The 72,089-nt window shown below is 50.4% G+C and overlaps 1 protein-coding gene across 1 annotated transcript; it reads left to right on the top strand.

The window, feature by feature from the left end:
- The first annotated feature begins 36,867 nt into the window (after positions 1-36,867).
- On the top strand, positions 36,868-69,184 carry IGSF10 (immunoglobulin superfamily member 10). Its single transcript, XM_036243882.1, has 6 exons — positions 36,868-37,061; positions 38,127-38,256; positions 46,904-47,294; positions 54,621-58,868; positions 60,330-61,230; positions 67,276-69,184. Exons 1-6 carry the CDS (start codon positions 36,868-36,870, stop codon positions 69,182-69,184), a joined length of 7,773 nt encoding a protein of 2,590 aa, XP_036099775.1.
- The last annotated feature ends 2,905 nt before the right edge of the window (positions 69,185-72,089 follow it).

Here is a 72,089-nt window from a genome sequence, read left to right as displayed (position 1 = left end):
AACAAACAGGCTCAAAAATACCAAGTGCTTGGCTCGGGCCATCCATTTGTTAACTGCTGGAGATAAAATCCGAACCCCGGTGACTAAACCAGCCCCCTCCCCCATCCTCCTCACTTTCTCGTAGGTCGGGAGTCGTGTTCTTCTGGGTCAGCTCACACTGGCACTGACACAGACCCGATGAATAGCGAACATTTTTATTGAGCACAGACCGTGTGAGGTAAGTCGAAAGCTACCTTAAGTTCAAAAGTATGTACAGGGACATTGAAGTCGCTTTCATTTTGCTGTTTCACAGAGAAGCCGTTATCCACGTGGAGATGCTGGGATTTTGTCTGCAGGGGGACGGAGACCCTCATCCCGTGTGGATGACGGTCCGGGTCTGGGAGCCGGAGGGAGGCGGCAGCCCCGGGTCCAGGCAGAATCGCCTGTGCCCAGCCCAGCTGGACTGCGCTTCCTGGCGCCCACGAGACGCCCCCAGAGGGGACATGACTAATCTGGGTCAGTAGTTTTTGCAGCCAACTGGAGAGAGTGGTGCTAGCTATTTTTTTTCTTCAATCTTTTCTACAAATCCTACCAACACTGAGACAGGCCAAGTCCGTAGAGGATTTGGTTCGGGTCTTTCTCTGCAGCTTACCCTGGTCACTGTGCTGTCGGGCGCTCTGCCCTTCACCCCTTCACATGGGGTCAGGGTGGTGCCGGCCGCGCACACCGCGGGGAAGCCTGAGGCAGGAGCGGGGGAGGGCTGCGGGGTGGTGAGGGCGACACGCAGGTGACCACAGTGGACACCGGGGTGCTGGGAGGGAGGGAGGGAGGAACCAGCAAGAAATCTGGAAGCAAATGTTTCTGAAAAAGGGGGGAAATGAGATCGGTGAGATAAAAGATCAGGGGAAGAAATGCCAAGACTCTTTTTTTAATATTAGAGGAACGAGGAGACTCTACAGAACTTATGGCGAAGGTAACAGGGAAACCACGGATCGGAAAATGACGGGGAGAGATTGACTGCCACTGACCACTTCGCAGTGACCGTGTCTGTGGGGTAGACGCTCCGGACTCGTCTTGAAGAGATTTCACAGTTGCATTTTATTTATTTATTATTTTAACCCTCACCCAAGGATATTTTTTTTTATTTATCTTCAGATAGAGTGGGAGGGAGAGAGAGGGAGAAACATCGATGTGAGAGGGACACATCGCCTGGTTTCCTCCCACACGACCCCCACCAGGGCCAGGGATGAACTGAAACTGAGGCACAGGCCCTTGACCGGAATCGGACCTGAGACCCATTGGTCCGCAGGCCCACGCTCTAACCACTGAGCAAACCGGCCAGGGCAGATGTCACAGTTTTAAAAGGCACTAAAGATATAACAACACATTATATCGAGACTGAAGTGTTTATTTGGAGTGAGTGTATTTCAGGATTGGCAATTTCAAAATAATCACCAATAAATGGACAGACATCTGCAATATTTTAAAATAGAAAAACGCAAGGCACAGTGAGCAGTACAAGGAGGGAGGGCGGACCCTGCAGGGGGCAGTGTTGCAACCAGTCTGCGGATCGCTGGCCGGAGAAACGCCAGACTGGGAGGCATTTCTCCCAGCTGTCCAGTCTCTTCAACGTTTGACGCAAGTTTTCCTTTGAGTTCTGTCCAACGACATGTGCAGAGCACTGTGGTCAGGCTAGATGCTTCGTTCCTGACAACAACCTACGTGACCAGGGGCCTCGGAGCAGCAAAGGGTTAAAATGGACATGTCGAGCCCGGCCGGTGTGGCTCAGTGGTTGAGCCCCGACCCTGCACCAAGAGGTCACCAGTTCAATTCCCGGTCAGGGCACACGCCTTGGCTGCCGGCTTGGTCCCCAGCGAGGGGCGTGGAGGAGGCAGACAATCTGCTCTGACATCAGTGTTTCTCTTTCGACCTCCATCTCCCTTCCTCTCTCACTAGGAATCAATAAAAAATATATTTTTACTCAAAATATACTGCCCGGTTGGTGTCGCTCAGTGGTTGAGCGTCGACCCTGCACCAAGAGGTCGCCAGTTCGATTCCCGGTCAGGGCACATGCCCAGGTTGTGGGCTGATCCCCAGTGGGGGACACGCAGGAGGCGGCCAGTCGATGTTCTCTCTCATTGATGTTTCTATCTCTCTCTCTCTCTCTCTAAAACAAAGCAAAAGAAAAAAAAATCTACCAAACTGAACCAGAAGAAGTAATTTGCCTCCACTGTGTGTCCCAAGCCGGCCCCTGGGGACTCCCTTGAATGTGCAAACGGTCTAGTGTTTATCTAACAGGATATTTCTGCTGAGGTAGCTCCCACAGGGGGAGGGGGAGGGGAATTCCTTATCTGTTTGTGCGCCTGCTTTCTATGTTTGGGAAGCAGATTCCTTCTCACTCTCCTGAGCTGCAGCAGGGTGACTTCTCCAATCTGGGCGCGTGCTTTCCTGTCCAGGACATGCTCGGCAAACCGGACCGATTCAACACGCGTCGGCAAATCGTGCGGACGACTATGCCCCCGCCATGTTTTATAAAACGTGTAACGAAGTCACTGTTCTAAGACATGAAAATCTGCATGGGATTAGCTGCAGCCACAAAATTAACCAATGAAAGAAAATCCTGAGTATCTGACCAAGGTCCAGCCCACTGGACAAGCTGCCGTGTGCAAGGCCAGGAGCAACATGCGAGGACATGCATGAGGCATCGTGGGAGGACACAGCCCAAAAAGATGCAGGAAGGGGGTCTGGTGCACTGAGGTTCAGATAAAAGAACGAGTTCTATACCCTTTAACACTGTTAGGATTTTTCCAACACCGGGTATTATTTCCACATGATGCAGAACCCTTACTGCGCCCTCCAACAGTCATCACATCGACCTGTCCTTCGCCTTCCACCGCCAGAGGGCGTCACAGACAACACACGCAGCAGCCAGCAGGCCTCTGCTGCCCAGCCTTGAGGTGACCCGGTCAGTGGTCAGCAGCCCTTTGCCACTCACAAAACCGTAGCATGTCTGTGGACTTGGTCACCTTGTCCCCCTCTGAGTGAGAATCGATTGCTTTATGTTACCTTCCCAGCATGGCTTTCATCTTCTCACACCCAAGGAAAAGGTGTGTGTCCCTTGGTCATCAATCAGCATGCAGCCCACTCTCTGGTCAAAGTCCAGCCCCGGAAGAAACACATTCTTCCACTGAGGTGGCCAGTGTTCCTTAAACCAGAGTAACCCCTGTACACCTAAGTGAAAAGCATCTCCCGCCTCCTTCTCCTCCGGCAGGTGGCTCACTAGAACTACAAGGAGAGGACAGACCTCCAACCACTGCAGCCGAAGGGTCTTTTGAAAACTTTGCAAAATACGCAACTCACACAAGGGGGCCCCAAAAGCTTGACCTGCATGAGCTTTGCAGGAAACTTTGCCTCCGGGGGCTGACTGTGCGCCAGATCTGAAGCTGGCAGGAACGTGGTCCGGTTGCCCCCTCTCCATGGATACGAGCCCGGACGATGCACGACTTCCTCTGCTGAGATTCTGCGGTTGGTGGTCACACAACATTGCAGCAGACCTGGCTGGTGCATATCAGCAACGAGACTTCCTCTGGGGTGCCCAGGTCATGGCTTTCACTCTTTAAAATGTTGCCGATGTGAAGCATAAGGTCCCGGCCTGGGCCGGGTAACTCAGCTGGTTGGAGCATCATCCCCACACACCAAGGTTGCAGGTTCAGTTCCAGGTCAGGGTACATACAAGAATCAAGTCATGATTGCATGAATGAGTGGAGTAACAAATCTAAGCGTCTCTCTTTCTCTCTCTAAGATCAATATTTTTTTTAAAAAGCATAAGCTGCAGTCCTGGGAAGGTTCCACAATGAATGAAAATGAATGAAAGCAGAGTGAATAGAAGCTACACAGACCACCGCTCAGGACTGAACCGAAATCACAATGAACATAAACACGAATCGTCAGGGAAAAGCCACGGAAAAGCAGCAGGAGGAGCCCCACGTCACCGGGAACAGAAAAAGAAGCAAAGTCAAGCCGGGGAGGACTGTGGAGGTGAGCCAGGGCAGACGGAGAGCCCACAGACAGCACTCGGAACCGACACCACAGAGATACAAAGGATCCTTAACAAATGGTACGAACAGTTATAAGCCAACAAATTGGGCACTCTAAGTAAAATGGACAAATTTCTAGAAACACATAGTCTCCCAAAACTAAACCGGGAAGAGACAGAAACCTTGAACAGACCAATAACAACTAAGGGAATTGGAGAGGGAATCAAGACTCTCCCAGCAAACAAAAGCCCAGGCCTGGACAGCTTCACGGGGGAGTTTTACCAAACATTCATAGAACTAACACCCGTTCTCCTCAAACTATTCCAAAAGATTCAAGAAGAAAACCTTCCAAACTCGTTTTATGAGGCCAGCATAATTCTAATTCCAAAACCAGATAAAGACACTGCAAAAAAAGAAAACTACAGGCCAATATCCCTGATGAACATAGATGCCAAAATCCTTAACAAAATATTAGCAAATCGGATTTAGCAACACATTAAAAAAATTATTCACCATGACCAAGAGTGATTCATCCCAGGGATGCAAGGCTAGTAAAATATTCACAAATCAGTGAATATGATACACCACATAGATAAAATGAAAGATAAAAATCCTATGGTTATATCAATAGACTCTGAAAAAGCATTTGACAAAATCCGGTACCCATTTCTGATAAAATTGCTAAGCAATGTGGGAATAGAGAAGTCATTATACACACACACACACACACACACGTATGTATGTGTGTGTATATATATATATAATCTATATTATATATAATAAATTATATATATTAACATAATAAGGGATATAATAAATTATATATTAACATAATAAAGGCCATATATGAAAAACCTACAGCCAACATCATACTCAATGGGCAAAAACTACAAGCATTTCCCTTAAGAACAGGAACAAGACAGGGATGCCCACTTCCTCCGCAGCAATTAGACGTGAAGAAACAATAAAAGGGATCCAAATTGAAAAGGAGGAATTGAAACTGTCATTATTTGCAGATGACATGATATTATACATGGAAAACCCCAAAGACTCCATCAAATATCTACTAGATTCAATACACAAATTTGGCAAAATAGCAGGATACGAAATTAACATCAGGAAATCAGTGGCATTCTTATACACCAATGATGAACTCACAGAAAGAGAAACTAAAAAACAACCCTATTTACCACTGCAGCAAAAAACTTAAGCTACCTAAGGATAAACTTAACCAAAGAAGTAAAGGACCTATTTGCAGAAAACTATAGGACATTTGAAAAAGAAATAGAGGAAGATATAAAAAAGTGGAAGCATATACCCTGTTCATGGAGTGGAAGAATTAACATCATTAAAATGTCCATACTACCTAAAGCAATCTACACATTCAATGAAATCCCCATTAAAATACCGATGACATATTTCACAGAACTAGAACAAATACTTCAGAAGTTTATATGGAACCAAAAAACACCTCGAATAGCCACAGCAATCTTGAAAAAGAAGAACAAAGTAGGAGGAGTCACAATACCGAATATCAGGTTATACTACAAAGCCACTGTAATCAAAACAGCCTGGTACTGGCACAAGAACAGGCATATAGATCAATGGAACAGAACAAAGAACCCAGAAATTGACCCAAGATATTTTGTTCAACTAATATTTGGCAAAGGTGGAAAGAACACACAATGGAGTAAAGACAGCCTCTTCAATAAATGGTGTTTGGAAAATTGCACAACATGTGGGCAACAAAATTTTAGACATCATATGCACCAAAATTTTCACTGATATAACACCTAAGGCAAGAGAAACAAAAGAAAAAATGAACACATGGGACTACATCAAACTCAAAAGCTTCTGCACAGCAAAAGAAACAACCATCAAAATGGAAAGTGAACCCACTATATGGGAGAGTATAATTGCCAATGATACATCAGATAAGTGTTTAATTTCCAAAATATATAGAGTACTCATACAACTCAACAAAAGGAAGACAAAGAACCCAATTAAAATATGGGCAGAGGACCTAAACAGACACCTCTCCAAACAGGACACACAAATGGCCAAGAGACATATGAAAAAATGCTCAACATTACTAATCATCAGAGAGATGCAAATTAAAACAACAATGAGGTGTCACCTCACACCTGTCAGAATGGCCGCCATCAACAAATCATCAAACAACAAGTGCTGGCGAGGGTGTGGAGAAAAGGGGACTCTAGTGCACTGCTGGTGGGAATGCAGACTGGTGCAGCCACTATGGAAAACAATATGGTGCTACCTCAAAACGTTAAAAATTGAACTGCCATTTGACCCAGTGATTTCACTTCTAAGAATATACCCTAAGAACCCTGAAATACCAATCAGAAAGAATATATGTACTCCCATGTTCATAGCATCACTTTTTACAATAGCTAAGATCTGGAAACGGCCCAAGTGTCCATCAGTAGATGAATGGATAAAAAGGCTGTGGTACATGTATACAATGGGATACTATGCAGCTGTAAGAAAGAAAGATTCCTTATCCTTTGAGACAACATGGAGGGACCTGGAGAGTATTATGCTAAGTGAAATAAGCCAATCAGAGAAAGACAAACACCACACGATCTCACTTATTTGTGGACTATAATGAACAAAATAAGCTGATGAACAAAACAGACCCAGAGACATAGAAAGGAGTACGGTTCAGACTGACAGACCTCAGAGGAGGGGGCCGGGGGGAGGGAACAGAGGAACTAAAGAACTCATATGCATGTACGCATGACCAATGGACACAGACAACAATGCTGGGCGGGGGTGGGGGCGGGGGGAAGGGAGGAGGGTGTCTACAGGGGGGAAAAGGAGAAATGTCTGTAACAAAAATAAATTAATAAAAATTGCGAGAAAAAATAAATAAATAAGCGTAAGCTCCAGACAGCACCCGGTGCACCTGTAGTTATGAAGCGGTCACCCATTCAGAACGAGGTAGGGGAACCAGGTAAGGGTATTGCATGCTGAACCTGTCCAGCTCAGGCCTCAGCGTGTTAGCATACCCGTCGGGACATCTCCTCACTCCACATTGTCCCAATAGAATGCCTCTTGGTTATTCATACCCAAATGTAATAGAATATCCTTCTCTCTCAATACAGGTTTTTTTGGCTAATACTTTCTGTACCTAATCTCAATGCAACATTAAAAACAAATGTGCAGATAAAGTCTTGGGTTATATCGCAGATGCAACTGGCAGTAACTCAGAGTCACATCAATATTTCGGAGACAGTGGGGGTGGTAATGTGTTGCTGTTGTTGGGAGACCACCACACTGATTGCTTAGTGATCAGAAAATGACGTATTGTTTTATTTCTTAAATATTTCTTCAGGCAAGAGTTTTTAAATTTTTTTAGAGAGGGAGAGAGAGAAAAATGTTGACTTGTTTTTCCAGTTATTTATGCATTCATTCGTTGATTCTTATATGTGCCCTGACTGGGGATCGAACCCGAAACCTTGGTGTATTGGGTGGACACTCTAAACCACTGAACTACCCAGCCAGGGCTTTAGGCAGTGAGGTTTGAAACACTTTCTTTCTAACCTCGTAGCTGTTCATTATATACAGATGATGTTAGGTAATGTTATCAGGTTTTGAGAAATTGACTGAAGATTTGGGATCGATACGTATCATCATTTGTACTTAAAATAACGGGAGGTAGGTTTTCAGTCAGTGTTTTCAAACACGACACCGGATTTTCACGAAGAGATTATTAACATGAAGCAGAATGTGTCTAGGTTTTTGTGTTTGTTTTAGTAAAGTCTGGAGAATGTGCAGCTATGAGCTCTTCAGATATCACCTCCACTCATTGTCTTCCTGGAACTTCTCAAATCTGGTTCAACATGTTCGACCTTCTCATTCTCAACCCCGCGTCGTGGGGTCTGTCTGCTCTCTCTTCCCACCTGTTGGTCCCCTATGCCATCCATGCCCATGTTTATCTCAGTTTCTAATTCTGTGTATTCAATTTGTTAAAATCTGCTCCATGAAATCTTAACTTTTATTACTTTCTTATTTCCAGAACTTCAATCGGGACCATTATCAATCTATGTCATGTTTTATTGTTTCTTTCCTTCTGGAAAAATCTTTAAGTGTGTAGATGATTGCTTCAAAGAGTAATCAATCATAAACATAGCTTTTTTTATCGTCTGTGACATATTTTTATTTCACAATATATGTTTATCATTTTATGAAAGGGAAGCATTGAATTGCATATTTTAAAAGAAGACATAGAATCTTTTACTTTATAGCTTTTTTTGGTCTTCATTTATTTTTTACTGGGATATAATGAACATATAGCATTATTTAGTTTCAGGTGTACCACATAATAATTTGATATAAGCATATGTCAAAGTGATCACCACAATAAGTCTGACATCCATCACCAACATAGATTTTTTTCCTTGTGATGGGAACTTTGAAGGTCTACTCTCTTAGCAACATTCAAATATACAATATGGTATTAGTTACTACCGTTACCACATCACATCCCAGGACTTATTTATTTTATAACTGGAAGTCTTTACTTTTTGACATCTTTCATCCATTTGATCCACCCTCAATACCCCGCCTCCTGCAACCACCAATCTTTTTTATGTATTTATGAGGGTTTTTCTTTTCCATTTTATATTTCACATATGTGAGCTCGTATGGGATTTATCATTCACTGTCCGACTTACTTCACTTAGCAGAATAGCCTCAAGATGTATCCATGTTGTCACAAAAGGCAGAATTTCCTTTTTATGGCCGAATAATGTTTAATTGTGTGTATATACCACATTTTCTTGATTCATTCATTCATTGATGGACACTTAGGTTGCTTCCATATTTTGGCTATTTTAAATAATTATGTGATAGCCTGGTCAGTGTGGCTCAGTGGCTGAGCATCGACCCTGCACCGAGAGGTCGCCGGTTTGATTCCTGGTCAGGGCACATGCCCAGGTTGTGGGCCTGATCCTCAGTGGGGGCATGCAGGAGGCGGCCAATCGATGTTCTCTCTCATCCATGTTTCTGTCTCTCCTTCTCCCTTCCTCTCTCTCTAAAATCAATAAAGAAAAAAAAAGTAACGTTTCTCAGTTTGCTATGTAGCCTTGTGGGTCCTGTGGACACAGGCTACACAAGCCTCATTGACTTTCAAAGCTAGATATTTGGGGGGCTTGCCTTCCAAGTGCAGGTCTTAACAGTGAGACCAGCTGTGGGGTTCAAATGCTTTGTCCCAGGAAGAGTGGTGAGTTCCCTCCCATCATGGATTGTCTTGTGAAGGGTGGGATTCTGAGCAAGACTGTCTCAGACTCTCCTACCTACGGCGCTGTGGGTTGTTTTTATTTTTTTAATTCCTCACCTGAGGATACTTTTCTATTTATCATCAGATAGAGTGGGAGGGAGGGAGAGAGGGAGAGAGAGAGATGGAGAGAAACATCGATGTGATAGCGCCACATCGACTGGCTGCCTCCTGCACGACCTGACCAGGGCTGGGGACAAACCGCAACCGAGGTCCATGCCCTTAAGTGGAATTGAACCCCAGACTCATTGGTCTGTAGGCTGACACTCTATTTTTTTTTTTTATCCTCACCCGAGGACGTTTTTTTTTCATTTTTTATTCAGATAGAGTGGGAGGGAGAGAGAGGAAGGGAGAGAGAGAGAGAAACATCAATGTGAAAGGGACACATCGAGTGGCTGCCACCCGCACAACCAACCAGGGCCGGGGAAAAACTACAACCGAGGTACATGCCCTTAGCGGGAACCGAACCCGGGTCTCTCCGGACCGCAGGCCGACGCTCTGACCGCTGAGCCACACCGGCCAGGGCTGGGTTTTTGTTTTGTTTTTTAATTGCCCAATGTGTAGGAGTCACTTAGCTAGTTTTGGGATTTCTTTCCTAGAAAATCGTTTCGCCTGTAGCTGTGACTTGGTGTGTTCGTGGGAGGAGTTCGCTGAGAGTCTCCCTTCATGTCCATCCTGATCTACGACCCCCGGGACTGGTCCTCTGGACGTCGGAAGCCCTGTAGGTTGGCTGTGGCTGGGTCTCCGTGCTCTGCTCCTGGTGTCCTGTTCCCCAGGGGGCCCGACTAGCTTCTTTACGGCTCATCGAACTTGCAGACTCATTTAAGGAGTATTTGGGACTTAAGATAAAGGTGTCTTCCTCCCGAGAGGTGTCTTTGTTTCTGTCCAACAGCCAGAGGCCCCTGACTTCATGTTCCAAGCTCGGAACACTCTCCCCGGCGATACGCTCTCGGGCTCGGGGTCGTAGGGCTATTCCCGTTCCGATTTCCTCCGGCTGCGGTCAGACAGGAGCCCTGGGTTCTAGCCCTTCCCCTAGGAGGCCTTCGGACGGGAATGCCAGTGTGCTCAAGCCACGCAGCCCTCAGGACCGAAGCTCACGGGTCCCGTTGCTCTCGCTTCCTGTGGTCCTGCAGCTCCTGGCCAGCGTGTCTTCGTAGCTCTTCAAAAAGATTGTGGGCCTCATTCACTTCAGCTTTTTATTCATTTCTTTCAGTAAGAGGCTTGGTCCAAATAACCAAACCTGCCAATACTGGGAAACAGACATCTTCCTACGCAAAGCTTCACAATGTTTAAAGTGATCGGAAAAGTCATGTCAATATATAGTCGTTTCATGATGTTGCTATTAAAATGGAGAATTGAGGCAGGACATAAAATAGATCGAAATCAATGCCCGAGGCCGGCCAGTGTGGCTCAGTGGATGGAGGGTCATCCCATGGACTGAGAGGTCCTGGTTCGATTCCCAGTCAGGGCACATGCCCGGGTTGTGGGCTTGATCCCCAGTAGGGGGCGTGCAGGAGGCAGCCGATCGATGTTTCTCTCTCCAATCAATGTTTTTATCTCTCTCTCCCTAAAAAAAAAATCAATAAACACGTATTTAAAAAAAAAAAATCCGTCCCCTACACTCTAATTTTTCTTCGTTGAGGTTTAGTTAAAAACAGGAGGCAGGCACGGCGGATTCGGTGGTGACAGTGTTCGTTTATTTGTGTGTGCGTGTTCTTTTGGTGGAGTTGAGAAGCTGAGAACACTCCGCCAAAATATTAGGCCAAGAGTAACGGAAACGCAAGTGTTACTCTGCAGACTTTTATCTCCACCCACTTTCCCTTACGCTGGAACCGTGACTTTCTCTAAGCTCAGCACCGATATTTTTCGATAAAGAAGAATTGACTTAGAAAATGTCAGGTTTTTTTTTCCCTGAATTTGTTCTTGTTGCTATGTAAGACCTCCTGATCAAGTCACGGAGTCTACGTACCCACACGATGAAAGGAAAACTGATTGGATGTGTGGTTTGACACTCTGCAGGTAAGACAGAAATGACTGTTTGGGGTTCCATGGAGACACGGTGGGGAGTCACAGCTTCAGGCAAAGAGTTGTACTCCTGGTCGTGTGGCTGGGCATACGGCTCAGAAGGAAATCTGTCAAGTAATTCCCCACAATCCCAGCTGTTTTTAGTCCTGGAAGAGTGATGAATCTAATCTGAGACTCTTTTTTTTCCCCTTTATTGAGTATAGAGAGAGAGGACGGAAGAAGGAGAGAGAGACAGAAACACCGATGAGAGAAAACATTGATGGGCCGCCTCCTGCATGCCCCCCACTGGGGATCAGCCCACAACCTGGGCATGTGCCCTGACCGGGAACCGAACCAGGACCTCTCGGTGCAGGGTCGACGCTCAGCCACTGAGCCACGCCGGCCGGGCCATCTGCGACTCTTTGATTTAACTAGAGGAGGTAACTCTGCTGGCAGGAGCCGAAGGGAGCTGTTTGGCTTTTCCCCCCAGAAAACAATGTTTAAATCGTATAAACAAGGCATGTGAAAAGGTCAAGGGAATGCGTTTGTAAACACCTACATTTCCGTTTTTCGGCTGAAAACCGTCCAGCTGCAGTCCTCCTCCGCACACGGGCCGGGGACCCAGGGTCCTTTCAGCAGCCCGGCCCGAACCAGCGCTCCCTCCGCCGCGACCATCTGAGCTGGCGGCTGCGGAATCATCAGCAGCCTGTCTGCGTGGACACAGGAAGGGTTGTGAGGACAAGGGCTCTGTCCAGAGCGGGCTGTCAGGACCTGAGTCGGGGTGCAACTTGGCTGTCTCTAAGTGGGGGGAAGGGCTGGATTCTGGATGCTGTTCATTGTTTTTCCTTTTAGGCTCCTGTTTTATACATTTTCAATAAATGAGTGTGTGTGGATTTGGAGATCAGAATAGATACGATTGTAAATGATAAACCAAAGAATCAGGTATCTGTGGGGGGAAGTCCCACCTCGTTTTCCCCAGCCGCGACCCCTCATTTCACTCCTGAAGGGCCGTCTGCGGTCAGCTCACCTCCCACCCAAACTGAAAGGTGCCCGAAGTTTCAGTTCGGCTGCTTAGTGGCATAGCTTCGTCTGTCAGATGTGTCCGAAATGTCACGTGATCCGTGGTACTGGCTTCAGAGCTGCGGACAGCTTCTGACCCGCGGGGAGCCCCTGCCTCACGAAAGCGCGAGCACAGGAGGGAGGGAGCCGTCGTGGCTCAGGGCCAGGACAGCTCCTGGGAGGGCCGAGTTCCAACCGCTTCAGAGGTCTCCCCGTTATGGTGTCACATCGGCTCAGACGTGTGCAGCTGGCTGAAGCTTAACCACAGGCCACGGCATTCTAGGCGTGCGCAGTGTTGGCCCACGGCATTCTAGGTGTGCTCAGTGTTGGCCCACGGCATTCTAGGTGTGCGCAGTGTTGGCCCACGGCATTCTAGGTGTGCGCAGTGTTGGCCCACGGCATTCTAGGTGTGCTCAGTGTTGGTCTATGGCATTCTAGGCGTGCGCAGTGTTGGCCCACGGCATTCTAGGTGTGCTCAGTGTTGGTCTATGGCATACTAGGTGTGCGCAGTGTTGGCCCACGGCATTCTAGGTGTGCGCAGTGTTGCCAACGGCATTCTAGCCGTGCTCGGTGTTGGACCACGGCATTCTAGGCGTGCTCAGTTTGGCCACGGATTCTAGGCGTGCTCAGGAGGCCCACGGCATTCTAGGGGGCGCAGTGTTGGTCCCACGGCATTCTAGGTGGTGCGTGGTGTTGGTCCACGGCATTCTAGGCGTGTGCAGTGTTGGCCCACGGCATTCTAGGCGTGCTTGGTGTTGGCCCACGGCATTCTAGGTGTGTGCAGTGTTGGCCCACGGCATTCTAGTTGTGCTCAGTGTTGGCCCACGGCATTCTAGGCGTGCGCAGTGCTGGCCCACGGATTCTAGGTGTGCTCAGTGTTGGCCCACGGCATTCTAGGCGTGCTTGGTGTTGGCCCACGGCATTCTAGGTGTGTGCAGTGTTGGCCCACGGCATTCTAGGCGTGCTCGGTGTTGGCCCACGGCATTCTAGGCGTGCTCAGTGTTGGCCCACGGCATTCTAGGCGTGCGCAGTGTTGGCCCACGGCATTCTAGGTGTGCGCAGTGTTGGTCTATGGCATTCCAGGTGTGTGCAGTGCTGGTCTATGGCATTCTAGGTGTGTTCAGTGTTGGTCTATGGCATTCTAGGCGTGCGCAGTGTTGGCCCACGGCATTCTAGGTGTGCTCAGTGTTGGCCCACGGCATTCTAGGTGTGCGCAGTGTTGGCCCACGGCATTCTAGGTGTGTGCAGTGTTGGCCCACAGCATTCTAGGTGTGCGCAGTGTTGGTCTATGGCATTCTAGGTGTGTGCAGTGTTGGTCTATGGCATTCTAGGTGTGTGCAGTGTTGGCCCACAGCATTCTAGGTGTGCGCAGTGTTGGTCTATGGCATTCTAGGTGTGCGCAGTGTTGGTCTATGGCATTCTAGGTGTGTGCAGTGTTGGCCCACAGCATTCTAGGTGTGCGCAGTGTTGGTCTATGGCATTCTAGGTGTGTGCAGTGTTGGTCTATGGCATTCTAGGTGTGCACAGTGTTGGCCCACGGCATTCTAGGTGTGCGCAGTGTTGGCCCACGGAATTCTAGGTGTGTTCAGTGTTGGTCTATGGCATTCTAGGCGTGCGCAGTGTTGGCCCACGGCATTCTAGGTGTGTGCAGTGCTGGCCCACGGCATTCTAGGTGTGTGCAGTGCTGGTCTATGGCATTCTAGGTGTGCGCAGTGTTGGCCCACGGCATTCTAGGTGTGCACAGTGTTGGTCTATGGCATTCTAGGTGTGCGCAGTGTGGTGAGAATCCACCACATGGCAACACAGAACACTCTCAGATCAGTAGAAGACAAAACTTTTGTGGTCCTACTCAGCCCAGTGTTGATTTAGAAGGAAGTAGGGGAAAATACACACACACACACACACGTATGCACACACATGTACACACACAGACACACACACTGAGACACAGACATACATACAGAGACACACGTGCATACACAGAGACACACATACATAACATGCACAAATACATACACAGACATACATACATGCACACACACATATACACACACACACACATACACACATACACATACACACACAGATACAAACGCACACATATGTACAGACACATACACACACAGATGCACACACACACACTATTTTTTCTAATATACTTGATAATTTTCAGGGGAAATACACTGTTTGATGGCCAAGGGCCCGGTTTGTGAGCAATCCACAGCGCTTGCTGGGTTCCCCTGGTCCCCTTCTGACTCGATGCCTGTTGGCCACCGAGACCTTGGGAACGTTCTGACTGTGGGCAGACAGGGCAGCGCGACGGCAAAGGTCACTCGGTCATTCGGCGGCTGGCTGTGAGCCCAGGGCAGGCTGATGGGAACACACTGGAACTCGATCTGTGGGTTGTCAGCTTCAGTAAGTCCTTCTCTGGCCGGCGTTGCCAAGGACCATGTCGCATTGGGTCACTGCTTACAAGCCACCATGTCTAAGCTTGTTTTTATTGGCGATGTCACGAACAGTCATTGATGAGACAGCAGAGCAAATTCACAGTCATCGTGAGTTGGGCTCCAAAGGTCCCTGTTTGGTTTCACATCGTCCTTTTTGCTGTTTCCCTTCGCAGCGGACCTGTGTCCACAGGGGTATATATTCAGGATCCGCTACTGCAAACACAGAAAGTTCTCCCTTTCCACCCAAACTTCCAAACGGCAGAGGCGGCGGTTGGCAGCGACCCGGACTCACCCTGCTACGCTCCGAGAACAACTCTGCTTGGACAGGGGACGGCGAGCACGTTCGGCAGGTTCTGAGCTGCGACGGAAGCCCTGAGTGTCCTTTCTCGTACCCCAGCCACCGTCAACACCTGCTCGTTCTCTTGCACGGGATGGCGACGTCTGCTCACTGCGCACACCCTGGGCCGTCGTTCTGTGCGCTTCTCACAGCCCGGTACTAGATTTCTGAGGGGCTCCGCCCTTCCCACCGGGACGCTGGCGAACGTGGAATATCTTACCCGCCATGTGGTCACGGTTCAGTGGCACTGCCTGAAAGAAAACACCGTTGTGAGGCCAACCCTGCTCATTGTCTCCTCTGCCAGCACACCCTGGCCCTACTCTGCGGGGCCTCGTGAGCGTCACTACCACCCAGGCGCGGGACCGTTGTCGTCAACCGGCTGTCCTTTGGGTCGAATCCGTGGGCCAGAGGTAAGCTTTTCAGTATTGTGGATGTTTGGGGATAATTCTCTCTCGAGTATAGTCGAATGGAGTCAGCCCAGACCTGACTATTAACTACTGAACGCGAATAAAGAGAAGGAACCCTGAATCACATTTACAAAATCATCCCCGATTTTCCATACATCGATTGAGAAGCCGCCCCTAAGCACCGCAGAGAGGAAAAGGGGGTCCACGGTTTGGGTTCCTTGAATTAGGGAGCCTCTGGGATGACGTTTTAATGCAGTTCATGCCTGAGGGAACCGAAGCCATTCTCATTCCGGACACGCCTGGGCCCCTTGCCACCCGCCCCCGCCCTGATCCCTGACTCGATAGGAAAGCCTACGTTGAGAAAACTCTAGCTGAGTTATTTTCTCTCTTTTTTTTTTTCTTTCTTTAATAGAATACAGCATTTTAGCATGAACGTCAAACCGGTATTTATATCAACCAAAAGAATCTTTTTGAAAACCTGGGATTCGGGACCTCTTTCCAAGAAATGAAACGCCGTGACGCGTTTTGGAGAAGCTGAGTTGTAGACGTGGTCACTGACTGAATTCCCAGTGTTTCTTATTGTCTCTTCCCTGAGGAGTTCCCTAGACATCAGTAATCACTTCGGCACAAAACTGCAGTGTACGTTTTGGGTTGTCTTTCTTTTCCGTCTGATGCTGCCTCAGTCCCCTTCTGCTGTGCAATAAATGACCTCCCCCAACAGAACGACATCAAACAACCAACACTGATGATCTCGCGATCGCTGGGAGCCCCGTAGCTGGGGCGCCGATGCAGGTGTCTCGGTGGCTGCCACCAAGATGTGAGATGGAGCTGCCTGGTCTTCAGGCGTGACCGAGGCCGGGTGTGTGTGTGTGTGTGTGTGTATGTTTCCAAATCCGCCCTTGTGGCTGTTATGCGTGATCTCAATTATAGTTGCCAGCGTGCTCGGCTCCTCACCACGTGGTTCTTTCCCAAAGGTCCCGGGATGTCCTGATGGCACGGCAGAGGATTCCCGGAGAAAATCAAGGACATTCCCATCCTTCCCTGGCCTCTCCCCACCCAGGCTGCGCTCTCCCCGCAGCACAGTGGTGGCACCGGCACCCAGCGCCGTGAGGAACGAGCTGCCGGCCAGAGGACCCTGAGAAGGACCCCATGGCCTGATGGTTGTGGGGGGCAGGGGAGGGGAGGAGTTCTTTTTCTTCCAACTCACTGCTTTGCTCCAAGGACAGCCCCAATCTGTGAGGGAGAGAAGCCAAACCTCTGAGCTCCGAGAAAAGCATTTTTCTTTCCGGAGAAAGGGAGCTGGAAAGTGAGGGGAAGCCCAGGACGAGAGCGAGCCAGTGAAGATCTGATTCTGTGAGCAAACGGACCCCGGCCCCGGCTTCACCCTGAGCGGGTTGGCGGAGTGGAACCGACGCCAGAGAAGCATCACGAAGGGTTTGAAAACTGTTATCACATGAACTCCGCTGGGTTCCAGACCAACCCCTGAATGAAAGACCCAAAGGTGATCAGAAACGGTGTGAAAACCTGCCGGCACCTGCAGGACGCAGCACAGAGCCTGCCGTCTGAGCCACGCGCGTGGATTTGCCGTGAAAACAATCAACGTGCTCCGAGGATTTTCACGGGGCCCAGACTCGCCCGTCACACTGAACGTGCCCATGACAGCATTCGAAGGTTTCCCATGTTAGACGCAGGTGGAGTTTGTAGCATAAATCCAGCTCAGCCCTGATGTATCCCCATTTATTTACACCCTACCTATTCGGGGGTTGCTTTCATCATGCATCGTTGTTCTTGAGAAACGATGGCCCACGATGTTCCTTCCTTGTACTGTCCTCGCTGAGTTCCAATGTCAAAGTTGTGCTCACGTTATAAAATGGGGTGGTTCTCTCTCTTTCCTTTGTCTATAATGGTGTATGTACAATAGGAGCGATCTCTTCTGTGGTTTGATGTTTTCTTTGTGAGAAGATTTTTACCATCGATTGTATTTTTTATTTTTTTATCTGTATTGTTGAAAGTATTACAGATGTTCCCCCTTTTCCCCAATGACCCCCTCCTCCAGGTTCCACCCCACCCCTGCCTTCTACACACTGCTGTCTGTGTCCATTGGTTACACATCTCTGCATAGATTTGGTTCATCTCTTCCCACCCCCACCCCCCTTCCCTCTGAAGTTTGTCAATTGTTTTATTTAAATAATTATTTATGCTGTTTATTTCTATTTGACTCCATTATGGTAAGATATGTATTTTCCATATATGTAACTGTATATGTATAGCAGATTTCTATCCATCTACACTAGTGATACATAAAATTATTAGTGTCAGCAAACACTATCACTTTTTGTTTTAAAATATTATTTTAAATGTACATAAAGTAAAACTAACTTATGTAGTCTTGAGTTTCGACAAATGAATAGAGTTGTGTAACCACCACCCCATTGTAGATGCAGAACAGCCCCCCCATTCCTAGGTGCTGACCCACTCAGTCAACTCCCCCCCCCCCCAGCTCTTATCTCTGGCAGCCAATGATCTGTTCTTCATTCCTACATTTTTGCCTTTTCCAGAATATCACAAAAATAAAATCATAGATAATTTTGAGTCTGCTTCTTTTACTCAGCATAATGCAAGTGAGATGCAGCCATGCGGCTGTAGGTACCGACAGTCCACGCCTTGGCGCTGCTGAGGGGAAGCCGACGGGCCAGTCACAGCTGAAGGGCCTCGGGACTATTTGTAGTTTGGGGTTTTTTTGTTTTTGTTTTTTACAGTTCAGATTTTTTTTTTTTTATCCTCACCTGAGGACATTTTTCCATTTTTTGTTCAGGTAGAGTGGGAGGGAGAGAGAGGAACAGAGAGAGAGAGAAACATCGACGTGAAAGGGACACATCGAGTGGCTGCCACCCGCACGACCCACCAGGGCCGGGGACAAACTGCAACCGAAGTACGTGCCCTTAGCGGGAACCGAACCAGGGTCTCTCCGGACCGCAGGCCGACGCTCCAACCGCTGAGCCAAACCGGCCAGGGCATACAGTTCAGATTTTTATTTTCCACTTTTTATCGTTAAATAATTTCCATTTGCAGAAGAGTTGCAAAGATGCTACAGAGATTTCCCATGTACCCTTTACCCAGCTTCCCCTGCAGAACTGCGGTACACTCTCGTATCAAAACGAGGAAACGGACATTGGTACACAATGCTACGCACGGAACTACGGATATGATTCCCATGTTACCAGACTTTCCATTCATATTGCTTTTCTGCTCCACGACCCAGTCCAGGAAGCCAGGTTTCATCTAGTCCTTGAGCCTCCTAACCTGCGGTAGCTTTGAGTCTTCCAGGCCTTTCCTGACCTGACGCGTGTGAAGAGCGCTCATCAGGCGTTGGCAGAACGTCTCAGTTTGGATTCCTCGGCTGTCTTCTCACGGTTTGCTGAAGTTATGCGTCTTTGAGAAGAGTATCAGCGAAACAAAGCACCTTTGTCCCTGATGGCGTGAAGGAGTCCACGCTGTCAGCACGACTTAAACTGGTAACCTTGTTGCTATGACGAAGGCGGGGCCGGCCAGCTTCCTCCGCTATAAAGATACAATGTTTCCCTTTCCATTCTCTAGTCATTAGAAGTGAGTCCCTAAGTTCAGACCACACTTAAGGGGAGGAGAATTAAATTTCACCTCCTGGAGAGAAAAAAAAAAATCAAAGAATTGTTGGACATGTGATAAAACCACCAGAGTATTAATATATTTTCTGGACGATGACAGGAAGCTGTGCAAATACCGTTTCTCTCTCAAGTTTCATCCTGCAGAGTCAGCACTCACCAGTGGAATCTGCTTGCATCAGTGGATTTTCTCTTTCTCTCACTATTTCTATGTTTATTAGCTGGATTCTTTCCTAAGGAAGCGTTGCACCTTCTTCAACACGTGTCGACTTATGTAATCAGCTCTTCATATCAGCATGAACTCATGGGCATTTATTTGGTTCCTTGGCTTTTAATATGGTGCCACAATGTATTCTGTGCTCAGGTTGTTCCGACTTTGACCACTGACTGTGAGGTCAGGTTGACTCCTAAGTTGTCTCGACCCGCCTGCACTGATTACAGGATTCTCTCAGTTTCTGGAACAGGATGGGTCAGTCACGTGGTATTCTTGCTACTCAAGACCTACACGCAGCCGATTCCCAAAGAGCCCTGGCTTCCGTCCTGGGAGGACTGTATTCGGAAGCGATGGGTCCGAGCTCTCGGCATGCTTCGTACTGCCGGAGCGTCCTCCTTCTAGACTCGAAACAAACAGACGACAAGAACACATGTATGTGATGTCATTCATATAAAGTCCAGAAACAGGCCAAACCATGCGGAGAAGAAGGGATGGCCCGTCTCTCGGGAGCGGGAACAGTGCTGTCACCAAGAACACAGGGGTCTGCCGTGCCAACAGGTCCTTCTTCGGATGGTGCTCTCCTGGCTGCATCCACTTGGGAGTTTTCGACTTTTTGTCTGTATTTGGTATCTTCATATAAAAGTTTATATTTAAAAAGATACACAAGATGCATTTACCTCCCCAACAGGAAATCAACAAAAGTGTTTGAAACCCGAAAGTAAACGGCAAGCAACACCGTGTCCGTGGAGGAGAGCGAGGAGAGGGTTGTGTGGCATACTCTGCCAGCGGTGGAGACAGGCACAGCCGCCACCCCAGCACTCACGCCCGAGAACGGGGAACAAAGTGGAACACAAAGAAGGTGTGTGCTTAGGAACAACGCATAAGAATGTGCGTGGCAGCGTTGCCAATAATGTCCGAAAACTGCAAACAACCCTACTGCCCCTCCGTGGTACAATGAATAAATACACTGTGGTGTAGCTACGCCACGGAATAACACTCTGTAATGAAAATGAACACACTAAGCGAATCACAGCAACCTGGGCAGAACTCGCAAGGGAATACTGAAGGGGAGAGCCATACAAAAGATTACAAAGTTATTATGTAATCAAAGTTTGAGACAGGCGCAAATGATGGTTATAGAGCTTACGATCATGGTTCCCTTTAGGGACAGTGTAGTCAGGAGAAGAGTGACAGATGTATAGGGTGTTGGCAAGCTTTCTGATGAGATGGTGGTTATAAGTGTAGCCACTTTACATATTGGGTTTGCATGTATTAGTTGCCCAGGGCTCCTACAGAAATGCATTCTCTTACAGTTCTAGAGGTTAGATATCTGAAATCTAGGCGTTGGCAGGTCTGGCCTTCCCCCAGAGCCTCTGGGGACAATGCGGCCCTGGCCCCCTGCAGGTCCTGTGCTGCCGGCCCTGCCTGGCTGGGGGCCGCAGCACCCCGGTCTCTGCTCCACCTCAGGGTCACCTGCTGCCCTGTGCGTGTCTAACCCCCTCCGTCCCCCGCTCATGAAGACCCTGGTGATGCCCTTAGGGTCCACCTGGATAATCCAGGGTAATCTCATCTCAAAACCCTTGACCTAATCATATCTGCAACATTCACAGACGCTGGGTGTCTGGGTGGGGACGTAGCCCCAGGGGCATCCCAGACCACCATGGTGCGCTTTTCTGTCTGTTCTACTTCAACATCTAAAGTTTTAAAAAATAAAGTAATGAAAGATACTTAGCCACCTGGAGATAGGCGGGAGCTTCTTAACCTAAAAAAAGAATGATCTTCCAAACAGCGATTGCGCTTATATTTAAGAGTGAAGCTTCAGACACACCCATAGTCAGGAACGCCCTTTAAACACCTCCGGGCATCCTCAACGAGACAAAAAAAATTAGAAGGAAGTGATTCATAGAACAACACGAAAAAAGGAGGCAAAGTGATTATCTTTGTTTATGTCTTAGACAATTTAAGTATCTACATAGCAAATAAAACAGTCTCCAAAATGGTCCTGTATGTGGTCACATCTAGTATCCAAAAGATCGTGGAATGAATATGAGAGCCATGTAGCAGAATACAAGATCTGAATGCAAAGTCAGGAAGGCAGTGTAACTGGTCAACCTCACAACAGTGTGGGAGTTACACGGGCCTGGTCCCACAGCCTGGTCTCTGACAATTGGCACCTTCGAACTCCATGAGTGTCCCTCCCTCAGGGTCACGCTCATGCATTTATCTGCTCATTTGATATGCTGCTCCCCGTCTACAGTCATTACATGTCCAAACTGAAGTCCTTATTTCGTCACCCTGTTTTCCCAAATCCTGCTCCTCCTGTTCACTAAACAGCACCCCACTATTAATCTAGTTTCTTTTTTTTTTTTTTATATCTTCAGCCGAGGACATTTTTTTCCATCCTTTATACAGACAGAGTGGGAGGGAGAGAGAGGAAGAGAGAGAGAGGGAAACATCAACGTGAAAGGGACACATCGAGTGGCTACCACCCGCACGACCAACCAGGGCCGGGGACAAACTGCAACCGAGGTACATGCCCTTAGCGGGAACCGAACCCGGGTCTCTCCGGACCGCAGGCGGACGCTCTAACCACTGAGCCAAACCGGCCAGGGCTTAATCGAGTTTCTTTAAGGAGAAACTTGGGAGTTCGCTAAGTTTACCACCCCCTTTACGCCCACACCTTGACGCTGGAAAACCTAAGCTACCTACAACATCCACCTCGAATTCTTCACGTTTTTCTGCTCGATGCTCACCACCAGCCTTTCTTACCTGAAGTGGTGTAACGCCTCCTGGACAGTCTTCCATACCTACTTCCCTAGGATCCCAGCTACTGAACAGCTGCATGAGCCTCTGAAAACAAATACCAGCCCGGCCGGCGTGGCTCAGTGGTTGAGCGTCGACCCTGCACCATGAGGTCGCCAGTGTGATTCCTGGTCAGGGCACATGCCCAGGTTGTGGGCCTGATCCCCAGTGGGGGGCGTGCAGGAGGCGGCCAGTCGATGTTCTCTCTCATCGATGTTTCTCTCTCTCTCCCTCTCCCTTCCTCTCTCTGTAAATTCAATAAAGAAAAAATAAATCTATAAAAATAAAACACGTACCAGTTAAGTCTTTCCCGTTTAAATCTCCCAGTAATTTCCCATTCCTCCTGGGCTGTAAGCCAGCTCCTAACCATGCCTTCAGGACGGAGGGGCACCTGGCTCTGCCGCCTCTCCAGGGTGCTTGTGCCTCTCTAGCTCCCCCCCAGCCCCCCGCAGCCCCCCACAGCCCCCCACAGCCCCCCACAACCCCCTGCAGCCCCCGCAGCCCCCCGCAGCCCCCTCAGGACCCCTGCAGCGACTACAGCCCCCACAGCCCCCCAACAGGCCCCCTGCAGCCCCCACGACCCCCCACAGCCCCCCCACAGGCCCCCTGCAGACCCCGCAGCCCCCCCACAGACCCCCCTGCAGCCGCTGCAGCCCCCCACAGACCCCCCACAGACCCCCTGCAGCCTCCCTTCAGCCCCTCGCAGCCCCCCACAGGCCCCCCCACAGGCCCCCCGCAGGCCCCCGCAGCCCCCCACAGCCCCCCCCGCAGCCCCCCACAGTCCCCCGCAGCCCCCCACAGCTCCCATGCAGGCCCCCACAGCCACTCCACAGCCCCCCACAGCCCCCCACAGCCCCCCGCAGCCCCCCTGCAGCCCCCCGCAGCCCCCCGCAGCCCCCCACAGCTCCCATGCAGCCCCCCGCAGTCCCCCGCAGCCCCCCCGCTGCCCCCCCGCAGCCCCCCACAGCCCCCCACAGCCCCCCTACAGCCCCCCGCAGCCCCCCCGCAGCCCCCCACAGCCCCCGCAGCCCCCCTGCAGCCCCCCACAGCCCCCCGCAGCCCCCCACAGCTCCATGCAGCTCCCCGCAGCCCCCCGCAGCCCCCCGCAGCCCCCACAGCTCCCATGCAGCCCCCCACAGCCCCCCACAGCTCCCATGCAGGCCCCCACAGCCCCCCACAGCTCCCATGCAGGCCCCCACAGCCACCCCGCAGCCTCCCCTCGCAGGCCCCTGCAGCCCCCCGCAGCCCCCCCGAAGCACCCCACAGCTCCCATGCAGCCCCCCGCAGCCCCCCACAGCCCTCCACAGCTCCCATGCAGGCCCCCACAGCCACCCCGCAGCCCCCCACAGCCCCCCGCAGCCCCCCTGCAGCCCCCCACAGCCCCCCACAGCTCCCATGCAGCCCCCCGCAGCCCCCCGCAGCCCCCCACAGCTCCCATGCAGCCCCCCACAGCCCCCCACAGCTCCCATGCAGCCCCCCACAGCTCCCATGCAGGCCCCCACAGCCACCCCGCAGCCTCCCCTCGCAGGCCCCTGCAGCCCCAACCAAAGCCCTTCATGTCAGTTCTTGGTCAGTTCTTGGGACCCTCCAGGCTCTTTCCTATGAACCGCCGGAGTTGGCTTCTGGAATCACTCTTTTCTTGGATTTTGTGTCCCTAGACCTTTCTCATTTCATTTGTGTAAGTTTAAGGGCCAACTCCTCAGAGACCCTTCCCAGCCAGTCATCAAAAGCAGGTCTCCTAGCTACCCCCATATGGCCATATCTGATTCAAAAATGTTTTTTCTTCATTGATTTTAGAGAGAGAGGAGGGGAGAGGGAGAGACAGAGAGAAACATCGATGAGAGAGAACATCGACTGGCCGCCTCCTACACGCCCCCCACTGGGAATGGGGCCCACACCTGGGCATGTGCCCTGGCCGGGAATCGAACTGGCGACCTCTTGGTGCAGGGTCGACACTCAACCACTGAGCCCCAGCGGCGGGTGGTCAATCTGGTTTTTAATCACATTTATTACACTTCCCAATTTTCCTTCATCTGTTGTCCACTTCCTACCCCCACACCCCGCCCACTTGACTATGAGCTCCTCGGGGGAAGAATCATATCAGCAATCTGCCTGTGTTACAGGGCCCAGCACGGCCCTCACGTACTGTAGGACCCCAACAGGTGGTCGAATACAGGCTCCTGTCTGAAACACTACCGTGATGCATCTAAGATGTGTGCAGGGGCTCAGAGTGGATGGTCCAATCACAAAGGCAACGAACAAAAGAAGGGGCAATATGATGTCAGTATTATAAAAACAAATACATCTTAAAAAGAGAAGGAAAATTCATCATAATATCAACCATATTCACTTTGCTGAGAATACAGCAAAATAATTCTCATTTTTCTTTTTATATACTTATGTGTTTAGCACTTCAACAATTAAGAGGTATTATTTTTCAAAACTCAGGGAACAAATACACGTCTACCTTCACACACGGCCACTTAGGTGTACTCCTAGGTAGGATGTCCTCTTCATTACATAACCTCAAAGCAAAGACTGTCCTCTTCCGGATGTTCCTCTGTGTGGGAGGCACGGCATCTAGAACAGATGGGTACTGTCACTCTCTCTGGTAATTACGGCATTGAAGATAAGGGTGCAGACAACATTCCAGATGATAATTTACATAACCTGTTTTGATGCTGTAGTCCTGACATTTTTAGAAACTGACATATTTATGAGCTATATTTTTAGAGTTCTCAGTAAAACACAAAAAAAAACTAACAAAAAACAAACAAACAAAAAAACCTTGGGCCTAACAAGGAAAATTCTGTTCTGTGTTTATATTTTAGGGTTTAGGGGAGGATGTATAAGCTCAGTGCCAGCTGGTGACTTGTTCTGTATCCATGTCATGAGGTTAGTCAGGAGTTTCTTATACATTGTATCTTCTCTTATATATATCATTATATGCACAGTGTATTATGTCTTACATTGTATCATACATTGTATCTGTTAAGTGGAGAACTTGGCTTTCAATAGTGAGCAGTTCTATTTTGACTCAGTTATAGTCCTTTGTGGGCAATAACTAGGGTAAAAAAATATAAAAATAGAACACACACTTTATTTTTTTGTTGTTGTTGTTAATTCTCACCCAAGGATATTTTTCCATTGATTTTTTTTTTTTTTTTTTTAGAGAGAGAATGGAAGGCAGGGAGGAATGGAAGAAACAACAGTGTGAGAAAGACACATCCATCGGTTGCCTCCTGCATGACCCCAACCAGAGTGGGGATCAAACCTGCAATCCAGGTACGTGCCCGCGACCCTTCGGCCCACAGGACAATGCTCTCACTAACCGCTGAGAGAAACCAGCCAGGGCAAACATGGACTTTTAAAGAGTCACATACAATTTCTGTCTTCACATGAACAAGAGAGAGAGCTGGGGTGAAGTGGGGTGAAGTATGCATGGCAGCCTCCTCATTGAACACACGGCCGGCCGCTCACGAGAACTCGTGTTTGCACTGGCGTTAGCTCTTTCAATTCTCAAAGCTCAGGGTGGCGCTTTATTCGATGCATTCAAAATTTATTGTAGTTACAATAGACAAGATACGATACAAAAATTCTACTTGCAGCAGCGAGGGATGGGTGTCCGCTGGTTTGTGGGTGCAGCTCAGGACCTCACACTTCTGGTGCTTCTGCAAGAGCTCCTTACACTGGCCCACCTGTTAGGCTTTTGGGGCAACTAAAAGACCACGTTTCAGAAAAAATAGTCACTGGTGTAAAAAAAGAAAAAATACAACTAGAACGTGTAAAGTCTGTGTTTCAAAAGGTGACTGCTACACAGTATGCCACACCAAAAAAAATTAGTCAAACAGAATATGTAGACCACATAATATGTAGCAGATATGCACAAAGTTGCATTTAAATTCATTATGTAGAAATAACGTATCCTGAAGAGGATTTAGATGGTTTCACGTTCATACTCAATTACGAAAAAATAGCCGGGGACGTGAGAAAACTTCTGCATAAAATCGCCGGCCAACAGCGTGTTGAAACTCGGGGCGCTCTGGCCCAGCCCAGGGATGACCGACACCCTCCCTGTCCTTCCAGGCTCTCTGAGTCCTGCACAGGAAAGGGAGGGGGGGCCTGCGGCTTCTCAGCTCCACCTCCTTCCACTTTGTGCGCGTCCACTGGGCGGGCCCCCTGGAGAACCCTGCTCTGCCCAGGGGCGCGCCGTGGGGTGTGGCTTCCCTAACTTCAATCCAGGTCAGCAGAACTGGCATGAGATTTTCAAAAGGGTTTGCCAGAGAGCTCCGGTGTTGGGAGGTTGCTAGAGTTAACACCTCTTCTTGAACACGTGACTAGTGTTACTCCTGGGAGTGTCAGTGAAGGCTGATGTTCCCGGAGCTTATATCTATTTCGTCGAATAAGAAGGGCCTTTCTTTTATCTCCACCAAAGCTGCCCCCTGACGTCCTCCTCTTGCTTAAACTCTCCCTCCGTGCCACACTCTTCCTGAGTCCCCAGGGAGGGACCTGGCTGCGCTTTCTCAGGGTTGGACATTCTCTCCCGTGCAAAGTGCCCCCTTCTTCCAGGCCGGGAAGTGGTTCCGTGTTCTGACGGTCAGAGGCGAACCGTCCCTTTGCTAAGTAGGGAATTCCAACGAGAAGGAAGGGGCCTTCACCAGTGGACGAGAATAAGCGACCTGCCCAGCGAGGCACCCCTGAAGCACTTGCAAGGCCGGGCTGTCACTGCGGCACGCGGCAGGTGTCACAGAGCACGGACTCCTGGAGCGGGCCCTGCGACCCACCCCTGGTCACTGCAACTCCTGAGCACGAATCTCTCAAAGTGCATTTGCCCATTTAATTCTGGATTTCGAAGTGAAAGAAAACCCACTAAGGTTCCCCCTTTTCTCTGATATGCTAGGTCACAGGTGTGACACCGTGGCCAGGGTCCCAGGTCATTCTCCGTGACAGGGCACAGGGAGCACCAGGCTCCAAGCAGGACAGGGCAGCTGGGGCACACCCGGCCCTCTGCCTGCTTCTGTGCCCGTGAGCCAGCAGTGTGTTTTGTTTTATTTTATTAACTTACTTACTTAATTTTAATTTTTTTATTAATTAATTTATTTTTTGTATCCTCACCCGAGGACATTTTTGCATTTTTTGTTCAGGTAGAGTGGGAGGGAGAGAAAGAAACAGAGAGAGAGAGAGAGAAACATCGATGTGAAAGGAACACATCGAGGGGCTGCCACCCGCACAACCAACCAGGGCCGGGGACAAACTGCAGCCGAGGTACATGCCCTTAGTGGGAACCGAACCCGGGTCTCTCAGGATCACAGGCCGACGCTCTAACCGCTGAGCCAAACCGGCCAGGGCTTATTAATTTATTTTTGTTACAGATGTTTCTCCTTCTTCCCCCACTGAAACCCACCTCCCGATCCCCCTTCACCCATCCCCAGCTTTGTTGTCTGTGTCCATGGCTACGCACACATGCATATGTTCTGTGGTTTGTCTCCTCCCTCCCCCCACCCCCTCCTCTGAGGGTTGTCAGTCTGAACCCTACTTCTGTGTCTGTGGGTCTACTTTGTTCATCAGCTTTTTTTGTTAATTATGTTCCACAAATAAGTAAGATCATGTGATAGTTGTCCTTCTCTGATTGGCTTATTTCGCTTTGTATATTACTCTCCAGGTCCCTCCATGTCGTCTCAAAGGATAAGAGATCTTTCTTTCTTACAGCTGCATAGTACTCCATTGTGTACATGTACCACAGCTTTTTTATCCATTCGTCTACTGATGGACACTTGGGCTGTTTCCAGCTCTGAGCTATTGGAAATAGTGCTGCTACAAACATGGGGGTGCAAATATTCGGATTGGTGTTTCGTATTTGTAAACGGTAAAACACACCATTAGAAGGCCAGTGTTTTTTGATATATTAAAATGATACAAAATTCAGATTCCAGGGATTGTAAATAAAGTTCTCTAGGAACATGGCCACGCTCATTCCCTTACATTGTCCATGGCTGCTTCCACTACAGTGACAAGATGAAGTTCCTGTGATGGAGCACCCCGGCCCCAGCCCCGCATGCCCCCCCTGGCCTGCTGCAGAAGCAGCCTGTGGGGTCTGCTTGGAAGCCAGACAGCCCACTCCCATGCTGCGGGGATCTCAGAGTGCATTCTGTCACCTCTGCCGGGGGTGAGACAGTGACCCTCTGTGATAGCTGCCGGTGTCCGGGAAACACAGATCTTTGGTCCTTTATCACTTCCTATCACATCTATAGCTTATTCCAAGAGGAGAAGGTCTAATATGCACACACACACATTTACAACCATGTTCAGTGACTTCAAACAATATGAAACAAAAGGAAAACTTCTCTATGTTTTGTGAATGAGAATATAAGACAAATAAAAACACCCAACACCCACCCCTAAGAAACTCCTTCGCTTATTCTCGCTGTACTTTATTCTGTACTGTACGTGAAAATGCATTACAAATGTGTGTGTGTGCGGGTGTATATATACACACATATATATTTCACATCCGTGTGCGTGCATGAAACAGATAAAGTTTTCATGGAATAACAAGGCTTTATTACTTTTTGACTTCACCACCAGAGTGGCTGGATTTGGAAACTCATTGTGGTTTAGCATAAGGGAAGAACGTGCAAGGTCGACCCGCACGTGCACCGAGTCCTCCGGTGCTGAGGACAGGGTTGTCTTGCCCTTACCCCACCTACGGTTCCTACCACATGTGTCAGGGCAACAAAAGCATCCTACTCCGAAACCCTGTGCATCCGATGCAGAGGGACAGAGGAAGCCTCAGACCATGGCCAGAGGCCTAGCCAGACACCGTGTGTGTCTCCCCGCAATGACGGCGTCGGGTTTCCTTGCTCCTCTTCCCACCGGCTGAGCGCAAACACCACTTCAAAGTTGTTTCTTCTCTACAATCAACTTCGAGGGTGGTTAGGGGGTTGACTACAGGGCACTGACGTCCTTCCCATGTGCTGTTAGCTCCATCCACCCTCCGCGGGCTGTTGCAATCCTACCTCCGTTGAACGACCCCCTTCCACACAGAGGACCTCCGCCTTGGACAGCCTGGGAGACGTCATCTCAAAGAGGCGGGAGGTGTCCCCGGGTCTTCTGCACGTACCTCTTGCCCACGCTTTAAACATCAGGATTTCTGCCCTGGCCAGTTTGGCTCAGCGGTTAGAGCGTCGGCCTGCGGTCCAGAGAGACCCGGGTTCGGTTCCCGCTAAGGGCATGTACCTCGGTTGCAGTTTGTCCCCGGCCCTGGTTGGTCGTGCGGGTGGCAGCCACTCGATGTGTCCCTTCACGTCGATGTTTCTCTCTCTCTCTCCCTTCCTCTCTCTCCCTCCCACTCTATCTGTACAAAAAATGGAAAAATATCCAGGGGTGAGGATAAAAAAAAAAAAAAAAAATCAGGATTTCTGCAAATGTCCCCCAATCATGGCCCCAGCGATAGTCGATCCTTGTTACAAGGTGGCATGTACAGTGATCGGAGTTTGACGTCAAAGTCAGCAGGGCTCCCTCCAGACGGCTACTTCTAAACTCTCGCAGCTGCGGCTACCGGACATTGTCACGCTGCTCCTGTGGTGGCCTTCTCTCATGTCTGCGTCTCCGTGGGGTCTCACTTTCATCCGCTCCAGCCCCGGTTTTCCAGGAACCCCTGGGACCCTCAGCCGTGAACGTAAGGTCTGCCCCTCATTCCTCCTCTGCCCTACATACGTCCCGAGACGTTCTGCTTGCTGAATGCCTTTTATACCTTCTTTACCCTGACGGCCACTCCTTTCATTTGTCACCTTAAGGCTAGACTCTGCACACCACTGCTCAACTGGTTTTCTAAGTCCCAGAATTAGAACATTAGTCCATAATCCCGTGGACTCGTAAGACCATGCATTGGCTTCAGATGGGCTCGCAGTCTTCCATAATTGGGCCCAAACGTGGTGTTCTGAAGGACTGAAGGGTTAGAGGTCTGGCATGCTACTTATTCACTGACACACAAGTGCCTTAGGGCCTGAAGTCTGCCGTGGACTGAGAGACAATTGGAGCAGGGCTGACCCTGACCGCTGTTTCTCCCTCCGTGCTCTGCGGTATTCTCCTCCGGGCCCTCATCACTTGCCCTAGGACGCTGCCCTTCATCACAGGGGTGGCCAGTGTCTTAGGTTTACTTCGCCGCAGTTGGAATCACTAAGTGGATGACTTGATTCTTTAGTTAATTGATCCATTAAGTATGGAAATTATGGGGCTGGGAGTTTGTAATGCTGATACCTGATTTCAAAAGACACGTAACGATTTTGAAATCTGTTTATCTGTTAACATGCACATGCGTTTTAAAATCCATGGTTTCTTTTCCTGTCCAGGGGATATATGGTTTGTTAATACTTGAGTTTGGTTTGCTGGTGTGAAATGCTCTGATCTGGGGGTGAGATAAGTGCCATGGTGTGGGGGGTGGGGGGAGATAAACCACAGAAGTTACATGCATGTGTGCATGAACAATAGACATAAACAACAAAGCTGGGGAGAGGGAGGGGAGGGAGGGGGAGGGGGAATTAGTGGGGTGGGGGAGAAACATCTGTAACAAACATAAATAGATTAATTAAAATAAATAAATAGTAACATCAAAAAGAAAAGGAAGAAAAGAAAAGAGCCATGGTCAATGTGTGAAAGATGAGGAGTAAGCAGGACATGAACATCAGAAAAGGCAACACCAAAGTCAGCAGCACACAGATGAGGGCGTGGTGATGTAAAAGGTAAAGGAGATGTCTATATATTGTCATGTTGACTAGAACAATTATCAAACCTCTGAATTTAGTGATATTTTTTGTTCAGGAAAACACAGTAAAAAAGAGAGAGGAGTAATTTTTAAAAAATGTTAGGAAAACTCCAGTGAGAGGTCATCAAAATGGCAAATCATGCTGGAGGTGTAGGTGAATGACCAGCATCCTGTCCGGACGCCCCTGCCCAGCTTCGAGATCTTGGCAAAGCCTGTGACACGTCACCCTCAGACTCCTTCTCTATCACATAGTTACTGTGATTGAATTCGACATATTTCTTAGAAACATTAAATAAAGCCACATTCAAAACCGCAAGCGATCTGTAAACCATAAGATCTGCAGGAACAAACTGCCTTCAATATGGTTAGAAACGGGAATGGTCGTACTTTGGTCGTTTATATGCTGTGGACTCTTCAAACTCCACAATCATGAATGTGAACAGAGGCTGGGAAACAGAGGGCTTCAGAACAGGGGCTTAATTCAGTATTGCTTTCTGGCTCTGAATCCTTTAACATCCCCTATCCTCAGCAGTCTCATCTGAAAAATGGGTATAATTTTAGCACCGACCTCAGAAAACTATTTCTGAGAATTAAGCAACACCTATATACCTTTGGCACATACATGCACTAACTATACAAGCAATTATAGACATTATTATTATTATTATTATTAAATAGAACGAACTGAACCTAGACTAAGGTACACATTTCCTTTCAAAGTTCTAGTAATTCTGGTAGATTAAATGAAAAGTGGAAACTACATGGAGAACTCTGGCACAAAGCAGTTGTAGAAATGAAATTCTTCTCATAAAACATCTTGAAACAAGCAAACATTCCTAAGAAGCATTCTGTTTGAAACTGACAGCTAAAAAAAAAAAAGAAAGAAAGAAAGAAAGACAGAAAAGAAAAGAAAAATGACCCTGGTAACCATCCCGGGAAAATGAGGGGTATAACATGTCACAGTCCCCCTTCCGTGGCTCATTCTAGCAGGAGTCTGAGGTCCAGACCTCGGTTAGAAATTGGCTAAAGAAATACAAAGCCGTGAGGTTGGCTGCCAAAGAGCTTTGGAAGAAGAACTGGATCCCAAGGACCCACAAATATGCCCTATTTCCACAGCAAGCGCCCGAAGTTTGAATCGCCCATGGGAATCTGACTTAAACCATGTCATCTCCACAGAGCTAAAGAGCGTGTTCTTTGCACACTCGCTTCTAGAGTTACTTGTCACTCTGGGTTTCTGACTCTGTAATTATACCTCGGTTCAGTGTCCAATTACTTACTAATTAGAAATCTCCTGAAGCCCTGTAGTTAAATGCTCACTTGTGGTGCCCCGTGTGTGCGTAGGAGTTTGGATTCCCCTCCCTGCAAGCTTCAGTGGCCTGGGTGAGTCACTTACCTCTATGTGCTCACCTGTAAAAGGAAATGACATGAACACTCTCCTCGTGGGTTTTCTGGTGGCGTGATAACGTTTCAATGAGCTGGTAATTGTAAAATGCCTATAATACTATTGTCACAGAGTCAAGCCTCAATGAATAGGAGCTGTTTCCATGGTAGGAAGTTACTTCCCTACACCAGCAATTTTCAAAATGTAGCCGCATGGGGGTCGGAGAGGCTTGTTAACACAGAGACCCTAAACCCACCCCCGATTCGGTGGGTCCGGGGTGGAGCCAGAGAACCTATATCTTTAACAATGTCCAGGCGGGGCTGGCACTGCTGGCCCGAGGCCTCACCTTGAGAGCCACTGCCCTGAAATGCTTGCTCCAAATTCTCATCCAAAGCTTAAACGCGGTGTAACTACAGGGAGCAGAGGGTCGCCTCATCATATTAACTCAGTGTTATGAGCCCTGCCTACCACCGCAGGAGCACTGAGTTGCTAGGGGTGATTCCAGAGGCTGCTTCAAGGATCCTGGGGGTGGAGGTAAGGGGGGACATGCAGGCCAAACAGAAACATTAGTGTTTATATCCGGTTCTCCAATAACCCCTTTCATGGGAGAGGTTTCTCCAGCTGGGCCAAACAGAAAAACCCAAACAGCAGGTATCACAGGTTTTCATGGCTAATTCTCAACCTTGAGAAAGAACTTCAGGAGTGTTACAAAGCACTTATGAAACTCAACACCAAAACAAGCATCAAACAAAACCAACAACGACCAACAACCACCCAACTAAACAATACACAATGGACCTGAATAGACACTTTTCCAAAGAGGCCATACAGGTGGCCAACAGACATACGAAAAGGTGATCAACATCCCCAATCATCAGAGAAATGCAAATTATAACATTAACACCTGTCAGAATGACTGTCATCAGTAAATCAGTAAACACAAGTGCTGGCGAGGGTGTGGAGAAAGGGGACCCCCATGCACTGCTGGGGGGAATGCAGACTGGGGCAGCCACTGTGGAAAGCAACATGGAGTTTCTTAAAAAATTAAAAATGGAACTGCCTTATGACCCAGCCATTCCACTTCTGGGAATATATCCGAAAAAACTCAAAACACTGATTTGAAAAAATATATGCACCCCTGTGATCATTGCAGTGTTATTTACAATCGTTGAGACTTGGAAGCAGCCCAAGTGTCCTTCAGTAAATGAGCGGATAAAAAACAAAAAACAAAAAAATCTGTGGTACATTTACATAATGGAATACTACTCAGCCATTAAAAAAGAAGGAAATCTTACCTTTTGCCACAGCATGGAGGGACCTGGAGAGCATTATGCTGGTGAAACAAGCCAGTCAGAGGAAGACAAATAGCATATGATTTCACTTACATATGGAACCTAATGAACAAAATAAACTAACAAGCAAGTAGAAACAGAGTCATAGAGACAAGAACAGACTGACAGCTGTCACAGGGGAGGGAGGTTTGGGGACTCCTGAAAAAGGCGAAGGGATTAAGCAAACACCAGACAAACCCGACAGCAGCAAGGTGATTGCCAGGGAAGGGGGGGTGCGGAGGGAGAAGAAGGTAGAGGGGGGCTAGATAAATGGGGACGGAGGGAGACTTGACTTTGAGCAGTGAACACAATAAAATATACAGATGCTGTCTTATGAAATTGCACACCTGAAGCCTATATAATTTATTAACCAATGTCACTCCAATAAATTCAATTAAAAAACAAAACAAAACTTCAGGGAGCCAGAGCCCAGGGCAGCCCTGGGGGTGATTAAAGCAAACCGTTAACCCCACAGTGGCCCTGTGAGCAGGCGGACGAAGAACGTGGACACAAACCCCACCGCGGGCTCCTGCGCACCAGTCTGGGCCCAGAGAAACGGGCGCTCGGAGCCGGGATGGAAACCGGCAGAGCCGAGCACGCCCACTGCGCCTGGAAATACAGAGCCTGGGGCACCCACTCTCCCTCCGTGCCCGCAGCCCCGCGGAGTCCCCGGGCGCGGGCCAGCGCCACCCCCCGCCAGCCCCCGCCAGCCCCGCCTTCCTCCCTGCGCGCGGGCGGCCCCGCGACCCGGCTGCGCGCGGACCCTGCGCGCCTTGCCCTTCGGTCACCTGGCAGAGGCCCGCGGGGCTGGGCGTGCGCGCGGGGTGCGCGCCGTGGGCGTCGGTGGGGGGGAGGACGGCGCAGGGGGAGGAGGGTGAAGGAGAAGTGGGCAGAGGCACCTTTTCGGTGCCGGTGCCGGCCAGAGGCGCCCTGGCCGAGGGTTTCTCCGTGGGCGCATCTCACCACACCGTCCCGCCTCACCTGTGGCCGAGGTGCGCGACCAGACGCTGCCGGATGACTAACTCCTGACACTTGGGACGAAGGGCTATAATTAGCCGGCTATAAAGGACAGGCGAAGGAGCGCTGAAGCGCACTGTGCGGGGAGGAGCGAGGCGTCCAGAAACCGCTGCGCCTTCCTTGTGCGGCCGCAGTTCCGAGGAGAGTGCGGTCCCGCGCGTGCGGGCGCGTCCGGGGCTCCGCGGGGCAGCGTCCGACCCGCAGCCGGGAAACCTCACGCGCTATCCACCGGCTCCCCCCTCGGGGAGGCCTCCCGTCGCTGCCTGAGTCGGGAGAGGGCTCGGCCCGGGAGGAAGAGCTCAGGTATGGTCCGTTCATTTCTATTTCGTCCTGTATGTTGGCAGGCTGGCGTGCGGGTGACCGGTCCTGTTTTCCCAGTTCTGATTCTCGTGAAGAGCGCTCGCGTGGGCACAGTCCGTTTTCCAGCTGCCCCAGAGAAGGGCCTGCACCCTGCGGTTTCTTTCCGGGCTCATCTAAGGAAAGGGGAGGCTCCCGATCCCACAGTTATTTGTAACGTTTGTAACCAGACGGTCACAGCGACAAAAGTGGTCGTGGGAGCCGTCCTGTATGAAGACTCACATTTCAGCTCCCCCCTAAGGATCCCATTGTCTTTCTATGTACAGGGCGGTTAAGTCATTCCATACCCATGCTGTTTCGAGCATAGTTTTACTGCCAAAGAAAGTGTGGTTGCCGGTGGAAGACAAAACAAATCCCGCTAGTCTAGGGGACGCTGAGATTTTAAACGACGCGGGTCACATTTCTTAGAGAAGTATGATCAAGATTGTATGGCAACCCGGAATGTTGTGAATTTCAGGAGGAAATAAGGTTTGGATTCCGGGGCTGGCCCCACATGGGGGTGACAGATAACATTTTCCAATAAGCTGCGCGTGTTTCTCCCCTGGCTGGGCTCCCCCACCCCGAGCCCACAGGAGGAGGGGAAGGGACAGAGGAAGGAGGCAGAGGGGTGGTCTAAGCCCAGCAAAGGCAGATAGCATCAGGCCGGGGGATCAGCGGGCTCGGGGCCACTGCAAGGCCCCCTCCCCACCGTCTCAGCCAGTCACTGATGCTTGTGGTCATTATTGGCAGATGCCCTTTTGGGCAACGTTTAAGGATACAGAAAGAGATTTATTCACCCTTCCAAGGGATTATCACAGCTCATAAAAATGTTCCTGAAAAAAGTTTAATACAATGAAAACACAATACAAGATGGGACAGCCCTGGCCGGTTTGGCTCAGCGGTTAGAGCGTCGGCCTGCGGTCCGGAGAGGCCCGGGTTCGGTTCCCGCTAAGGGCGCGTACCTCGGTTGCAGTTTGTCCCCGGCCCTGGTTGGTCGTGTGGGTGGCAGCCACTCGATGTGTCCCTTTCACATCGATGTTTCCCTCTCTCTCTCTTCCTCTCTCTCCCTCCCACTCTGTCTGTACAAAAAATGGAAAAATGTCCTCAGATGAGGATTAAAAAAAAAGGATGGGGCAAAAGTAGGTTGACAATTGTTTATATGGGGGAAAATGATTAATAATACAAGAATAAACTTTTTCACGTTCTCACAACTGTGAACCTACTCTCCCCCCACCCTGGATTACACACTGAATGGTACAAAGTGTTGCAAAATTCAGTTGGGCACACACACATATACACAATATAGAGAAAAGTCTGGAAGGTATATAGCAAAATGTTCATGATTAGATTTGGGTGGCGGGAATATAAATCATTTCAATTTTTTCTCCTTCTTTACAGCTTCCAAATTTTCTGTCATGCCCAGGTATTGGCTTTAGGACAAGTTTTTAAAGTCAGTCTAACAGAACTAATGGATAAACAGGAAACAGCCTTATGTAATTCAGTTGTTACAATATCTTTATTATGGCCTTAACTTTCTCTTTTTTAATGAATCGCGAAGCAATAAGGATTGCTGCTTTTTATGAACAAGGGAAACGCTAGGAAGGAATTTTCACGAGGAAATTCACTGGATCCCACGAGGCCAGAGCGCCCTGCGGCTTTGGACAGAGTGCGTTTCCCCATAAACGTTAGGAACAGAACTGGCCACTTGGGACCCTCCGGGCAGGTCTCCGCGAGCACGGCCGTTCCTGTGTGCGGTCGTGGCGGGCCTGGGCTCCAGCCCTAGTTACAACCCGCGCTGTGGTGTTTTTCAGAATGAAAGTGAACGGCGGTGGAGCGCCCTGCTCGCTGGTGGCCTGCGCCGTGGTCTGCCTGGTGGCCACGCCCGGGGGCAGCGCCTGCCCGCGCCGCTGCGCCTGCTACGTTCCCGCCGAGGTCCACTGCACGTTCCGGTACCTGACCTCCATCCCGGAGCGCATCCCGCCGGACGTGCAGCGCATCAACCTAGGGTGCGTGGGGCCTCGCGCTGCCCGCTGCTCCGGGAGGGCTGGCCCCAGAGGGTACCCACAACTGCAGTCAGGTGTCTCTTCCGAAACGGGCACGTGCGCCTCTTAAGCTTGTTGGGGGCAATGAGAACATTTAACTGCCAGCGCCCGTTAGGAGACGTCTCCTGAAGTCGCTCTGGGGAGGCCGCAAGGTGCATGACTTAGAAAGCTTCGTTCTGGCTACCTTGGTGCTGCAAAGTACTTCAGCTCTTGTTAAGAATTAGATTGACCTCTGGTGTGGCTCAGTGGATTGGGCATCATCCCATGGACGGAGGGGTCCCCAGTTTGATTCTTGGTCAGGGCACATGCCCAGATTGTGGGTCAGATTCCCAGTAGGGGGCATGTAGGAGGTGGCCGATTGATGTTCTCTCTCATTGATGTTTCTATCTCGCTCCCTCTCCCTTCCTCTGTCTCTAAAAATCAACAAAAAAGAATTAAGAAAAAAAAAAAGAACCATAATTTAGCAAAGGGACTTAGGAGCAATCACTGGTAATAACAGCCGCCGTCACCTTGTACGTACTATGTCCTGGCATTGAGCTAAGCACTCGTCATGTGTCTCCTCTTTTAACCCGTTTGGAGGAGGTTCTATGATTTGAATTTTACAGATGAGACAACAAAGGCTCAGAAACATTACAGATCTTAATCAGGGTCACTGCTAGTGCTACCGAGTGCCTGGGTTCATAATCATGGCCGAACCACCCAGGTTTCTCAACCAGTGCTTTGCAATGATGACTTCCACCAGGTGATGAAATTGTGTCCTGGGCTCAGAGGTGGGCGGAGTCACTGCATTCCAGCAAAGCTGCAGCACACACCTAGAGGTCTTTGAATAAGGTGGTGTAACAGAGACAGCACGGGCTGCTGGGCGTGGCACCTGGTGGGTTTCAGTAACATTCAAGCACTGGGTTCTCTTCTTAGAGCACAGATGAAACGAGAGGCATTGGTGTGTGGGGGGCCCCGCGGCTCTTGCTCTGACCGTTGAACTTGAGTAGGCAGGCTTCGCTTACACCTAGAATGCTGTTGGTATTTCAGGTACAACAGCCTGGTCCGACTGACGGAGACCGACTTCCTTGGCCTGGGCAAGCTGCAGCTGCTGATGCTGCACAGCAACAGCATCCACACAATCCCGGCGAGGACCTTCTCGGACTTGGGGGCCCTGCAGGTGAGCCCGGTGGGCATGGGGCAGGTGATGGCTTCCAGAGACAGCCTGTTCTTACAGCAGCGAACATCAACATCCTGTGGGTTAGAAGTAGACAGCAAGGGAGAACGTCACATGCAGCTAGCTGTAACAAAGAAAGATCTCTGATCCTTTGAGATGACAGGGAGGGACCTGAAAAGCATTACGCTAAGTGAAATAAGCCAGTCCGAGAAAGACAAACACCACATGATCTCACTCATTTGTGGAATATAATGAACAGAATACACTGATGAACAAAACAAAACAGACCCAGAGACATAGAAGTAGGGTACAGACTGACAAACCTCAGAAGAGGGGGTGCGGGGGAGGGGAGAGATAAACCACAGAACTTACATGTATGTGTATATAATTATGAACATAGACAATAATTGTGAGGTTATTGGGAGGAGGGTGTCAATGGGGAAAAAAGGAAAACCATCTGTAACAAAAATAAACCAATTGATTAAAAAAAAAAAAAAAGAAGAGGGCTTGTCGAAGGATACAAAAATGGCGGCGGAGTGAATGGAAGCTACACAGACGATCTCCCAGGACCAGATGGGAATTACAACTAAAATAAAGACAAATCGTTGGAAAAATCCAACAGAAAAGCAGCAGGACAAGACCATAAAACCAGGGACACTGGTAGGATCTGCGGAGACATGAGAGGGTGGCGGGCTGGGAGCCCAGGGACAGCAGCAGTCTTAGCTGTGAGCAGCGCCCTTGGGGAATAGAGACCAAGCCTGCTTCACAGCACAGAGAACCCGGACAGAGCACTGGATTGGCTACAGCCACTCACCTGGGACTCCGGCAGAGGGAGGGCAGACTGGGCTGGAACTCTGTGGGGACACCCAGGATTTGGAGGGCACTCAGGGTTTCTGCTGAGTCACTGCCACAAAGGGCAGTGGCCAGCTTGCTCCTTCCCCTAACTGTGGGGAACAGCAGCAGCCCCTCCCTCGGAGATTCAGCCCGTTCCAGGTGAGGCAAATTGCATAACGTCCAGAAATGCAAATTGAGGCTCATGAAAAGCAGTATCTGTCCCGCCTTTTGAAAATCCTCCTACTCAAAACACCAGGCCTACATTCCAAGGCCCTGAGTAACTGAGACTACTAGCCACCAGGAAAAAGCTAGAGGATAACTGAACATTTCCTGGGCTTGCAAATCTACCCAGGAAAGTAAGACTTGACAGTGGTGTTTAACGTGAGCCCACCCAGGCTCCTCCAAACCCAGTAGAGGGAGCCACAAACAGCAGAACACCAACACCCACAGGGAAAATTTGGCAGGCTCCCTAACCCACTGATATAGCCAAAATGGTGAAACAAAGAAACAAGTCCCAAATCAAAGAACAAGAGAACTCTATCAAAGATGAGATTATTGAAATGTAGCTAAGCAAATGATCAGAGGTAGAGTTCAGAGCCATGATCTTGAGGAAGCTCAACAGCATGAGTAAGGACATCAGCACCATGAGTAAAGATATAGAAACATTGAAAACCAACCAAGTGGAAATGAAGAATGACATAGCAGAAATAAAGAACACATTAGAAGGACTAACCAGCAGAGTAGAGGAAGCCGAGGACCAGATCAGTGAATTAGAAGACAGGGTAGAAAAAAAATCAACCAATCAGAAAACCAAAAGGAAAAACAATTAAAGAATGGGAAGACAGTTTAAGGAAACCGTGGGACAACTGGAAACGTAGTAACATTCGCATCATAGGAGTCCCCAAAGAAGAAAATGAGCAAGGGTTAAAGAATATATTTGAAAAAAATAGTGAGAGAAAACTTTCCTAAATTGGTGAAGAAAGAAGGCATTCAAGTTCAAGAAGCACAGAGAGTCCCAATAAGAAGAACCCAAACAGGCCCACACCCAGACACATAATAATTAAAATGCCAAAAAATTAAAGACAAAGAGAGAATCCTAAAGGCAGCAAGAGATAAACAACAGGTTACCTACAAAGGGAACCCCATAAGGCTCTCAGCTGACTTCTCACAAGAAACACTACAGGCCAGAAGGGAGTGGCATGAGGTAATCAAGGTCATGAAAAACAAGGATCTGAATCCAAGACTACCTAGCATTCAAAATAGGTCAAAAAAAGAGCTTCCCAGACAAAAAAAAAAAAAAAAAAAAAAGGCAAAGGGAATATATTAGCACCAAACCAGCACTGCAAGATATGCTAAAAGGACTGCTGTAATTAATAGAAGAAATAGAAAGAAATATATAACCACACTTAACAAAAATGGCAATAAATTAGTACATGTCAATAATCACCTTAAATGTAAATGGACTGAATGCTCTGATAAAAAGACACAGAGTAGCTGACTGGATAAGAAAGCATGACTCACATATATGTTTTTTACAAGAGTCCCATCTTGCAACAAAATACTCACATAGGTTGAAAGTGAAGGAATGGAAAAAAATCTTTCAAGTAAATGGAAGAAAGAAAAAAAAGCTGGGTTAGCAATACTCATATCTGATAAAATAGATTTCAAAACGAAGGCCATCACTAGAGACAACAAGGCCACTATGTAATATTGAAAGGATCTATCCAATAGGAAGATGTAACCTTGGTAAACATATATGCACCCAATATAGGAGCACCAAAATATATTTAAAATCTTCTGGAGGACTTCAAAAAAGAAATCAACAGCAATACAATCATAGCAGGGGACTTCACCATACCGCTGACATCACTGGATAGATCATCTAGACAAAATATTAACAAGGAAACACAGACTCTAAATAAAGTGCTAGATCAAATAGATTTCATAGATATCTACAGAGAATTACACCCCAAAACTACAGAATTCACATTCTTCTCAAGTGCACATGGGACATTCTCAAAGATAGACCACATGTTAGGGCACAAAAACTAAGTCTCTACAAGTTCAAGAAGATTGAAATTATTTCAAGCACCTTCTCAGATCACAATGGTATGAAACTAGAAATCAATTGCAACAAGAACATGCAAAGACATTTGAAAACATGGAGGCTAAATAGCATGTTATTGAACAATGAATGGGTTACCATGCAGATCAAGGAAGAAATTAAAAACTTCCTGGAAACCAATGAAAATGAACACACAACAACACAAATTCTATGGGATGCAGCAAAAGCAGTCCTGAGAGGGAAGTTCATAGCACTACAGGCCGACCTCAAGAAGCAAGAAAAACTTCTAATTGACTATCTAACCCCATAACTTAAAGAACTAGAAAGCAAACAAAAAGAAAACCCCAGAACAAGTAGAAGGAAGGAAATAGTAAAGATCAGAGCAGAAATAAATGACACGGAGACCAAAAAAAAAAAACAATTTAAAGGACCAATAAAACAAAGAATTTGTTCTTTGAAAAGATAAACAAGATTGATGGACCCTTAGCTACACTCACCAAGAAACAAAGAGAGAGAACCCAAATACACAAAATCAGAAATGACAGAGGAGAAACAATAACTGTCACCACAGAAATACAAAGGATTGTTAACAAATATTATGAACAATTATACGGTAACAAATTTGACAATCTAAGCGAAATGGACCAATTTCTAGAAACACATAGTCTCCCAAAACTGAAGAGATAGAAAACTTGAACAGACCAATAACAACAAAGGAAATTGAAGAGGTAATCAAGACTCTCCCAGCAAACAAAACCCCAGGCCTGGATGGCTTCATGGGGGAGTTTTACCGAATATTCAAAGAAGAACTAATACCCATTCTCCTCAAACTATTTCAAAAAATTCAAGAAGGAAGACTTCCAAACTTGTTTTATGAGGCCAGCATAATTCTAATTCCAACACCAGAAAAAGACACTACAAAGAAAGAAAACTACAGGCCAATATCCCTGATGAACATAGATGCCCAACTTCTGAACAAAATACTAGCAAATTGAATCCAGAAATACATCAAAAAAATTATTCACCATGACCAAGTGGGATTAATCCCAGGGATGCAAGGCTGGTACAATATTTGTAAATCAATACATGTGATTCACCACATAAACAAAATGGAAGATAAAAATCATATGATCATATCAATAGAGGCTGAAAAAGCATTCGACAAAATTCAGCACCCATTTCTGATAAAAATGCTCAGCAATGTGGAAATACTGGAATCATATCTCAACATAATAAAGTCCACATATGAAAGACCTACAGGCAACATCATACTCAATGGACAAAAACTAAAAGCATTTCCCTTAAGATCAGAAACAAGACAGGGATGTCCACTTTCGCCACTCTTGTTTAACATAGTACTGGCAGTCTTAGCCACAGCAATCAGACAGGAAGAAAAAATAAAAGGGATCCAAATTGGAAAGAAGGAAGTGAAACTGTCATTATTTGCAGATGGCATGATATTATCCATGAAAAACCCTAAAGACTCCACACAAAATCTACTAGAGCTAATAAATGAATTTGGCAAAGTAGCAGGATACAAAATTAACATCAAGAAATCAATGCCGTTCTTTGACACCAATGATGAACTCATAGAAAGAGAAACTAAAACAACAATCCCATTTACCATTGCCGCAAAAAACTTAGGATACCTAGAAATAAACTTAACCAAAGAAGTAAAGAACCTATTTGCATAAAACTACAGGACATTAAAAAAAGAAATAAAGGAAGATATAAAAAAAATGGAAGCATATACCTTCTTCAGGGATTGGAAGAATTAACAACATTAAAATGTTCATACTACCCAAAGAAATCTATAGATTCAGTGCAATCCCCATCAAAATACCAACGGCATACTTCACAGAACTAGAACAAATACTTCAAAAGTTCATATGGAACCAAAAAAGACCTCGAATAGCCACAGCAATCTTGAAAAAGAAGAATAAAGTTGGAGAGATCACATTACCAGATATCAGGTTATACTACAAAGCCACTGTAGTCAAAACAGCCTGGTACTGGCACAAGAACAGGCATATAGACCAGTGAATCAGAACAGAGAACCCAGAAATGGACCCAAGGCAATATGCTCAATTAATATTTGACAAAGGAGGCAAGAGCATACAATGGAGTAAAGACAGCCTCTTTAATAAATGGTGTTGGAAAAATTGGACAGTTACATGCAAAAAAAATGAAACTAGACCATCAGCTTACACCATACACAAAAATAAACTCAAAATGGATAAAAGACTTAAATGTCACTTGTGAAAACATAAAAATCCAAGAAGAAAATGTAGCCAACATTATTTCAGACATCACATCCAGCAGAATTTTCACTGATACAACACCTAAGGCAACAGAAATAAAGGAGAAAATGAACACATGGGACTATATCAAACTCAAAAGCTTCTGCACAGCAAAAGAAACAACCACCAAAATGGAAAGGCTACCCACGGTATGGAAGAGCAAAGTTGCCAATGATACATCAGATAAGGGGTTAATTTCCAAAATATATAGAGTGCTCATACAGCTCAACAAAAGGAAGACAAAGAACCCAATCATAAAATGGGCAAGGAGCTGAATAGACACCTCTCCAAACAGGACATACTAATGGCCAAGAGACATATGAAGAAATGCTCAACATCACTTAATCATCAGAAAGATGCAAATTAAAACAACAATGAGGTGTCACCTCACACCTGTCAGAATGGCCACCATCAACAAATCATCAAACAACAAGTGTTGGTGAGGGTGTGGAGAAAAGGGGACTCTAGTGCACTGCTGGTGGGAATGCAGACTGGTGCAGCCACTATGGAAAACAATGTGGTGTTACCTCAAAAAATTAAAAATTGAACTTCCATTTGACCCAGTGATCCCGCTTCTAGGAATATACCCTAAGAAGCCTGAAACACCAATCAGAAAGAATATATGTACCCACATGTTTGTAGCAGCACTATTTACAATAGCTAAGATCTGGAAACAGCCCAAATGTCCATCAGTAGACGAATGGATAAAAAAGCAGTGGTACATATACACAATGGAGTACTATGCAGCCGTAAGAAAGAAAGATCTCTTATCCTTTGAGATGACATGGAGAGACTTGGAAAGTATTATCCTAAGTGAAATAAGCCAAGCAGAGAAAGACAAGTACCATATGATCTCACTTATTTGTGGAATATAATGAACATAACAGTCTGAGGAACAAGGTAGTCCTAGAGATGTGGAAGTGGGGTACAGACTGACAATCCCCAGAAGAGGGGGTTGGGGAAGGAGATAAACCACAGAACTTATATGCATGACAAATGAACATGGACATCAAAGCTGGGGACAGGGAGGGGAGGGAGGTGTCAATGGGGGAAAAAAGGAGAAAGATCTGTAACAAAAATAAATAAAATATTTTTTTAATAAAAGGAGGAGAATGTCAAAGAACTGATATCTTTTTAAATGCAACAGTATGTGGAAATTAGAATAATAAAAAAAAAATGCAGAGGCAAGTTTTCTCACGCCTCAGCCTGGTAGGGAAAAAGTAATATCCAGTGATGACTGATCCTTCAAAAAGTAACCCTAAAAGGATAGTTCTAGTCCCTGTTCATCTGGGAGCTGGAGGTGGCGCTCAGTATAATTGCTCTCTCAGAAGCTGGCTTTCTCTACAGCAACAGACATTCTTAGTCTCACGTCATTTACTCACTTGTTGATGTCCTGCCTTGTTCAGAAACTTCATGAAATCATGGAGACTTCCAAGAACGCATCAGATTGTGAGAATTCTCACGCCAGCAGGTGGACCAGTACCGGGCAGAGCAAGTCTAAGGACCGGAGAGAGGCAGGCTATGGATGGACAGTCTGCCCTCGTTAAGGGGGGCTGGAGGCTTTTCAGAAGCTCAAGTCATGATGCCTCTTCATTTTAATAAATGAGAACGAATAAAAGCACACCCACATCTGATTTTAAATCTGTCCCCCAAAGCTTCTGATAACATGCGGTGCAGCAGTTAAGTCAGTAATCTCCTTATAACAGATACAATGCTCGTGGATGCGTAGAGACTTTCAGCATCATACCAGGGCTGTACAAAGCCATAGTCCAGGTGTGTGGTTCCCTTGAATTGGCTCCCTTGGGCTTTATTTAAATTCTCTGTGTGCAGAGGACTAGATGGAATACCTGTCTTTCATGAAATTCTCCACACGTGTACTCTCGACCGAGTCTTGAATAGACATTGAGCACCATTGAGTGTGAGACTGAACTCCCAGGCAGTGTCGGGGCAAAGCTCTTCTGGTTGCAATTTTGTTTCCTTTACTTGTTAGGGAGTTGGCATTCTGCAAAAGCACTCGGCAGAGACGACAGATTGGGGCAAATCAGGAAAAATGATGAGGCACCCTTGTCTTGACTGGCGTTTCTTTGACTTTTCTTTTTTTGGAGAGAAAGCGTGTTTACCTAGTAACTGGAGAAGAAATAGAAGGTTACCCACACACTACTGAACTATTAAAAAATTATTTTAACTTCAAATCCTATTATTCATAATAGCCCCAAAGTGGAAAACACCCCAAATGTGGTAAACTGGAAAACTGCTAAAAGGTGCTACATGTATGCAATGAAATATTAGTCAGCAATAAAAAGGAATGAAGGGCTGATGTGTGCTACACATGGATGGGTCTTGAAAGTATTAGGCCAACCTGGCTGGTGTGGCTCAGTGGCTGAGCGTCGACCCTGCACCAAGAGGTCGCCAGGTCGATTCCCAGTCAGGGCACATGCCCAGGTTGTGGGCTGATCCCCAGTAGGAGCCAGGCAGGAGGCGGCCAATTGATGTTCTCTCTCATTAATGTTTCTATCTCTTTCGCCCTATCCCTCCCTCTCTCTCTAAAAATCAATACAGGGAAAAAAAATTAAAAGAAAATATTAGGCTAATTGAACGAAAGCTAGATGCAAAAGACCACGTGTTGTACAATCCCATTTGCTTTAAGTGTTGACAATTGGCAAATCCACAGACACAAAGTAATCTCATGGTTTTCCAGGGCGAGGGGGTGGGGAATACGCTTCTAACGAGCGTCGGTTTTTACTTTGCGGTGATGAACATGTTCTAAAATTAGACAGCAGAGACGGCTGTGCAACTCTGTGCATATACCACAAGACACTTGTTTAGAATTGTTTAGAAAGGTGAATTTTATGGCATGGGAATCACATATCAACAGAGCCATTGTAAATATAAAATAAACTAAAGTCAATATATTTCTTATGAAAAATTCAGGTTCCATAAATCTCAAATTTACTTGAAATAGCAAGCTCCTTCTTAAAAACTTAGTATGGACATTTTCCATTTTCCGCACTAAATTTTCAAATGTTCAATGCAGAAGTAGCATAGGCTAATGAACCCCAATGTGGGGTCACCGGCCTTGAAGAATTATCAGCCGTCCTGATGGTTTTCCCTGGACCTGGCTCACCTCTTGTCCATTTCACTATATCGTTGGGGACAAAATCCCCAATATCACAATGTGTCATCTGCAAATGCTTCAATATCTATCTCAACGTTGAGGAACCCTTTAAAAATAACTTCGACATTATTACATCTTCTATTAACAACAATTCCTTAGTATCAGCCAATGTCCGGGGGTGTCCCGTGTCCCTGGTAAACTCATATTGAAGTCGCACCGCATTTGTTCGCATCAGAGCTGAAACAGGGTGTCCGGTTCATCTCCGCGTATGTTTTGTTGGCACACGTTTCTCTTCTGAGGTCCTTCCTTCGACAAACTAAATCTTTGCGTTCTTAGGTCTTAAAAATGAGCTACAACAAAGTCCAACGACTTCAGAAGGATACTTTCGCTGGCCTCAAGAGCTTAACTCGGTTGCACATGGACCACAACACTATCGAGTTTATCCACCCTGAGGTCTTCCACGGGCTCACCGCCCTCCGGCTGGTGCAGCTGGAAGGGAATCGGCTCACCAAGCTCCACCCGGATACATTTGTCGCCCTGCGCTACCTCCAGATTTTTAAAATATCCTTCCTTAAGTACCTGTACTTGTCCGATAACTTTCTGAGCACCCTCCCCGAAGAGACGGTCTCCTGCATGCCCGAGCTGGAAAGCCTTTACCTGCACGGGAACCCCTGGACCTGTGACTGCCGTCTGCAGTGGCTGGCGGTCTGGATGCAGGAGAAGCCAGGTACCTGCCGTTTCTTTCTTTGTCCTAATGCGACAGAAGCGACCTGCCTGGAGGTGCTTCGAGGGTAACGGAGGGGCCGCGGGAAGCTGGGTGGGAGAAACACAGTCTACGTGGTAAGTCAGAGATAACAGCCTCTTGATTTTTGCATGAATTAATTGCTCTTGAATTAGTTAATGTTTCAGGGGTCAACTAGCCGATCACCGCTCCTGGGTTCTGGCCAACTGGGGGAACCGTGTGTTACTTACTCCCCCGACACCCTGAGCCGTGAACACCCTTGCCCACGTTTGCCCACGTCATGCGCTGGTGACGGACATGCCCAGGGCACCGTCCCTGCTCTGAGCACACTGCTGGTGGGTTACAGATAAGCCCGCGGCGGACAGCGAGGGTAGAACACATCCTTTGACGGCGAAGTGGGACTCCCCCCGAGGAACGCGGGATCCGCTCAGTCCGCTCGGACTTAACGTGAACCTCTGAACAGGACCCCGGAGGACGCCGGGATCCGAAAGTGACCCAGACAGTCAGGCCCTCCCTTCGCGGAGCTGACACTCGTGTGGGAAACTGGCAAACAGCGACCTGCACTACTGTCGAATCCCGATTAAATAATTATTTAAAATTGAGTCCTTAAGATAATGACTGAAAGGACCCCGTTGGTCCTCAGAGGGGACAGCTGGTTACTCTGGAGATTGATGGGAGCGGATGGCCACACGGGGAGCGATGGGGGCGCAGTCCACTCCTTGGAGAGGTTTGACTTCCGTGAGGGAGGAGGGGCAGCCAGGTGGACAGGTGCGGTCAGTCAGGAGACAGCCTGGAGCACGTTCCAGGGGACAGGAAGCATTGAGAGAAGGGGACAGCACCGCACAGGGTGAGCTGAGCACGTCCCCGGAGGAGATGGGGACCGGAGACGGGACAGGAGACAGGACAGGAGGTCCAGCCGCGGCGGGAGCGCTTCCCTCGGAGGTGGACACTGAAGGGCCAGGTGGGCACGGGCAGGTCTGGTGGAGGAGACAGAGGACATTGGTGCCCGATGGCTTCTCCTCCTTCGTCACGTGTGGGGAGGTGGCAGGAAGGGGTCAAGGTTGGAAGCTTGAGAAAAGTGGAAAAGCTTTAAAGTTACTGCTGTGAAATATATAAATATATACATATCACGTATGTATATGTGTATGTTATGTGTGCATGTATGTAGTCAGTTCATATAAGGCAGCGAGTGGTAAGTCAACCTGTGGGTCGCGACCCCTTTGGGGGAAGAACGACCCTTTCACGGGTCACCTAAGATGTAACAGTAGCAAAATTACAGTTATGAAGTAGCAACGAAAATAATTTTAGGGTTGGGGGTCCCCACAGCACGAGGAGCTGTGTTCAAGGGCCGCGGCATCGGGAGGGTTGAGGACCCTGATACAAGGGGTCACACGTTGGTCAGAAAACGTTGACTGGACAGTGTGAGGATATTCGGCCAACAGACACCGCCCTTGCCTTCCAGGTGTTTAGCATCTTCCAGGTAAATATGCTGAACACACAGAAGGCTGTCAGGCTGGGACCGAAAGACACCAAATGCTTGTTCTGAGCATTTAGTTCTCCAGGAGCTCGGTCAGTAAAAGCAGCTCTGCCCTGGATGAAAGGGAGAGAAATTGGGCATCAAAGGTCCATCAACCGGGAAAGGAGGGACGAGAGAGAAAGGAGAGGGAGGGACCTCACCCAGCTTGGCCTTGGGGTCCATACTGTCTACTGAATCCTCACACTAGCCCTCAATTTCCAGATGAACAGTTAGGAATGTCGGATCACCACTGAACCTCTTATGCCTCTGTTTTCTCACCTATATGGGAATAATGATCATTGAAAAGAATAATTAAAATAACACACTGGCTCTGGCCGGTTTGGCTGTTAGAGCGTCGGCCTGCGGTCCAGAGAGACCCGGGTTCGGTTCCCGCTAAGGGCATGTACCTCGGTTGCAGTTTGTCCCCGGGCCTGGTGGGGTCGTGCAGGTGGCAGCCACTCGATGTGTCCCTTTCACATCAGTGTTTCTCTCTCTCTTTCTCTTCCTCTCTCTCCCTCCCACTCTATCTGAATAAAAAATGGAAAAATGTCCTCGGCTGAGGATAAAAATATAAATGAAAAAGACTTCACAGCGAAGGATTTTGAGCAGTTTCCCGCTGGGTGGTTCCCAGGGACCCCTGATCTGGGAGCGGACAGGTGGGCCGCAGGGGCAGAAGCAGGAGCCCAGCGAGGAGGTGGTTCCCTTCTGGGGAGTGACAGGTGGGAACACGGGGAGACCCGCCTGGATGTGGCTTCACCGACGTCTGAAAGGCAGTCGGCGTTGGGGGGTTCTCAGGACTTTCCGACGCCATGGAGAGACGAGGCGAGCAGGAGTGAGGAGGGACAGTGGGTGGTCGTGGGCCGTTGGCTGGATTACAGGGAGGACGCGAGGAAGCACAGGAGCCGCGTCTGAGAACCGCAGCAGCGGACAGAGGGAAGAGAACAGGCGCCCGCAGGGGGACAGCTGTACCCCAGAGAGCAAACCAGTGTGTTCAGTCCCTACAAGGGGTCCGCCAGGTGCCACTGTGCTGACTGCAGGCTCTGGTCACCCAGGCTGGTGTCTATTTTGTCAGCCGCTGCCGATCCATCAGGTAGAACATCCCACTGTAAGAACCGGTTCTGCTAGTACCAGAGTCCGGGAGCTGCCCCTGGGCCCAGCCCGGCCCTCACCAAGCTCTGGAAGCAGAGTTGCCTGGAACCCAGTCAGGTCCAGTCCGCACGTGTCCACTAAGTCTGCTTCGGTGGCACCGCAGTAGGGGCGTCACTGGGTCAGAGAACCGGGTCACAGCACTAGAATCCTCTCCATCGGGCCCTTTACGGAAAAGGTCTGCTGACCCTGGCCTGGAGCCGCATGCCAGGTCCCCCAGGGCGCTTCTGCCTACCTTTAGCCTCAAGTCCTTCCTGTCCACTCCGGGCCACCCTCCCACCCAGACACACCTGCTTCCCGCCAGGAGCACGTGCTTCCTTCGCTGCCCGTGGGCTCCAGGGTCCAGCTCTGCTCAGCACTCGCTCCTTCCGGGAGCCCAGCTGCTCCTGCGCACCCCTCCCCCCCAGAATAACCCTTTCTCCACTTCCCATGTGCCCACACTTCTGTTCTTGCACGGACAACGTTTTATCATACTTATCAGTATTTACCTGTCTGTTGCCTTTCCTAAGTCTAACTGATCTATCCTAAGCCCCCAGAAGCTGCCTAGGGCATAGTACGTGCTCAGTAATTCTTGTTAAACTAAGCTTTTGTCCATTTTTTTTTTTTTCTATTTTTTGTACAGATAGAGTGGGAGGGAGAGAGAGGAAGAGAGAGAGAGAGAAACATCGATGTGAAAGGGACACATCGAGTGGCTGCCACCCGCACGACCAACCAGGGCCGGGGACAAACTTCAACTGAGGTACGCGCCCTTAGCGGGAACCGAACCCGGGTCTCTCCGGACCGCAGGCCGACGCTCTAACCGCTGAGCCAAACTGGCCAGGGCAAGCTTTTGTCCATTAAATAGCTCTTTTGCCCTGGCCGGTTTGGCTCAGCGGTTAGAGCGTCGGCCTGCGGTCCGGAGAGACCCGGGTCCGGTTCCCGCTAAGGGCGCGTACCTCAGTTGGTTTGTCCCCAGCCCTGGTAGGTTGTGTGGGTGGCAGCCACTCGATGTGTCCCTTTCACATCGATGTTTCTCTCTCTCTCTGTTCCTCTCTCTCCCTCCCACTCTACCTGAACAAAAAATCGAAAAATGTCCTCGGGTGAGGATAAAAAAAATAAATAAATAGCTCTTTTGATGGTGATTACGAGTGTCCACCTCCATCAGCGGTCTTAATATGCCCCCAAACTGTTATGTACATATCTACTATATACAGATAAATATATATATATATAAAAGAATAATTAGCCAAACCCATCAGGGCTAACATCTCCCAGCTGTGTCTAAGTGAGCACATGTTTTCCTTCTGACCAGGATACAAACAAAGCTCATGAATCAGCCATGGCAAGTTCTGCTTTAGAATTTTTTTTTTTTAAGCCTCAGCTGAGGATATTTTTCTATTGATTTTTAGATAGAGTGAGAGGGAGGGAGAGAGAGGGAGAGAAACATCGATGTGAGAGAGACACATCAATTGGTTGCCTCCTGCATGACCCCAACTGGGGCCGGGGGTCGAACTGGCACCCGAGGCATGCACCCTCGACTGGGAATCAAACCCGAGGTTCTCCGGTCCACGCCGACACTCTGACTGCTGAACCACACCAGCCGGGGCTGCTTTGGAATTTTTCTCATCTGTTCCAAGAGATCTGACAGTTGCCTCGGTTGCCTTGCTTGGCGTATGGTGGGCAGTTCTTTCGCACACGGCTGGGCGGTCAGATGCGACAGTTTCATGCGCTTGTGTTCTTCCCTGTGTAGGCTCCAAGCAGCGCCCGGGGCTGCTTTTCTATGACAGACGGATTTGAGGCCATTTCTCCGATAAATATTTGTTTTACAGCTATTAAATTTATGTCCTGCTGTTCGCTCTTTTTCCGTGCCTTTCTGCATACATAACAGCTGCTTGTTTGAATGCCAAAGTATAGTGTAATCATAATAAAAACATTTTCAGTGGCCAGCTTAATATATGTAGTCCCAGCAGCGCAGGCCGCTGAGTTGGGGAGAATGCACTGTAAGTGGATATGACTGTACTGCGTGTGGGCAGGGAGGGGAGCCCTGTCCACACTGCCAGCTGCCGCTGGGGAACCCCTGTCCTAGGACAGATCTCAGCTGATCACAATCGTGGTCTAGAGGTAGGCCTCCCTGCCTCCCTGCCATTTCCCGAGCGCCCCTGGCCAGGCCTGGGGCATACAGGTGAACAGCATGAAGACAGGCAGCCAGACCAGTCACACTGTGGTGGGGGTGAGGGGCAGGGTCGGAGAAGGGGGAGGCGCCTGTATGTCCAGCAGGGAGCCCATCAGGACGAAGTGCCCTCTGGCTGGGCCTGGAGGATGTGAGTAGTTGGGCAGCCACGGAAAGAGGGGTGTCAGCACATGTGGGGGGGTAGGTAGAAGCAGTGGCTCATGGTAGAGCCTGATAGGGCGCAATGGAGCCTGATGGGGTAGGTTGGAGCCTGGTGGGTGGGACAGAGCCTGGTGGGGTAGGTTGGAGCCTGGTGGGCGGGTGGAGCCGGTGGGTGGGGCTGAGCCTGATGGGGTGGGTGGAGCCTGGTGGGTGGGGCGGAACCTGTGGGTAGGGTGGAGCCTGGCGGGTGGGGGCGGAGCCTCATGGGGTAGGTTGGAGCCTGGTGGGGTAGGTTGGAGCCTGGTGGGTGGGGCAGAGCCTGGTGGGGTGGGTGGAGCCTGGTGGGTGGGCGGAACCTGTGGGTAGGGTGGAGCCTGGTGGGTGGGTGGAGCTGGTGGGCAGGGCAGAGTCTGATGGGGTGGGTGGAGCCTGGTGGGTGGGCGGAACCTGTGGGTAGGGTGGAGCCTGGTGGGTGGGTGGAGCTGGTGGGCAGGGCAGAGTCTGATGGGGTGGGTGGAGCCTGGTGGGTGGGCGGAACCTGTGGGTAGGGTAGAGCCTGGTGGGTGGGGCGGAGCCTGTGGGGGCGGGGCAGAGCCTGGTGGGTGGGGCAGAGGTGGGGAATGGAAAGCATCTCCGTGTGAGGAGCCTAGAGTGACGGGGGGAATGGAAGTGACTTGATGGGATTTGCCGCTGAGGCACAATTCCCGACGGCCAGGGCCTGCGGGCCGTGGTCCCGGTGCAGTAACAAGCGCACCGAGATGGGAGCCTGACTTTGGGGCAGGGTTTACTCAAGCCGGCAGTCAGGCGCTCTGCCCTGCAGGGTCTGAGCACAGGCCGGCGGGCAGTCAGGGTCCCAGCCGGGGCGGGGGGGGGGGGGGGGAGAAGAGCCCCTGCGTGTGCTCACAGGTTTCCAGGTCACCAGCTGCCTGAGCTGCGTGGGTTGGGGTCTCAGATTTGCCCAAGGAAGCTGAGCAGCCGCATCTACGCGGCATGACTGTCACCCTAAAGTACCCGAGGAAGGGGTTTGAGCCCGAGGTCAGAGGGGCTTCCTTCAGCCTCCGAGAGGACTGGCACACCTGTGCAAGGTGGTGTGGCCAGCCCAGCCGCTCCGCAGAATGAGATCCTCCAAGAAGCATGGCGCTCTGCTCAGTGCTGTGTCCCGAGCAGGATATGGGAGCAACTGCGTGAGATGGGCACCCGGGCTGCACTTTGTGTGAGAAAACCCTGCACTTCTTACCAAGCACCGGCGAGCAGCCCTCTTACGTGGGCGCACCAGAGCGGCCGTGTGATGAATGGCCGCCAGGTGACACGGAGAACCTGAAAGAGGGGCGTGTGTGATTTGGAAAGGGTTAGGTTGTTCCTAGTGCTGTGAGACCTCTGAAGGGCTGCCCTGCAGCTCAGGTCCCGTGTTCTCCTTCATCCAACCTGCTCCTCCTCCGATGAGTCTGCAGTCCGGTGACCACGGCCATGCTGTGTCTTCCTCCAGCTTCTGCTCCGTCACCCTCCACGTTCGAGCAAACCCTCAGGCCCCGCTGATTGTTCCTCCAGCTTCCCTGTCTTCTGAGTCCACCTGTTTCTCCCCATTCTTTTTTTTTTTTTTTTTTATCCTCACCCGAGGACATTTTTCCATTTTTGTTCAGGTAGAGTGGGAGGGAGAGAGAGGAACAGACAGAGAGAAACATCAATGTGGAAGGGACACATCGAGTGGCTGCCACCCGCACGACCAACCAGGGCCGGGGACAAACTGCAACTGAGGTACGTGCCCTTAGTGGGAACCGAACCTGGGTCTCTCAGGACCGCAGGCCGACGCTCTATCCGCTGAGCCAAACCGGCCAGGGCTCTCCCCAGTCTTGTTACGACTGCACTAGATCAGGTCGCGGTATCTCGTAATTCAGGTATTGTTCTTTTGCGGAACGGAAAGTAGCTGGGGTTCTAAGGCTACCCAGGGACTTGTAAGTGGTCATTTATCTTTTGAAGGACAATGAAGTTCTGGGACTCAAAACATTAAGATGAGCAGCTAGAACTAAATAGCTGTTAATAAAAAGTGACACACAGAAGCATGTCATCTAGTCTCCCGAGTAAGGAACCTCTCCCGCCAACGAGTGTTTACTGAGTGGTCCACAGGTACCAGGCACTTCCTACAAGACTGACGAAACCCTTGTCCTGTGAAGAGACACTGTGTGATTTAGAAACCAGCCCACAGACAGAAATCGTAGAAAACTTTCCATTGAACACTAACATTCCCAGAGTGTTCTTTCCAGTTCTAGCAGAAGCGATTTTTTCGGTGTCCATCCACAGAGGCCACAACGGGCAATAATGCAGTTGTCGTTTTTCCTAGATGTCATAAAATGCAAGAAGGACAGAGGTGCCTCCGGTGCCCAGCAGTGTCCCCTCTGCACGAACCCCAGGGCCTCCACGGGCCAGCCCTTGGCCACCGTCCCCGCTGCCGCGTTCCTGTGTGTCAGGCCGACCATCGACCCCTCCCTGAAGCGGAGACACCCGACTGTCCTGGAAGACGGCGGTTCTATGTCCGTCTCTCCCCAAGACTTCATGGCACCCTTGGGCTCCCTCACGTTAAACCTGACAGACCAGTCTGGAAACGAAGCGAACATGGCCTGTCGCATCCAAAGACCCTGGAGGACCACGTTCCGGGCAGTCGCCGAAGACAGTGACCACATCAGTCTGAACACCTCGTTTTCCACGTTTCTGGTGTGCCACCTGGATCACAGTCACATTCAGCCCGTGTGGCAAATCCTGGCTCTGTACAGCGACACCCCCCTGGTACTAGACAGAAGCCACCTGCTCACGGACAGGCCGCCACTCGGCTACCGGTATCAGCAGGTGGCGCCCAGGCGGGAAGATCTGTTCACCGGCGTCCAGGTGGACCTCAGCGCGGATCCCGCGTGGGTAATGCAAGCCCACGTCGCCCTGCAGCTCCACAGAGCCGCCACCACCCGCAGCACACTGCACATCCAGTTCTCCAGCGACGCCCAGGTCACCTTGCCAAAGTCAGACCCGGGGCCCGCGAGGCACGCGTGGACCATGATTGCGCGGGACCGCGACGCCAAGCTGGAACGCACGGTGGTGGCGGGCGAGACCCTTGCCCTCGACTGCCCGGGTCACGGGGACCCCGCCCCGCGTCTGGAGTGGCTGCTGGCGGACGGCAGCCGCGTGGGAGCCCCGCGCGTGAGCGAGGACGGCCGGGTCCTGGTAGACCGCAGCGGAAAACTCGAGCTCCGGGGCGCGGATGGTCTCCACACCGGCACTTACAGCTGCGTAAGCACCAACGGCGCGGACGCGGACATTCTCACCTACAGGGTGACCGTGGTTGAGCCCGGCATGGAGCCCCTCCACGAAAACGGGGCGCCTCACACCGTGGTCGCTGGTGAGACCCTGGACCTTCCGTGCCGGGCTACGGGGGTCCCCGATGCCTCAGTGAGCTGGGTTCTCCCAGGAAACGTGGTGCTGTCCCAGTCCTCAGCGGACAGGCAGATCCTCAACGGCACCCTGAGAATATTCCAGGTCACCCCCAAAGACCAGGGTCATTACCGCTGTGTGGCGGCCAACCCGTCAGGGGTCGACTTCTTGATCACCCACGTTTCCGTCAAAACGGAGGGGCCCCGCCCAGTAGAGCATCAGGTGGGAACAGAGGGATCCGGCTCGGAGGACCCTGACCCCACGGGGCACCCGGAGGCGCCACCAGCTGCCCAGCCGCCCACGACTGCTCCGCCCGGGGCCGAGGCGGGGAAACACGTCCTGAGCACCCGTCAGGGGCACGGCTACCGGGAGGTGCGACACGGGCGGCGTGGAGAGCCCACGACGCGTCGCTTCAGGGAGCAGAGGCGGCAGTTCCCGCCCTCCGCGCGGAGGGTCGACCCGCGACACTGGGCCGCCCTTCTTGAGAAGGCAAAAAGGAGAACCACGCCACAGGGGCGAGCGAACCCCACCGCCAGGCCCCCCCCACGGGTCACCTGGCTCCGGAAAGGCCCCAGTGAGGACGTGGGCTCCTCGGGCATGCTCCCTCCAGACCAGGGCTCCGTGGCCCTGGCTCAGGTCCCCAGTGTTCAGGCCACGAGGGCGCCTGCCGGATCCGGGGGGACACCTGGCGGCCCTGTGGCGGGAGCCTCCCCCGCGGTCAGTCCGCGCCTCCTCCCCCCTGGGAAACCAACGGGTTTCAAAGCACCTGCTCCTGTGACAACTACAGAGAACACAAGCCCGGCCGCCTCCAGCAAACTGCAGGACACGCCCCGCCACAGCCCTTCCTCCGTCCCTCCTCCAACACCCCAGACAGCTCGGTTTCAGGGCGCCCCCGACCTGGGGGGCAGGAGGGAACGTCTGCAAAGGGTGCCCCCAGAAACAGCGGGGGTGCTCACCATAGAGGTCGATGCCGCAAGGCTCGGTTCTGCTGAGAGCAAAGCTGATCAATTCTTTGGGCCAGAAAAGGCCGCGCATGGAGGCCAGACCGCAGGCCCGGGGGACCGCGAGCCCCGAAGCTACGGTCTCTCCGCTCACGCTGCTGGCGAGCTGAGCACAGCAAGGCTCCCGCCAGGCCCACGCGGCGCTGCTCACGCACCTGGAAACAGCACCCCTGACACCCCCCTCTCCAGCCGCCTCGGCAGACGGAGGAAGGTTTGGGGGCGGAGGCGCATTGTGAGCCCACTCAGAACCCCGGCCCTCCCGCGGCACAGGTACGCCCTCCTGAGGCCGGCAGCCAGGGGTTCTGAGCAGAGCACCCCAGGGCTCAGCGGGTGTCCCTCCTGCACTCCCACCCCTGGGGGAGCCACGTCCCCTCCTCCCACACCTGCCCCCATCATCCTCCCCGAAGCTGACCTCGCCAGGGCCACCGCAGCTGACCCTACAACCCTAGTCCCCAGCCAGTTGCTGGCACCTGGTGACAAACCCAGTGCGGATGTTGAGAGAACAACACCCACAGTGAAGTATGTCGGTGCCCAGAGCGCCCGCGTGACTCCAACTGGGCCGGTCAGGACTCAGGCCCCAACCTCTGTAACTGTGGAAAAAGCTCGTAGAACACACGCGGGTGACCCGGGGGCGTCTAACAGGAGTGAAGCAAAACAAGATTCGGGGAGCCTACCGCCACCTCCGGGCCCCACCCGCGGCCCCCCGACGCCTGCGGCTCCGGCCACCACAGGATTTTCAAGAGGGAAAATTCCCTGGTGGCAGACCTTTGTCGACAACCAGGTCCCGGCGGAGGGGCCACAGGGTCATTGTCCGCTTGGTTCAGGTGGACACGAAGCCACGGTGCTTCCTCTGGCACCTCCTTTCCCCACCGATCGGGTCTCCCCCTTTCCTGCCGCACACTCAGCAAACGCGATGACAGTTCCACCTGTGACGCTGGCTGCAACTCACCCCAGAGCCACGGAAACACACGGTCCTCAAAGCCTCCCCACCGGGCAGACGCTGCCCTCCCCGCCCCTGCACCCCACGCCCCCCAGTAGCTCTGAGGCAGCGTCCACTGTGCAGGTCACAGCCGCGACGACAGCGCCTCCTAGTGCCCCGGCATCGGTCACTATCAATAAAACCCAAATCGCCAGACCCCAGGCACGAAAAGCGGGAAGCGAAAGGGATCCCCAGAGCAGGAGGGACCCCGACAGCTCCCCTGGCCCCAGGCCTGGCTTCACTCCACCCCCCGTGGTGACACTTCCTGTCCCAACCCGAGTGGAACCTGCAGCCCTGCCCAGTGTCTCTGCCTTCACGCGTCCCCCCCTGGAAGACGCAAGAACTTCAAGCGCAGTTGATCTTTATCCAAGGACACTTGACAGGACGGATGTAAGTGAGGGGCCATCCCAAGAGGCTCCTCAGACGTCGAAGAGCAGAGCTGCTCCTGAGAGACTGTCGTCCAGCAAAGCACAGCAGAGGCCTGCAGCCCGGGCCGCCGCCACCCGACGTCCAGCCCTGCCAGCGCTCGGGGGCCTCAGGGCCACTCCGATGCCAACCCCCACGTCCCCTCCCGGCAGCAATCAAAGCGCAGTCACTAACAACCTGGCGACTCCCGCTCCCCAGCTGCTGGCCGGCACAGAGGTCAAGCCGCAGGGCCCTTCGAGGCACGAGGCTGACCCGGGGCACTCCGCCGCAGGGGTCGCGACATCCCCCAAAGCTCACCCCAGTGCCAAGTTCACAGCTGGGACCACCTACTTCATCCACTCCGCTCGGCTACATTCCGCTCCGGAGCCAGCGCTGGTAACAGCGAAACCTCTGAGTTCTACGTCGACTCCGTCTCTCTGGTCAGAAAACCAGGTCTGGCCGAAGTCCTACCCGGAGAGCGCCCCAAAAGACAGAGAGCCGGGGCTGAGCACGCTGCCTAGGCCAGAGGACACCTCTCAGGCTTCCAACTGGGACATGCAGAAGCCTGCCGAGAAGGGGGGCTTTGATAAGACACCGGTCCAAAAATTATCCATTTCCAAACGCCCTCCCTTTGCGCCTCTGCCCAGGAACAGATGGGAAAGGCCCAGAATCCTCGGAGGAAGAGCGGCCAGTTTTACGGTCCCGGCTGACTCGGATGCCTCCCTTCCGTGTGTGGCTGTGGGCAGCCCCCTGCCCACCATCCACTGGAGCAGAGTCTCACCAGGTATTTACAAGTCTGTCTTCTTTAGTTGTTGTTTTTTTTCCCCCCTTTTTATTGATTTTAGACAGAGAGGAAGGGAGGAGAGAGAGATAGAAACATGGATGAGAGAGAACATGGACTGGCCGCCTCCTGCGTGCCCCCCACTGGGGATCAGCCCACAACCTGGGCATGTGCCCTGACCGGGAATCAAACCGGCGACCTCTTGGTGCAGGGTCGACGCTCAGCCCCTTCGCCACACTGGCCGGGCTGTCTTCTTTAGTTTTTTTTTTTTTATCCTCACCCGAGGACATTTTTTTTTTTTTTGCATTTTTTTTGTTCAGACAGAGCGGGAGGGAGAGAGAGGAAGAGAGAGAGAGAGAAACATCGATGTGAAAGGGACACATCAAGTGGTTGCCACCCACACGACCAACCAGGGCCGGGGACAAACAGCAACCGAGGTACATGCCCTTAGCGGGAACCGAACCCGGGTCTCTCTGTACCGCAGGTCGACGCTCCAACCGCTGAGCCAAACCGGCCAGGGCTGTCTTCTTTAGTTTTTAAACAAGAGGGAGCGAGTTATGTTTCAGGGGCACACATCCAAAGAATCAGCACCAGCTTCAAAGTCCCCCGGACACAGAAGCTGTGAACACGCACATTGACGTTGGCCACATGGCTTTCTTACTCCTGAGAAGGTCTGAGAACACAGGTGAATTAGGAACATTTTTGGCCCAGCCGGGGGGGCTCAGTGGGTTGGGGTCATCCTGGGCACCGAAAGGTTACTGGTTTCATTCTGGCCACAGCATGTACCCGGGCTGCATATTTGATCCGCAGTCGGGGTGCATGTGGGAGGGAACCCATCAGTGGTTCTCTCGCATCAATGTCTCTCTCTCCCTCCCCGCCCCCTTCTCTAAGCATGTCCTCATTGAGGATTAAAACAACAACAACAACAACAACAACAACCATTTTTTGAAATTCTTTTAAAGCAGACCCAAAGAAATATGGTTTGAAAATGAGGTGTTGCCCTGGCCGTTTGGCTCAGAGATTAGAGCATCAGCCCATGGACCAGAGAGTCCCTGGTTCGGTTCCCGCTAAGGGCACGGACCTTGGTTGCAGTTTGTCCCCAGCCCTGGTCAGGGTCGTGGGGGTGGCAGCCACTCAATGTGTCTCTCTCATGTCGATGTTTCTCTCTCTCTCTCCCTCCCGCTCTATCTGAGGATAAATGCAACAATGTCCTCGGTGAGGATAAAATAAAGAGGTGATTGTCACTTTGTTGCACAATTGGGCTTCTAAATGAAAGCTGCGAGGACTAAAGGAATCAGGAGTAAATGTAACAGTAACTGTAACAGTGTGAAGGTGTCCTGATGTATAACCTGCCTGTTCGCAGTGGCCTAACAGAGAGATAGCTTCCCCCTGGGCACCTGCGCTTGAGCATTGTTTTCTGTCTCAACTGTGATGACCTAAGGATGCGTTTCTCTCTCCGACCAGGCGTTGGTCTGTCTGCAGGGAAGCAGGACAGCAGGCTCCAGGTGTTCCCCAATGGCACCCTGTCCATCCGGCGGGTGGACGTTCAGGACCGAGGACAGTACCTGTGCTCAGCAGCCAATCCGCTGGGCAAAGACCACCTTCACGTCACCTTGTCCGTGGTTTCCTACCCCCCCAGGATCGTGGAGAGACACGCCAGAGAGATCACGGTCCATTCCGGGAGCTCCGTGGAGTTGCCGTGTGGCGCCGAAGGGAGGCCGAGGCCTTCGATCTCCTGGATCCTCGCGAACCACACGGCGGTCTCCGAATCATCCGAGGGGAACCGGCAGGCCCAGGTGACATCCGACGGGACCCTGGTCATCCGCAACCTCAGCGTTTACGACCGCGGCGTGTACAAATGCGTGGCCAGCAACTCCGCCGGCCAGGACTCCCGGCTGGTGAAGGTACAAGTCATCGCGGCCCCTCCTGTCATCCTAGAGCCCAGGAGGCAGGTCGTGGCCGGGACTTGGGGGGCGAGTCTGACGCTGCCCTGTACTGCGACAGGGAGCCCGCAGCCCAGGGTGCACTGGGTTCTCTCCGACGGCACCGAAGTGAAGCCGTTGCAGTTCATCGACTCCAACGTGTTCCTGTTTTCCAACGGGACGCTGTCCCTCAGACACGTGGCCGCCTCGGACGGCGGCACGTACGAATGCATCGCGACCAGCTCCACCGGCTCCGACAGGAGGGTGGTGACTCTCACAATGGAAGAGCAGGAGACCTTCCCCAGGATAGAGTTCGCGTCCCAGACGTGGAATGAGGTGAACTTTGGGGATAAACTGCTACTGAACTGCTCGGCCAGCGGCGAACCCAAACCTAAAATAATGTGGAGGCTGCCATCCAGGGCCGTCGTGGACCAGTGGCACAGGTAAACCCACCTCTGGGTCGGGGCGTCTCCCCCACCGGCTGGGCCGCGCGGCCTCCTGCAGGAGAGAGAGCAGGCCCGGCTCTGCACACGCTGACCCCCCGCGGGGAGCGGATCCCTCTGAGGCTGACAGCGAGTCAGTCGCATACAACCACGCTGCTGCCGGCCCAACCCCCATGGCCAGCTTCTTGTTTTTTGGAATTAGATAAATAAGGCTTTTTTTTTTTTTTTGCTTTTATATATTTATTTATTTTTATTTAATTAATTTATTTTTGTTACAGATAGTTCTCCTTTTTTCCCCACTGATTCCCCCCTCCTCCTGCCTCCCCACCCTGTCCCCAGCTTTGTTGTCCGTGTCCATTAACCGCGGAAGGCCAACTTCTTATTGAGCTTATATAGTTCAACGCAGTGAAGGTCTCACTTGTTTTCAGAGCTGTGACACTTTTAAAATGGTAGCTGAGTGCCCGGCCGGTGTGGCTCAGTGGTTGAGCGTCGACCCTGCACCAAGAGGTCGCTGGTTCGATTCCTGGTCAGGGCCCAGGCCCAGGTTGTGGGTCCAATGCCCAGTGGGGGGCGTGCAGGAGGCGGCCAGTCGATGTTCTCTCTCATCGATGTTTCTATTTCTCTCCCTCTCCCTTCCTCTCTCTCTAAAAAGCAATAAAGAAAAAAATAAAATGGTAGCTGTGTAAACGTATTCATGATCTCTTGATCAAAAGAGAGAAGTTTTTCAATTCAATCCAGATTCTAGAGAGGCACACTCCACTCTTTCTCTCTTCATACACTCCTGCTAAACATTGTAAATCTTAGTACATTCTGCACTTGATCGCATCGATCTTAAAATTGCAAAGCACCTGGTGAGTCACTAAATTAAGACCTTCATAGAGTGGAATGTAGTCAGGACCTCATCACGGCGCCCTCAGGCCCACACGCCTTCTCTAACATGCTCTAACATGTTCTAACATGTGACCTCCACCACCGCACCCTCAGGCCCACACGCCTTCTCTAACATGCTCTAACATGTGACCCCACCACTGTACCCTCAGGCCCACACACCTTCTCTAACATGCTCTAACATGTGACCCCACCACTGTACCCTCAGACCCACATGCCTTCTCTAACATGCTCTAACATGTGACCCCACCACTGTACCCTCAGGCCCACACACCTTCTCTAACATGCTCTAACATGTTCTAACATGTGACCTCCACCACCGCACCCTCAGGCCCACACGCCTTCTCTAACATGCTCTAACATGTGACCCCACCACTGTACCCTCAGGCCCACACACCTTCTCTAACATGCTCTAACATGTGACCCCACCACTGTACCCTCAGGCCCACACGCCTTCTCTAACATGCTCTAACATGCTCTAACATGTGACCTCCACCACCGCACCCTCAGGCCCACATGCCTTCTCTAACATGCTCTAACATGTGACCCCACCACTGTACCCTCAGGCCCACACGCCTTCTCTAACATGCTCTAACATGTTCTAACATGTTACCTCCACCACCGCACCCTCAGGCCCACACGCCTTCTCTAACATGCTCTAACATGTGACCCCACCACTGTACCCTCAGGCCCACATGCCTTCTCTAACATGCTCTAACATGTGACCCCACCACTGTACCCTCAGGCCCACATGCCTTCTCTAACATGCTCTAACATGTGACCCCACCACCGTACCCTCAGGCCCACACGCCTTCTCTAACATGCTCTAACATGTGACCTCCACCACCGCACCCTCAGGCCCACATGCCTTCTCTAACATGCTCTAACATGTGACCCCACCACTGTACCCTCAGGCCCACACACCTTCTCTAACATGCTCTAACATGTGACCCCACCACTGTACCCTCAGGCCCACATGCCTTCTCTAACATGCTCTAACATGTGACCCCACCACTGTACCCTCAGGCCCACATGCCTTCTCTAACATGCTCTAACATGTGACCCCACCACTGTACCCTCAGGCCCACATGCCTTCTCTAACATGCTCTAACATGTGACCCCACCACTGTACCCTCAGGCCCACACGCCTTCTCTAACATGCTCTAACATGTGACCCCACCACTGTACCCTCAGGCCCACATGCCTTCTCTAACATGCTCTAACATGTGACCCCACCACTGTACCCTCAGGCCCACATGCCTTCTCTAACATGTGACCCCACCACTGTACCCTCAGGCCCACACACCTTCTCTAACATGCTCTAACATGTTCTAACATGTGACCTCCACCACTGTACCCTTAGGCCCACATGCCTTCTCTAACATGCTCTAACATGTGACCTCCACCACTGTACCCTTAGGCCCACATGCCTTCTCTAACATGCTCTAACATGTGACCCCACCACTGTACCCTCAGGCCCACACACCTTCTCTAACATGCTCTAACATGTTCTAACATGTGACCTCCACCACCGCACCCTCAGGCCCACACGCCTTCTCTAACATGCTCTAACATGTGACCTCCACCACTGTACCCTTAGGCCCACACGCCTTCTCTAACATGCTCTAACATGTGACCCCACCACTGTACCCTCGGGCCCACATGCCTTCTCTAACATGCTCTAACATGTGACCCCACCACTGTACCCCCAGGCCCACATGCCTTCTCTAACATGCTCTAACATGTGACCCCACCACTGTACCCTCGGGCCCACACGCCTTCTCTAACATGCTCTAACATGTGACTCCACCACTGTACCCTTAGGCCCACATGCCTTCTCTAACATGCTCTAACATGCTCTGCTTCAGGCTTGTTGACACCGATTTTCCTCTGGTTTATGTATGTATAGCCTAAATCATTTTTGAAAAGTCATACTTATAGCTCATGATTACTAATTTGTGCCATTTGCATGACTCTATGACAAAAAGGATGGGAATGAGTAGGTCTTATATATTTGCTTTGCATGAATAGAAGACCATGCAGGACGGATTAACAGAATCAGCATGAATTTATATTCCCGCTGATAAATTGAACAGATTTTTTCTAATGTCCCATAATAAGTTTGTACTGAATGCCATTAGTGGATTTAACTTGTGGTCTTTAATTCAAAAGTAAACATTAATATTCGAGTTCCTCAAATCATAAGTCATCAAAATTACTTGACCAAATGTTAATTGGAATTAGATTTAACATGAAAAAAAAAACAAAAACACTAAGCTGTGCAATGCAAACTTTAGAAATGGCGTGTCTGTTTACATATTATGGCCATTTATGCATCAAGTATTTCCAAAGCTTCATCCGTGTCTGCAGCTAATATTATAATTTCAGCATGTTTCTTTCTGGTTTTTGCCTTCTGGTAATTGTAAGCATGCTGTTAATGTTGAATGCCAGTTTTCTTTGTGAAATTAAAGCATTTGAATAAATTCCAAGGCACAGCGCTGGCCAGTTTGGCTCAGCAGTAGAGCGTCGGCCCGTGGACCAATGAGTCACGGGTTCGATTCCAGCCAAGGGCACGTACTTCAGTTGCAGTTTGTCGCCGGCCCTGGTCCGGGTCATGCAGGAGGCAACCAGTCAGTGTGTCTCTCACATCGATGTTTCTCTCTCTCTCCCTTCCACTCTATCTGAGGATAAACAGAAAAATATCCTCAGGTGAGGATTAAAAAAAAAAAAAATCCAAGGCACGTGGGATGCTTCCTAGATCAGGCCCACGCAGTCCCGATGCAGGTGGAGAGGGAAATGAGGAACTGTGGCCCTCGGACTCGGCCACACATCAGAATCAAATGATGAGTCCACACGCCAAGGCCACATTCCGCACCACCTACGCCCGAAACCCCAACGGGGCACCCAGGCACCGGCATGATTTCAGACCGCACACGGGCTGTCATATGCACCCACGTTTGAGAATCGGTGCCTTGGGGGGGCAGCAGTGGTAGCAGCTGGCCGTGTAACGGGGTGTACAAGACGGCCTGAGAACCAGCCCTGCGACCGAAGTAAGTTACAAAGTGTCTCTAAGTATCCACCTCAGATAGAAAAGCAAACACGGTTCCTGGCAGCTCCTATTCTTCAGTCACTGTTTCCTTTATGATCTCCCTTGGTTTACATACCAGGAAAGTTTCTTTCACGCTTGGAAAAAAGTTAAAAAACAAAAAACACCAGCACGCTTTGGAATGTTCTAGGATCAAACTCTCCACGCTTCTTAAGAGCGTCTGCGGGAAGACAGAAAACGGCGTGAGGAGGTCTAACCTGGTCAGCAGTTATGAGCTGGTTCACACTTTTCTCCCCAGTTCCACCCACCTGATCATGTTGCCAAAAAAAAAAAGGAAAAAAAATCAGAAGAAAAACAGAGTTTTCACCTGTGAGTCCTCTTAATCACATCTTTTTTTTTTTTTTTAATCCTCACCCGAGGACATTTTTCCATGTTTTGTTCAGATAGAGCAGGAGGGAGAGAGAGGAAGAGAGAGAGAAACATCAATGTGAAGGGACACATCGAGTGGCTGCCACCCGCACGACCAACCAGGGCTTGGGACAAACTGCAACCGAGGTACGTGCCCTTAGCGGGAACCAAACCCGGGTCTCTCTGTACCGCAGGCCGACGCTCCAACCGCTGAGCCAAACCGGCCAGGGCTTAATCACATCTTTATTCATTTTATTTTTTGCAACTTTTGTTACAGAGGGTTCTCCTTTTTCTCTTCAGAACCCCTCCTCCCCATCCCGCCTCCCCGCCCCCGCCCAGCATTGTTGTCTGTGTCCATGGGTTATGCGTACATGCATACAAGTCCTTTGGTTTTTCTCTCCCCACCTCCCCGAGGTTTGTATGATTCCATACCCCTTTCTATATCTCTGGGTCTATTTTGTTCATCAGCTTATTTTGTTCATTACATTCCACAAATAAGTAAAGTCATGTGATATCTGTCTTTCTCTGACTGGCTATTTCTTTTGTCTTGGAGAGGGAGAGGGAGAGGGAGAGATAGAGAGGGAACATGGACTGGCTGTCTCCCTGCACTGGGGATCTGGCCCACAACCTGGGCATGTGCCCTGATTGGGAATCGAACCAGCGACCTCTTGGTGCAGGGTCGATGCTCAACCCCTGAGTCACACCGGCGGGGCCTGCCTGGCTTATTTCACTGATCATAATGCTCTCCAGGATTTAGTATCAACTCAATGTCTGTTGAGCTGAAAAATCTAGATTTCGGTTTAACAGGAAAGCTCTGCCCCCTGGTGGCTCAGTGTAGTAACGACAGGCTGCGCTGAGCCTGCAGGGAGAAAAATGGTTCCTCCCACAGTTAACCTAGTGCAAGGACCGGCGGTCACTTTCCAGCCACCGCAAAGGGCAGAGGCTACAGCAAGCTCCCGAGAAGCCTTCCACCTGCGTTTTCCCTCCTTTATACCGAAGTGCCACTTGTTATCCAGCCAAATCGCCCTAAATGCTTTGCTCCTAATACCTCCCTGAAATGTGTCATCTGGCATCTGCTCTAACAAGTATGAAGTTCTTCACTGACGTCTTACAGAATGAGCATTCGGGATGTAAAATGGTCCAGAGAGTCATGGGTCTAGGACTTCATACCGTTCGCTTTCTCTCACCAATATACTTTTATTTTATTTATTTATTTTGTCCTTTATTGACTTTTGTTCGAGAGAGAGGGAGGGGGAGAGAGAGAGATGGAAACATCGATGAGAGAGAACATGGACTGGCCGCCTCCTGCACGCCCCCCACTGGGGATCAGCCCACAACCTGGGCATGTGCCCTGATGGGGAATCGAACCAGTAACCTCTTGGTGCAGGGTCGACGCTCAACCACTGAGCCACACCGGCCAGACTCACCAATATACTTTTAAAAAAAATCCATCATATAAAGGAGATTCGTTTGAAGTCCATTGGAGAAATGCTACTCGTATGCACTAAATGATACCTACTCGTCAGTTAATTCCATCCTCAGGACGTGGCTTAGAACGCAGTCCGTGAGCTAGCACTGGTTTTCGTTTTCTCGCAACACTCTAAGGGGATGTCCGTAAAGCTGACCCCGGGTCAGTAAGACAACCCCTGCGTCCTGTCCTTTGCTAATGGCGTCACGCTCAAACCGGTCTCCTCTCCCCGCAGAATGGGCAGCCGGATCCACGTCTACCCAAACGGGTCCCTGTTCATCGGCTCAGTCACGGAGAAGGACGGCGGCGACTACTTGTGCGTGGCCAGGAACAAGATCGGGGACGACCTGTCGCTGATGCACGTCAGCCTCACACTGAAACCCGCCAGGATCGACCGCCAGCAGCCGGTGGAAACGCAGGTGCTCCACGGGAGGGCCTTCCAGGTGGACTGCCAGGCGTCGGGCTCACCGGCGCCCCACGTATCCTGGAGCCTGCCCGACGGCACCAGGGTCAACAGGGCCCTGCAGGCGGCCGACGGCGGCCGGCGCGCCAGGAGGTACACGCTGTTCGACAACGGCACCTTGTACTTCAACCAGGTGGGGGTCGCGGAGGAAGGGGATTACACCTGCCACGCCCAGAACACGCTAGGGAAGGACGAGATGAAGGTCCACCTGACAGTCGTCACCGCGGCCCCCCGGATCAGGCCGGGCCTCAAGGCCAACCCGAGAGTCAGGGCCGGAGACACAGCCGTCCTCGACTGTGAGGTGGTCGGGGAGCCCAGACCGAAAGTGTTCTGGCTGCTGCCTTCCCATGAAACGGTTGCGTTCTCCAAGGACAGGTACACCTTTCATGCCAACGGGTCTTTGTCCATCAGCCACGTCCAACTGCTCGATTCCGGGGAGTACGTGTGTGTCGCCCGGAACCCCAGCGGGGATGCCACCAGGCCATACACCCTGGAGGTCGTCTCCCGGCCTCCGCTCATCAACGGTCTGTACACCAACACGACCGTCATTAAAGCCACGGCCGTGCGGCATTCCAAGAAGCACTTTGATTGCAGGGCGGAAGGGACACCGGCGCCCCAGGTCACGTGGATCATGCCCGACAACGTGCTCCTCACGGCCCCCTACCACGGGGGCAGGGTCACCGTGCATGAGAACGGCACCCTGGAGATCAGGAACGTGCGGCTCTCGGACGCGGCCGAGTTCACGTGCGTGGCCCGGAACGAGGGCGGGGAGAGCGTGCTGGTGGTGCGGCTGCAGGTGTCGGAAATGCTCAGGCGACCCACCTTCAGAAGCCCCTTCAACGAGAAGGTGGTCGCGCAGCTTGGCCAGCCCACAGCGCTGAACTGCTCTGTGGACGGCAACCCGCCGCCTGAGGTCATCTGGGTTTTACCCAACGGCACGCAGTTTCCCAGAGGGCCACACGGGCCGCAGCACCGGCTGGCGAGCAACGGCTCCCTGATGATCCACAAGGCGACCCGGGACGACGCGGGCAAGTACCGCTGCGGGGCGAGAAATCAAGTCGGCTACATCGAGAAATTAATTGTGCTGGAGGTCGGCCAGAAGCCCGTCATCCTGACTGACGCCCTGGGCACGGTCCACGGCATCAGCGGGGACTCGCTCGCCCTGCACTGTGTGTCCGACGGAAGCCCGAAGCCGCATGTCAAATGGACGGTACCGAGCGGCCATACAATAGACAGGCCTCAAGTTAGCGGGAAATACGTATTGCACGAAAATGGCACCTTGGTCATCAAAGAGGCCACAGCGTATGACAGAGGGAACTACGTGTGCAGGGCCCAGAACAGCGCCGGCCATGCCGTGATCGCTGTCCCCGTGACGGTCGTGGCCTACCCTCCCCGAATTACCAGTCGCCCGCCCCGGAGCGTCCTCACCAGGACCGGGGCAGCTGTGCGGCTCCCCTGTGTGGCCCTGGGGGTGCCCAAGCCGGAAGTCACGTGGGAGAGGCCGGGCCACTCCCTGCTGTCCGTGGCCGGCCCGGGGAGGACACGCGGGGAGGGGCTTCCCCACCCGCCAGGCACCCTCGTCATCCGGAGTCCGCGGGCCTCGGATTCCGGCTTCTACCGATGCACAGCCAGGAACGCGCTCGGGAGCGACTCCGTAACCACATACATGCAGGTGATCTGACCCGAAACCACACGCGTTGAACAGAGTCAACACCGAGACGGTTTATTTTTTTTGGAAGAAGTTTAATCAAAGGCAGCCAGAGGCGTGTAAATGAATTTGAATACATGTACAATACTAAATTGATATGGACATGCAAAGGAGAAAAAAAAAAAAGACTTATAAATAAATGCGTTAGGAACTGATACTGGTTTCTTTAATGGATCTCAAAACAAACCTTTAACTTAAGGCACTTTTATTTTGCCAACAGATAACAATGAACATTGAAGAGAAAACTGGCCCCTGAAAACAAATGGCGAATGTACCTGAATTCTTCGCCACATGGGCCTTCTCTTCCCTTACCAGCTGCCTAGCGTCCACCTCTGTCAAGGGTACGGGCGTGGCACCCCCAACGGGGACGGTGGAAAGGATCCCCTTTGCCGTCTTGATGTGAATTTGCCATTTCGATGTATAGTTATGTTGTGGCTGGTTTCTAAACATGTCACTAAAGCCTACAGAAAATAAGCTCTGAGCTGTTTTGCCTGTGACTGACCCTCTTGTGCAGGCTGAACACTGTCACTGAGGGGACGCAAGGGTGTGTTAGGGGCTGCATTCAGACATAAACGCAGGCCAACCTTCCCACGTGGGCCAAGCTACCTAACACCTGGACCTAAAAGAGGGTGAAATGGGGCTTGATTATATCCAGATACCCATTAGAAAGCGTTTAAAAACATAATGAAACGTCTTCATAACTTCAAAGTCTAGCTCGGGCACCTGGTCTGGAGCTGTCCTGGGGTACGTTTCTGAGGGGGACCTCTGAGACTGTTTCTCCCTAGGTGGCAATCCTGTGGCAGTAAACACCCCGGGAAGCTCTGATCACGTGATGCAGTCACTGTGGTTAAAATCTCTTCAACCCCACACGAAAACATTGCCCTGTGTAACGGACTGAATTCGTTTCTGTCACGCGCTTAATCCAGCCGGAATGAGTTTGGGGAACCCTCTGATTTGGGGACCCTCTGATTGGGCTTTTATAACCGCAGAGGCGGGGGTGTTCCAGTGTGAACTCTCCAGCGTCTGTTCAGATGTCACCTGCTATTCGGGAAGAACTGCAGAAGCCATAGTGAGTGTAAGAGGGGAAATGCCGGAGCTCTGGCTGATACCTCCACACAGAAAACCGAGCGCTCGGGGGCCCTACCAGTCCTCTGCGACGTGGGGGAGCTCGGTTCATGGTTTGCATCACACCCCTCTCAGCTGGCCCCCTGGTGTGGGGATCCCAGGGCCACAAGGAGGGGAAGGATACTCACTGTAACAGTGTCTGGGCCAGAGAGAGAACATGGCCAGTGCAGCTACTGGGAGCCAGGCTACAGTGGGAACAGGTCTAAGGGCTTCTTATGCTCAACTCCGTTCTGTTTAGGTCTTCTACCTAAGGGGGTGGGGTTTCCAATGACCCCACGATAATTTCCTCTATTTCCTGAAGCAGGTGACCAGGTTCTGTCAAAGAACAGGGCTTTCCATTGTGATCATGAATGCAAATGAACGCATTTGCTACAACAAGAAGTCTCTCCGGGCGGAGGGTTAAGTGGGGGTTCATCTAAGATTGGATTAAAATGTCCAGTTGCTGCCTTTCTGATGCAGAGGAAAAACCAGCCTTAGGTTCTCCCTCAGCGTGCCATAGATGCTTGGAAGCCTCACCATGCCTTGCTCCCTGACCTAGAAAACAGGGCCACACAGCGAAGGGTTCATAAATTAATGTCACGAACTTCTGCAAAATATAAAGTGCTTACGAAGGCTTTGCAACGATAACACTCGCTCTGGAAAGTGTATCACTGCTGTTTGCAATACTGAGCTACGAAGTATACATGGTTCCAACTGAAAAGCTGACAGTGTAAAGACCCGTGGTCCTTGAAAAGAAAGACCACCACCACCAGGACAGAGCGTGGCACTCTCTGGGCACACACTCACCACTCGGTGGTCCGGCCACGGCAGCCACGCTGCGGACGTGTTCCTCGGAGAAAAACAACTCCGTGAATTCTAAGTATGATTCTTGAGGGGAAACACACACACCCTAATAGACAGAACCCGCTGCAATGTCAAGATGCCACTTTTGAGAGCAGGTCGAATATGTTAACCTAGTGAAAAGAAGGGTCTTTCATGTTTTGGCAAAGTCTCTTCCAGCCCAGAGTCAACACCAAACGGGGGGCTGGAGGCAAGTGTTTCACAGTGTACAAAGCTGTTCACACGGATGCTGCACAGCGAAGTAAGCGGACAGAGATTTGAGGTCATTGGCATGAGCCAGGCTTTGCAATGAGTAACTCACCTAGGAAGATAGAAATCATTTATAGAAAGCTTTCCGAAAGAACCGATCTACTAACGTGGTACTAGTGTCATTGAAAAAAAAAAAAGTCGTCCTTCATGGTTTGCTCATTTTGGACAAATCTATCCAGTCTCTGCAACTCTGACACGTAAAACCGCATGGAAAGGAACACGGATCAACGCAGAACACGGGAAAAGAGCGTCCACATAGGTTTTAAAATGCCCTGCAGTTATCACATTCAAAATTGTATGCATCTAAATCTAAAAAAATATCATATGGAATACTCTTAAGTTACACAAACTGATAATCATTTACTGTATTCTTTACTCTAATAGGAGCAAATTACCACATACTTGAACAAAGTTAAAATAGTTACTATTTCTTTATCATAAATTTGATGTAGGATTGACTTGTGCTTTCCGCACCGATTTATAAATAGTGTATGCAACACACAACCAAGACTGACACCAACGTTCATAATTAAATTCAAAATAGCAAATACTCACCATACAAAATAAACAGCAAATACATCTTCTAGGAAAACCAGAGCCTTCCGGACTGGGAGCCAGATCCCCTGGGGAGCATGTCAAGTCTGAGCCCTGTGGGCTCTCAGGC

Source organism: Molossus molossus, unplaced genomic scaffold, assembly GCF_014108415.1.
Source record: "Molossus molossus isolate mMolMol1 unplaced genomic scaffold, mMolMol1.p scaffold_m16_p_5, whole genome shotgun sequence".
NCBI classification, from domain to species: Eukaryota; Metazoa; Chordata; class Mammalia; order Chiroptera; family Molossidae; genus Molossus; species Molossus molossus.
Note: the sequence above shows the minus strand (reverse complement) of the source record. Positions and strands in the feature narration are given on the sequence as shown.

Bases quoted from the DNA above. Each gene is read 5' to 3' on its own strand.
- IGSF10 (XM_036243882.1), top strand. From the start codon at position 36,868: ATGAAAGTGAACGGCGGTGGAGCGCCCTGCTCGCTGGTGGCCTGCGCC. The intron at 37,062-38,126 runs GTGCGTGGGGCC...TTGGTATTTCAG, and splicing joins GTGCAGCGCATCAACCTAGG to GTACAACAGCCTGGTCCGAC. The intron at 47,295-54,620 runs GTACCTGCCGTT...CGTTTTTCCTAG, and splicing joins CTGGATGCAGGAGAAGCCAG to ATGTCATAAAATGCAAGAAG.